At 36.2% G+C, this 72,089-nt stretch overlaps 1 protein-coding gene across 1 annotated transcript; it reads left to right on the top strand.

Annotated features, from left to right (window-relative positions):
- Nucleotides 1-36,053: 36,053 nt before the first annotated feature.
- On the top strand, nt 36,054-70,375 carry LOC149265110 (protein LEAD-SENSITIVE 1-like). The gene is made up of 2 exons (XM_089391616.1): nt 36,054-36,236; nt 69,212-70,375. Exons 1-2 carry the CDS (start codon nt 36,143-36,145, stop codon nt 70,012-70,014), a joined length of 897 nt encoding a protein of 298 aa, XP_089247742.1. The 5' UTR covers nt 36,054-36,142; the 3' UTR covers nt 70,015-70,375.
- Nucleotides 70,376-72,089: the final 1,714 nt, after the last annotated feature.

The following is a 72,089-nucleotide window of genomic DNA, read 5'->3' as shown; positions in this document are numbered from 1 at the left end:
TGTCCCATTAGAGCTCATAGTTGAAATGTGATTCACCTGCACACTCCTACTGAGAGCATATTTAACCCTAGTCTCCTTGCCTTTGATGTACCTAATCTCAAAATCATTCTCACTAAGAGTATCCAACCATCTAGCTTGCCTGGCATTCAGATTGGGTTGGTCAAACAAGTACCTCCTCCCACTGTGATCACTCATCAAGGCGAACCTCCTGCCAAGAATATAAGGTCTCCACATCTTCAATGCACGAATGATAGTTGCCAACTCAAGATCACGAGTCACATAGTTGTTCTCATGCTCATTCAGCTTCGTTGACTCATAGGATACCACCTATCCTTCCTACATCAAGACTCCACCAAGTCCTCCCTTGCAAGCATTTGACATACCACAAACTCCTTATCATGATCTGCAATATTCAAAACTAGAGAATTTGTAAGCAAATTCTTCAACAAATGAAAACTAGTTGCACACTCCTCAATCCATTCAAACTTCTTCTATTTTCTCTACAAATATGTAATAGGATAGCCAATCCATGAGAAGTTCCTGATGAACCTCCTGTAATAACCTACTAGTCCCATGAATGATCTGACCTCATCCATATTTCTAGTAGTTGGCTAATCCATGATAGCTTTAATCTTTTCCGAGTCCCCTGATATCCCCTCCTTAGAAATAACATGTCCCAAGTAGTGAATCTGAGACTGAAAGAAACTACACTTAATGAGCTTGGCATACAACTAATGCTCTCTCAACAATCTCAATATTGTTTCCAGGTGCTCTGCATGCTCTTCCTCATTATTGGAGTATATCAATATATCATCAATAGACATTATCATAAACTTGTCCAGGTAAGGACACAACACATTGTTCATCAAACACATAAAGGTGGCTAGAGCATTAGTAAAACCAAAAGTAACCACCACAAACTCACAATGTCCATACCACGTACGGAATGCAGTATTGTAAATATATTCTTCCTTAATGCGCACTTGATGATATCTTGATCTCAGATCAACCTTCGAAAACATTGTTTCTCCCTTCAGTTGATCAAACAAATCATCGATCCGTGACAATGAATAAATGTTCTTGGTAGTCACTTTATTTATCTTCCTGTAATTAATGCATAATCTGGGAGTACTATCCTTCTTCCTTACAGACAATAGTGGTGCACCGCAAGGTGACACACTTGGCCTTATGTATCCTTTATCAAGCATCTCCTTAAGCTGCACCTTCAATTCCACTAACTCCAGAGTGCTAATCATGTAAGGTGTGTTATATGTTTGTGTTTCTCCTGACATTAACTTAATAGAAAATACCACCTCTTTATGAGGAGGCAACTCTAAAATCTTTGCTGGAAATACATCCTAAAACTATTGTAAAACAAGATAATTCTTCAAGACTTCATCGTCCTCGACATATTTCCTTTGTCACTGGAAATTTAAAATGAAAAAAATACACATCCTTTCCGACAATTGTTCTCTTCTTGCATAGATGTAACCATTCTCACTGATGTGGGATTCTTCTTTCCCTGCAAGATTCTCCTTTCTCCATCATTATCCAGGCACTCAATAGTCTTATCATAGCATTCTACCTTATTCTTGTGAATGAAAAACTAATCCATGCCAAAAAGCATATTATATGATCCCAAAGGAAGCACATTTAGATGTGATGATGTAGGCATACCATTAAGCTCAAATCCATAATATTTCACCTAATGATGAACACTTGTCTTGGTCCCTGTAGCCAATTGCACCAACCAAGATTCTGCATGCATTTATTTATTCAAGCAACACTTATCCGCTAGGTCAGGACTAATATAACTCTAGTTAGATCTAGGGTCAATAAAAATGGAGACAAATTGATTACAAATATTTCCTTCCATCTCAATAATGGATGCCTAATGATCAACCTGCATACTATCCACTACTGCATAAATACAAGGAATACTCTTCCCAACATCTCCAATTGTTTGTTCCTCCTAAGCACTATAAATCTGAGGTATGCCACCATGGTGTGATGGGCCCTCACTCCTGGGATGCTCTACCCCACAAGTCCAACACCTCAAAGGCTTCCTACCATCACCTTTATTTTTCTCCTTAGGCTTAAATCCATGTCCTCTATCAACTGCATTGAACTTTTTGTGCGGTGCCACATTCTCCTTGTCACCTGCATCTTGAGGTATTCATCACTTCTTATCCCACCTTATTTTAGTATTCTCATTACTTTTCCAATCCCGCTTAGGCTTATACTTGTTCTTTGACTACACATAACAATGCTCCATCTTCCCGATGAATCCCTCCAATGACCGAGGCTCATCATACTCAATCCGATCTTTAAATGGTAAAGGAAATCTACTGATGAACCTTTGGACCTTTGTCTTCTCATCCTTGAGGTGGGGAAAATACCTCAATATCTCTAGAAACTTAGTTGTGTACTCTTCATCTATCCAGGAACCCATATTCAATTCATAGAACTCTTTGGTCTTTCTGTCATAATATCTCTCTGACATGTACTTCTTCATGAAGAGTCTTTTAAACTCATGCCAACTTATTTCCTCTAACCTGATGCCTTTGACACACTTCACATCTTCCCACCATATATATGCTTTTCCCTTGAGACTGAAGGTAGTTATCTTGGCTTTTATGTTCTCTAAATACTCATGTAATATTCAGAACTTTTTCATTCCAATCAACCATGCTTTTGCATCTTCTGTTCTCTTCACTAGTAAAAAATGGCTAATTAGTTACTAAGAAAATCAGTAAAATTTGCATATAAATGACCACTTTTGAGTCGGTGACAAATAGTAGTTAATTTACAGTATCTTATAACACAACCAACTTTGACTCATATTTAGCTTAATTCTTAATTGTTTGTCTCAATTTTATCGTCTACTGGTATATTTAGTCATAAATTTGGCCTTTAATTTAGTTAATGATCTAGTCATTAATTGCCACAATTAATGACCAAATACATAAAAAAAAATATGCTACTACATGATCACCAGAGAAAACCAATTAATGACCAAAGAAATATGACCAAAATGTTGGTCATGTTATAAGATACTATAAATTAGCTACTAATAGTCATATATATGCAAATTTTAGTCATCGTTTGAAACGAATTAAATAAGGCTAAATTTCGGTTGTGTTCTAAGATACTGTAAATTAGCTACTAGTAGTCATATATATGCAAATTTTAGTCATTATTTATAATCACAATTTTATCATTTACAATAATCATATATCTTTTTTCAGTAGTTCATATTCATTAGTAGTTCATATTCATTATATAAACGACTCATTTAGTAGTTTATATTAATTTCATTAATAATCATTATAAATGACTAATTTAGTAATTCTATATTGATTTTATTTGTATTCATCATTAATGAATATGAACTACTAATTTAGTACTTTTAGACTGATTTTATGTGTTCATTATTAAACAACACAAATTAACTAGTATAATTTTGCGACTAAATTTAAAAATTGTCATACAATGTGCATGTTCATCTAATATGAAACACAAAGTTACATATGTTAGCTACAATACTAAATAATATCAAGTACAACTATAAATCAACCACATAAATTATATTATATGAAATGTCAAGTATTACAATATGAGTTTCCAACTTAATGTTGGTTGGACTACAATTTACACCTGAAATATTGTTTCATCACTTCAAAAATTTACACAATTGAATTGAATTACCAATTGAAACATTGTTTCATCACTTCAAATTCACTTCTTTATTTCTCCACAGATTTTCGCACTAAAGTTATAAGCCATTGTATGGTTTAAGGCAATGACCTTGTAGCCCATGAAGAAGAGCCATAACAAGTAGTGAATGCTTGCTGCAAGTTGCTAACTCCTGTAAATCCCTGGACCAACGGCTCCAACACTCTAATTTGTGCAACACTGATATGTTGCTTCAAAACCTAGGTAACATAACGACAACAATTTTTTTACTAATGGTACCGATAATGCATCCCTGATTTAAAAAAGTCATCCCTTATTATTGCCGAATTATAGATTTGGAACTTTGCAAGTAAAAGGTCTTTCAAGAAGGAGATATAACATCTTTCAGATCATAGGTGTCTATGCATCTCTTAATCGTGATGCTATATTCAGGAAGCATAGATTCTCCTATCCTTGGACCCAAAGAAAATATGCATGCCCTACACTTCTATAAAGAGGGTGCACATTTATGATAACTTTTATCAATCTTATGTACATTATATTATTCAGCAACTAAATATATAAAGCATTTAAATAAATAAATAAATACCCCTAATGGTTAGTTCAATTGGGCAAGTTCCCATTGCTTAAATCACCTCACTAACGGGAGGTCATGGGATCAATTCTCCCCGACATCCTTGGGGTTAGGCTATGTTGATAAGCCAATGGAAAGTGATCCCTTCAGGTGGATATTTCCAGATATTTCCTTGAAAAAAATAATTAAATAACCATGAAAAAACAATAAAAAGAAAATAAATAAAATAAAAAATAAAATAGCCATTAATGTAAACAATAAATTTCTCTACACTGATGTTGACCCTAGCACATCCATATTTCAAAAAACCATAAGAAGGTATGCCATCCATAGCCCATTTTCCAATTTGTAGGTATGTAAAAAAAACATGATATGAAAGCATTAGTTTCTAAACTAGAATATTATATGCATCAATGACATACAACAGTAATACCTATATTTTTTCTAGAATAAAGAAAATTTCCTTCACCAGTACATGTGCGAAGGAACAGTCTAAATTTTTGTCCATTCTAGCCACTATCTTAGATAATTCACGAAATAAATTTTCATGAGTTGCTTTTGACTCCTTATCATTTGTTGGAATAGAAATCTTCAATACAACACTTAATGAATAATCTAAAATCTTGTTGAGATATTGAATTTCTTGGCTTCCCGACTTCAATATCTAGGTGAACAAAGCAAATATGGAATTTAATCAAAATCCACATCAATACAATGCCACAAAATAATTATCACTTCCAAAGAAATAACACTTAAGACAAGAGGTCCACATCGATGCCTTCAAGTAGTTTTTTCTTCCAACTTTTACGAATCAATGAAAAAATCTCATCCCTGACTTCTTTCACAAGTCCGAAAACCCAACTATAATTAGGATGATCCTACACAAAGGACTCTTCAACACCATTCCAGAAACGTTTCTCCATTGTTGATTTAACTTGTGCCTGCAAAACATATGTGAAGGAACTAAATTATCTTCTTACTTCATCCAAAAGAAGACCAAGTCCTATCTTTCAACAAATTCTTATTGTCCTCACCTTAATTTTATCATAACCTTTATTTATCCCACATAGAATATTAGCCAATGATCTATCTCTGTCATTTAGAATATCATTAACCATAATTTCATTGTCATTTAACAATTTTTCCTCAAGTGCATCTCCCAATCTATTGTTGGAGTTAACTTGGTGCTTGAGGAAGTTTCTATTCTAAAGTGCTTTTAAATAATGACTGGGCAACCCTCTTTGGTTTTCTATTATCACTTTCTTGGACATCAGAGGGACTATGAGATGGAAAGAATTATGCAAGGTAAAAAGGTGACATTGGTAGAGCTCCATTCTCCTTTGATTCCATAAATTTAGCTCGTGCATTTGATAGTGCCATTTTCATCCTTGTTTCTCCATCACTTCCACTCAAATGAAGAACCCTTTCTCACAAAAGTTGTTGATCTTCCATAACCTATAAAATGCATGTAATGGTGAGAATTTAGACTCAAAATGGGTTTATAGAATTAATAATAATAATAAAAACACCTATTGATATTGAAGTAGGTATTCCATACTAAGAAAAGATATTAACCTGTCTTAATAGGATTAATTAATGGTAGATAAAAGACAAAAGGACCATTTGAGGAGGTGGCTTTCATAAGTCCAGTATTTTCTCAAAGGTTTTAACTTAGATTACAAATAAATAATACAAAACCAGCTGCTATAGCAAACCACCAACCATGAGTTACGAAGGTGTACTAATAGTAAGTAGTGGCTTTTACAATCCCAAATCCTTGCAAATCCTTCTACTAAACTTATTGATATCTTCCTTATGTGTCCACCAACAATATCATCTCATTATAGGTGACAAAAATCATCATAAAAATAGAGCATAACAGTACAAAAATTAAGATTGAAAGCTATGCACAATTTAGTCACTCATGTGACACCTTCATATATGAATAATTATAAATATACACTTAATTAATATGAACATGGGAATACTGAGTACATGTGAATATAAAGTAGTAGTTCATACTTACTTGTGCATGGCCTTTGAGTCATGACTAGCATCACCCCCATCTAATGTTAGCTCGCACTTATGCAACATTGAAACTTCAAGATGGAAAGCCACTCTAATTAAATCCTCTTCAAGGGATTGTGCATCCTTGAATTTCACAACACAAATTGATATAAGTAAGAGCACCATGCATCATCAAATGCAGCCAGTTGGGCTACAAATGGCGATTGTTGACTTAAATCCTGAGGTTCTTCAGAACCCCAATCATCGGTTGATGCATTTTGAGAGGAAGGTCTTAACAAAGAGCTAGAAGAAGGTTGATCTAATATAATATTGATTAAGAATTCAAACTTCGGAATAAGCCTAACTATTACTTCTGCAAGTTCGGTTTCACGATCTTCTCTACCACAGAAGAGAGCCTTAGGATGACCTAAAATCATATAGGCACACAAAAAGAGACATACTAGATACCTATAACAATTCCTTTCGTTCAAAATTTTGACCTCTAGTTGTCCCTTTAACATACACTTGAGAAACAACCATATTTATAGCTATATTTTTGGCCGAAGACATCTTTTTGTGCCTTGGAGATAACTATTTAAGAAAAGGATCTATCTATACAACATTAGACTGACTTGCTTGTGACACCAAAATATCACTCTTAATGCAAGCTAGGAGTACTTTCACAACCTGTAATGTGGAAGTCGATTGTATGCGAGTTGCAAGTTGCTCAAAAGGAACTGAATTAGCAGAGGAATGATTGGTTTCATATGTAGTAAGATCTCGTGTTAAGGCATATGTTGTACATATTTAATTTTGGAACTTCCTTCAAACCCTATAAAACAAGAACTTAGTAAGGTTCATAAAACAACAAATAGTGTCACATCAGTGTATCAACATTTCTAAAATCAATATTTGAAATCCCTTATAAGATAGACTATGGCCTGACCAACTTTCTTGAGAGATGGACCCCATGCTTATACATTTTGTTATGATTGACATGATGGATACCTCCACATATTCCTCTTTTCCTTAGAAGCTTTGTACTTTTGTGTTTTTCCTTTGTACGTCTTAAACCAACTACACCATAAACATACCCTTTGCAATAAATTTTCCAACTTCTCCTTAAAAGTTTTAATCTCCATTTCCCTCTGAATACAGACAAAATTTGCAACCTTTCTTTCTTGCATAACTATTGCAAGTGTAAGAGTTTTTCCAAGCCCTAAAAGACCCAAATGCTTCTGTTGTGGAATTGCAACTCTTTGACATATTGTTGCATAAAGTGTTTCCATATGCTCTTTATCTTTATCCTCCTACGACATCTGATGTAGAAGAAAATGCTCCATCCTCTCCTAAGCAACAACCCTCCATTGTTTCTCTACCTCTAGAAGAGCCATCCTATTTATCTATGCTTTTGGCACACATGATTCAACTTTTGATTCCAGCTACTCATGCTCCCTTTCAAGACATAGTTACACTTATGTTTTAGCATCTTGTCGCAACTCATCTGACTTCGCTAAGCACATTTGTGCCTGTGCGAAGAGTTCCAATCTTCCAATATCATAGAGCATGATGGTTTATTTCATCATATAAATGGCTTTCGGGAATGCATGAAGAGTTATTTTTCTACAAGTTCTAAAGGTTTTCTAAAAAATTTCAAGCTAAATATCAAGAAGCAGTGAAATTTCAACATTGAATCCTTATCCATAGAAAAAGAAACATACAAGTAAAAATGGAACATATTGATCCCTACAACATGGTTTAGGCATAAATTATTAGTTCTTCATATATGGAAATGAAATATAACATCAACAAAAAACAAAACACAACACATTAGGATTATGCATGCAACCCTGTTGTGTTACCAAGAGAAATTAAGTTATACACTAGTAATCATTAATACCACAAGTGAAGGATTAATGATCATAATCAACCTCAAACTTTTGGGCAATTATTGTTACAAATACACACAATTTTAATCGTGCTTGAAGTGGTTGCTTTAGCAACCTCTTTTTGGAATAAAATACCATGTACATCTACTATTGATATTAATATTTAAACAAAGCATCTTAACAAAAATATTTGATAAAATAAAAATGAAATACAATGATACATCATATAATCATTGTATCACACACACCATCATTTAAATAGTAAAGAGTCAAAACCATCATAACAAAAACAAAGAAATAGACGAGGTTCAAGCTAATAGTCATGCTTGATTGCCCTTTGGCTTGGCCCTTTCCATCTATGTGCTAGAAGAAACTAGATAACCTATGGTAATGTGAAAACAGTCAATTGTCAACTCCTGGCTCAAAGTTGACTAATGCTCTAAATAAAATAATATTTTTCACAATAAACATTTACAACAATAATGCCTTTGGATTCTTCAAGGGGCGCCAATTATAACTTCCCTTGAAAACCCTTCATTGTACTTCCTATTTGCATGTGAATGTGTCCTCCTATGGCATTCCCTCTCTTCTATCTTCAATTGATGTTGTATTGGAGTGAAAATCGTTTTATTAAACTTGTATTGATTGAGTGTACATTTATGTATATGGTTTGCTTCATGGGAAATTCTTTATTAGGCCCTTTTCTGGACTCAATTTCTTTTGTATGGACTGCTTCATCAAAGATTCTTTACCACTCCATTTTTTGGACTCCTTCATAAGAAATCAAATAAATATGAATATATTTTTAGTAGATTTACTAAACCTAATTAACTGCAGCTACCCAAAGTTAAATTCCATCCAATTGTGGTGTACAAGTCAAACTCAAGGATTGTATTGTGGCAATGAAGATAAATTTCATGTTATATACAAGCCTCTTCATGGTGGGTTCTTGACTTGAATTGAATTTAATTACCTTCTCTTAAAGTTTGAATTGCTTTAATTCCTTTCCACAATTCTACTAGCTCATCAAATAATGACTTTAAATAAACATCAATTGTATTTGAAGTCACTTTTTTCCCTAGTATAATCAGTGACAACATTCTTTTTTCCCTGATTTTGTATATGTTGGCGCTAATCGTCTCACATTATTTGGGGAGTGTATCTAATACAAGATATAGTAACGATTGGTTAATGTGCACATTGAACTTTCTGGGGTGTGTGCACATTTAGTTAATTATGTAGATTGTGAGATAATGAAATTCATTTGACTTGTTATATAGATGCGCACACTTGATGGTCAACATCCACCTAAATGCAAGAGGAAATTGGCTAAGAATTGTTCATAAGAAGTATTGAATTCCATCTTTTAGTTATGTTGCTTTCCTAGGCCATTCCAACTTACCTGGTAATGATGATTATAGCTCCAACAAATATACTATCATTACTATTGGTGATAACATAAATTTATGTGCAAAAGAAAGTTGGTTAAAACAAATAGCCAAATGAAAATAAGGAAACGTGGAACACAATCACTAACTGCAATGCTATCAAGGAAAAGTGAGGTTTTTCTTAACATTGAAAGTTGTACTATTTCACTGATGTTCACAAACTAATTTGCTCAGCAACTTGGAAGGAATTCTCACTGTTCCAACTGTACTTGTACCTTTGCCACCTTTGAGATAGGGCATTAAACGACACATGCGCACCACAACCTCTGCAAGTGTTTCATGCATGCGAAGGGTGGCAATTCCTATTTCCAACCCCATTGAAACATAAATGCAGCCTGACATGCAAGGGATATAGCAGTTCTCTTCAATGGGGTTGACTTTGGCATTTTAGCAACAAAGCAACTGCTATATCCCTTGCATGTCAGGCTGCATTTATGTTTCAATGGGGTTGGAAATAGGAATTGCCTGCGAAGGGTGGCCAGAACGATATGCTAGATCTGCATTAATTGTTGGGCCAAGACAAGCCCAATGGAGTCCACCCGCACCTCGACCGAGAAATTTAAAATAATATTATTAAAATAATACACAAAAAAATATATTACAAAAGTGGTTTAACCCGAAAATTATAACGAATGACTCCCTGCCACAGAGAAACAAAATCTTCCTTCTTGGAATTGACCTAAATGAGTTCTTCTTATTCGTCTTCATCTACATTGCATTCCTTTCGGATGCACTTCAAAAAAATCAACTTGATATTAACTCAAAATCATTTTTGCTTTTCAGAAATTTCATGCTTCAAGTGATATGAATTTCAATTTTTTCTAAAACAATTTTTTTAAGAAATCACAATTTTTTTATTCTTATCTCTTGTTTGGAGATTGGCTGGGGAAAAACAAAAAATCAATTTCATGTTGCAGGTGATATGAATTTCAATTTTTTCAAAAGCAAATGTAATTTATTTTTTCCAATTTTTTCATTAAAATTTTAAAAAAATATAATTAAAGAATACAAAATATTTCATTTTTTCCTATTAAAATAAAATATGAACTTTCAACAAAACACAAATATTTTCCCTTTTCTATAAGAAATTTCATGGTGCAGGTGATATGAATTTCAATTTTTTCTAAAACAAATGTGATTTATTTTTTCCAATTTTTTAAGAAATGACAAATTTTTTATTCTCATCTCTTGTTAAATCACAACTTTTTTACTCTCATCTCTTGTTTGGAGATTTGCTCGGGAAAAAACAAAAAATAAATTTAATGAGATGAATATGAATTTGATTTTTTTCATAAACAAATGTGATTTATTTTTTCCGTTGGAGTCTAGAAGGTTAGGTTGTAATGAAGCTTTATAACTTTAATTAGTGATACCTTTCAATATATAAATCAATTTTTCAGTAGCTATTATTTATGTTGTACCAACTTAGGAATGTAAACTTGTAATACAAAAAGCTAGATGCAATTGTGTAGCGAGCACAACATGCCTTGAAACTATGTTTTCTACAAATTATTTTATGTATATTATTATACCTGTTGCAAAGGCATGGTATTATGCATTCAATTTTGCTTTGATTGGTATTAGTTTGTCTTTGACCAAAAATTTCCCTTGTTTAACCATAGTTTAACATTGGGAATTCAATTTCTGTTATTTTTTGTTATTAGTTAAATTATTTATTGGTAAGGTGATTGGTTGAGGTCTTATTATGGGCTCTTTAGTAACTTCTATTTCTATTAGTTATTAATTTTTATTTTTAGTTTTATTTCCTTTTTATTTAACCTTTTGAAATATTTTTTTTTTTTCTATTTTCAAAAATTATAATTTTTTCTCTATATTTTCAATTTAAAATCACTTATTAATATATTAAAAACATATCTATATCTATATCTATATCTATATCTATATCTATCTATATATATATATATATATATATATATATATATATATAAGTGTATATATGTTAATATAAATTATATTAGTTAATCATATTTTTAATTTTTGGTATGGCATTCAAGAATACAACATTTTATTTGTTGTTTTATTTTTGTGATGAAATATATATATATATATATATATATATAGTTTAATTCAACTATATTTAAGCTAAGCCGTAGGTACTAGCTATTATATAACCCTTGTTGTTATACACAATCTTACATATTTATGTATTAAATAAATCTTGAAGATAAATTAAGCATTATATTTGGATAATCTAAATAATTGATATACATCTCAATCACATTTAAAACTAAAAAATAAAAAAAATTCCACACATAATTTAATACGTCAACCACATAAATTTTACAATTAATTAATTTAGCTCATATCTATAAAATTTCCAAAATATTCTAAAATCCCTACAACAAATTTGTTCTGTAAACTACTGCACAAAGAAGTTAAAAAAAAAAAGCATGTTATAATTTTTCTTTTTTCATTTTCTTTTTAAATTAAAGGAACACTATTAAAGCAATACATAAAAAAAATATTACAAAAATTGTTGAACCAGAAAATTATAATGAACTACTCCCTATTATTATAATGAACCACTCCCTACTACATACTAAATAGAAACACAATTTTCTTATTGGAATTGGTCCAGTTGAGTTCTTCTTACTCATCTTCATTTGCATTGCATTCCTTTAATACCCACTTTCTAAAATTGAACTTGATAATAACTAGATAACATAACATTTTTGCATTTCTATAGAAAATTTCATACTAGTGATATGAATTTCAAATTTTTCAAAAAAAATATGTGATTTTTTTTTCTAATTATATTAAGAAATCACAACTTTTTTATTATATTTCTTGTTTCCATGTGTGGAAAAACAAAAAACAATTTCATGTTGCAGTTGATATGAATTTCAATTTTTTTTAAAACAAAAGTGATTTATTTTTTGCAAAATTTTCATTAAAAAAAAAAACCAAAATATTTCATTTTTTTTATTAAAATAAAATATGAACTTACAATGTTTGCTTGGGGTAGTTCAAGTGGCTATGGCGGTGGAATGAAGTGTCGCAAAACCAGATCTTGGGTCAAATCTTGTACTATGGAATGAAGTCTCACGGAACCCAAGATTTCTTAGATTCGAATCTTGTACTATCTCAAGTGGCGATGGCCGTGGAATGAAGTCTCACATCTTGTACTATGGAATGAAGTCTCACAGAACCCAAGATTTCTTAGGTTCGAATCTTGTACTATCTCAAGTGGCGATGGCCGTGGAATAAAGTCTCACCTTTTCCCATATAATGGACATGTAAAATCGAGAATGAGTGGAATGAAGTCTCACAGAACCGGAGATTTTTGGTTCGAATCTTGTACTACCCTCCCCTGTTGTGGGGTGAATAATGGACATGTAAAATCGAAATATGAACTTACAACAATAAAGAAATATTCTCTTTTTTCCCATTGTGGGGTGAATAATGGACATGTAAAATGGAAAATGAAAGAGTCTTGACAAACTTAACAATAAAGAAATATTCTCTTTTCTATGGAAAATTTTTCATAATCTGATAATATGAATTTCAATTTTTTCAAAAGCAAAAGTGTTTTATTTTTTCCAATTTTTTAAAAAATCACAATTTTTTTATTCTCATATCTTGCTTGCAAATTGGCTTGGGAAAACCAAATAACTAATTTCATGCTCAGGTGATATGAATTTCAAAATTTTGGAAAGCAAATGTGATTTATTTTTTATTTTTTAAGAAAGCGCAACTTTTTCATTGTAATATCTTTGTTTGTAAATTGGCTTGGGGCAAAACAAAAGATCAGCTATACTAAATCTCTAAACACCACAGATAAAACATCTATAGTTATAATTAAATTATGTAGTAGTCTGCTTAGGTTGTTGATCACTTATAGGAATTGTCGCCTCAATCCCTTGATCATAATATCATGTAATAAATCATATGGCAGACAAATCTTTTGTGTTTGCTAATTAGTCAATTAGGAAAGGGTGTATTATTTTATTAAATTTGGTTGATGTTTATTAGATGATACAATCTCAAATATAGTGTTTATGTTAGTTTAGTGCCGTGCATGTATGAATCCCGTAGATGTCCTTAATAAAAATGAAAAAGCCAAACCCCTGGAAATTGATGACGGGAAATGAATGAATAACAAATGGAAGGTCAGATACTAGTTTTAATACGGTGACAAGTGTAGATTCAAAATTATGACCATACCATGAGACACTGAAAACAGCAGTACTCGTTGCAAAAATGATTGAAAATAATTAGTACCAGAAAAAGGAATAATGCAAAAGTTATTGGAAATATTTTGTATCAGAAAAAGGAAAAAACTTGGCCAAAAGTTAGAATGCAAATTATTTCTTCTCTCAACTAAATTAAAATATAAATTTCCAAACCAAAGAAACATTTTGGCTTTTACACCAGAAATTTTGGGTTGTAGCCATTTTTCCAAAAAAAAAAAAAAAAAAAAACAGAAAGTGATTTTTCAGATTTTTTTTAGAAAACCCAATTTATATATACAAATTTCCAAAAAAAACAGAAAGTGATTTTTCAGATTTTTTTTAGAAAACCCAATTTATATATACAAATTTCTTGTATGAGGAGAAACATGTAAAAATCAATAAATCCGGGATTTTCCGAACAGATAAATTAATGTCTCATTTTCAAATAACTCACCACTTTGAAAAGTACCCTGGCCTTCAGCTACTAGTTCAAAAAGTAGCCCAACTAGTCGAATAATTGTATTCTTGTATGTTGAGGAGTATGCAGTACCCATCCTCGCCGCTGATTGATTCAGAGTGTATCGTAGAAAACTGAATTTATTAGCGTTTAAAAAATTATGCGGAGAGGCAGAGGGGGAGATTTTCCCCAAGTTTAATTTCGCGCAGCTATACAAATGCTTAATAAAACTCAGAATTTACAAAAAAAACACATTAAATTCTAATTCATAAAAACACATTTATATGAGATTGCGGCTGGTTTAATAAAATTCAAAATCTCAAAATTCACTCACGCCAAAAAAAAATAATAAAATAGAGTAAAGCTTGGAGTAACACAATAAAAGTTTAGGTTTAAATTCTAATTTAGGAAAATACATTCATATGACACTACCGCTCATTCACCAAGTAAAAACAAAATGACTTTTACATCCATATTTATCTCAACATACAATTTGACATTAATACATGACTGAGCAAGAAATTAATACGCACTTGTTGTTGAGTGTGTACAATAATCGTGCAAGTGTTTGTGGAGTGTGGGAAATAGTCGCCCAATAAATGCTTGCCCGTATTTACTAAACTTCATTAAATTTCTTAACTTCTTTGATGTGCTGCGGAATGGTTCGCGTGATACTTCTGTTCTGGCTACAACCCTTCCATCTTCAAACAAAGACGCAACCTGCAAAAATAATTCTGACAAGTATCACTGCTGTCAGGGTGTTTAACGAGGTGGTTGGGATTAATATTTCCAACACCATCGTCCCTTAATCACAATTGCTACCATTGACAATTCCCAAACAGTTTATGAGATAAACAAAACTTTCACATGCCAATGACTTTGCGAAAATATCAGCAAATTGTTCCTGTGACCTGCAGTGCTGCAACACAATTTCATCATTGTTATTCAACTCTTTGATAAAATTATTTTTAGCATCAATATGCTTGGTCTTCTTGTGAAAGACATAATTCTTTGACAATGCAATCGCTGAGGTGTTGTCGCAGAAAATAGTTGCCGTTCCCTCTTGGTCATGATGAAGATCTCTCAACATCCTTCTCATCCAAACTATCTGACATGCTGATGTTGTTGCTGTGACATAGTGCACTTCCACTGTTGACAGGGACACTATTGGCTGCTTCTTGGAGGCCCATCAAATGGCTCCAGAATCCAAATGAAAAACATATCCTGACGTGCTCTTTCTGTCATCGACACTTCCTGCCCAATCACTGTCGGTGTAATCAACCAGCCTGAAATCACTTCTTGTTGTGTACAAAACATCATATTGTTTTGTCGCATTGACATAACTTAGAATTCCTTTTGCTCCTTGCCAATGTGTCTCCTTGGGTGTCTCCATGAACCTCGACATGAAACTTATTGCGTACATTATATCCGGCCTAGTGGCGGTCAAATACATCAAGCTGCCTATCATGCTTTTATATAATCTCAGATTGACATTGTTGCTGCAATCTTCTTTGCTCAATTTCAACCCCATAACAGTTGGAGTTGGTGTGCACTTGTTGTTCTGCATTTTAAACCTCTCCAAAATGTCTGCCACATACTTTACTTGAGAGGTGAAAATGTCATTTTTTGTTTGCTTCACTTCTATGCCTAAAAAATATCTTAACAATCCCAAGTCAATCATTTCAAATTCACTCTTCATGACTTGTTTGAAATCAGCGATCAAGAAATCATCTGTAAAAATCAAATCATTTACATATAAGATAAAAATGAGAATCTTACCTTTGCTCTCTTTGATGTAGAGAGTGGGTTCACCGTCACATTTGTCAAAACCATTGTCCAACAAGTAGGCATCTATTCCGTTGTACCATGTACACGGTGCTTGCTTCAACCCATAAAGAACTTTCCTCAACCGATACACTTTTTCTTCTTGGCCTTCTACTTCATAACCAGGCTGTTATGCAACATACACTTCCTCTTTCAACACTCCATTCAAGAACATTGATTTTACGTCCATTTGATACACTTTCCATTTATGATGCGCTACATTCGCCATAGCTGCGCGCACTGTCTCCATCCTCGTGACTGGCGTGAATGTCTCTACGTAATCTCTTCCATGTTGCTGCTTGTATCCTTTGACAACTAGCCTTGCTTTGTGCATTTCAATCTTTCCCGCAATGTTTCTTTTGGTCTTATAGACACACTTCACTCCAATGGCATGCTTTCCTTTTTGGAAGGTTCACTAAATCCCATGTGTCATTCATTTCTATTGCTTTTATTTTTTTCTCTATTGTTGTAACCCATTTTTCTTTTTTGACTATGTCCTCAAAATGAATTGGGTCATCTACATGTCAAAACAAGGAAAATAAGGAATTCAGACCAATGCTACTATCAACTTCATCTTGCTCATAAATTTCATTTAAATTTCTGAATTTTGGTCTTCTTGTACTTGCTAAAGATGGGCCTGACATGTCACTTGGTGTTGCACTTTGTGGCGTGCTTAGATAAGCATTTGCTTGAATGCGCGATACTGTCCTATTATTTGTTGATGGTGTTGCTTGTTGCCTGCTTTGTTGCGCTTGAATAGGTGTAGAGGGAGTCACTGTTGAGGAATTACTTGTTGCTGTCAATTCCTCTTTGACCTCATGAGGTATATATGCTTTGACATTGACTGTCCTCTCTAAACTTCCATCCCATGCTTCCTCTTCTATGAACTGCACATCCCTGCTGATTATGACTTTCTTGGTTAATGGATTGTAGAGTTTGTATGCCTTGGATTCATCACTGTATCCAACAAATCTACATTTCTTCCCCTTGCTGTCCAACTTCTTCGTCAATTCATCTGGGACATGTGCATATGCCACACATCCAAAAACTCTCATGTGAGTGACACTATGCTTTCTTCCACTCCATACCTCTTCAGGAACTATGTTCTAGATGCTTTTGGTTGGACATCTATTTAAGATATATGTTGCACAAGCGACAATTTCAGTCCAATAATCATTTGGCAAATGCTTTGCCTTCATCATACTCCTTACCATTTCCATAATGGTCCTATTCTTCCTTTCTGCCACACCATTTTGTTGAGGTGTATACCTTGTTGTAAATTGCTTGTGAATTCCATGCTCTATGCAAAATCGAAGGAAGTCATTTGAGATGTATTCTCCACCTCTATCAGTGCTAAGGACTTTGATGTAGTGTCTGCTTTGCTTCTCAACAAGAGCTTTGTATTGGCGAAAGCGCTCAAACACTTCACTTTTCTGTTTTAGGAAATAGACCCATGTCTTTCTTGTGTAATCATCTATGAAGGTCAATAGATAATGGATGCCACCAATTGATGGTGTCTGCATTGCTCCACATAAATCTGAGTGGATAATCTCCAAAGGTGCCTTTTCCCGTATTGACTTTCCTGCTGAAAATGTATTTCTATGTTGCTTGCCCAAGATACATCATTCACATAGGCTGTCTTGTTTTTCTATGAGTGGTAGTCCCTTCACCATGCCTTTCCTATGCAACAAATTCAAACCTCCAAAGTTGAGATGTCCAAACCTCAAATGCCATAACCAATTTTCATCTTTTACCTCTGCTTGAAAGTTTACTGGTGTGACAGTTGTATCTTTTCTTCCATCTTTTTGTGAGTTCATTGATAGTTGTGCTTGTGCACCTTCTTTTTTCAAATCTGATCTTATCTTTAGGGGAAACATTCTATTGTTTGTCATTTGAACCTTTGCAATCAGCTGTGTACTTGGAGGTCTCTCCAAAATTTTGCACACATTATTTTTGAAGAAGACATTTTAGCCCTTTTTCTTGAGTTGTCTAATGCTTATGAGGTTATGCTTCAGACCGGGGACAAAGTAAGCATTTGAGATGTACTTATTTTCCCCATTATTTGTTACGATATTAACTCTTCGTTTTCCCATGACATAGACTTCGCTATCAGTCCCTAATGTCACTTCAAATTTCACACTTTCATCTAGATTGGAAAACATTTCTATGTTTCCTGACATGTGGTTGCTCCACCCTGACTCTAGATACCATATATCACTTTGTTTTTTTTGTGCTACATTACAAGCTAAAAACATGTTATCATGGTTCTGACTTTCTTTTGTGCAATTTACATTTGGTTTGTTACTAATGTTATATTGCTTCTTTCTACATTCATTTGCATAATGACCATACTTCTTACAGTAATGAAATTGGACTTGAGAGTTATCATACCTCTGACCTTGTGCTTGATTTTGGCTTGGGCCTTGACTTGGATTTTGATTGTTGCCTCTTCCATTTGAGCTTGAAGGGCTGCTTCTTCCACCTCTATGTTGGCTTCTTCCTCTTCCTCTAGCATATGATCTTTCTCTTCCTCAACCTTGACCAAATGATACTCGTGTCTTGAAGGCATGCTCCAATGAGGAGCTTGTTGCTCTATTTAATGTATGTTCATGAGAAATAAATGATGCATTAATCTCATCCACTAAGAACTGTGAGAGATCCTTTGTCTCTTCTATGGCACAACTATGGCATCAAACCTTGATCGGAAACTTCTCAAAACATTCTCAACTATTCTTCTTTCCTCAAGTGTCTCACCATGAGACCTAATTTGAGTAACCAACCCAATTACATGTGTAAAAAACGAGTCTACGTTCTCAAATTGTTTCAAAGTCTCTTCTCAACATTTGCAACTTTGTTGTATTGACTTTTTCCATGCCTTGGTAGGCTTTCTGGAGAGTGTCCCATGCTTGCTTGGACTTTGTTTATGCTACAACCCATAGGAAAACACTTTAATGAACTGCTTGAAAAATGTAGAAGAGGGCTTTTGCATCCTTTTTTCGGTTATCCCTCAACAAATCTCTTTCTGCTTAAGACTTGACATTGTATGCTACTGCATCTGCTTAAGACATGACATTGTATGCTACTGCATCTGCTGATTCTTGAAAACCATTTTCCTTCAAATCCCAAATGTCTTGAGAAGAAAACATGGCCTTCATTGTAATAGTCCAATAATCATAACTTTTTCCCTTAGTCAAGTTTGTGCTTGATGTTTCCATTTATGCGCTCTGATACCATGTTGAATTTTAGGTCGTTTTCACTCAGCTATACAGAGGATTAATAAAACTCATAATTCACTCACCACAAAAAAATAGTAAAACAAAGTAAAGCTTGGAGAAACACAATAAAACTTAGAATTAAATTCTAATTCATGAAAATACATTCATCGGCTCATTCACCAAGTAAAAACAAGGTTTACAGTGATTTACACTTAACACACAGTAAAAAACAGTAACTATTGTTTTCACGCACCCACCAAAATTTTCTCCACCATTTTCTCTGCACTACCTCAGAGACTTTCAGGCTCTCATTCTCTTGCAAAATAATTTTTACATCCATATTTATCTCAACTTACAATTTGACATTAATACATGACAGAGAAGATAATTAATATGCATTTGTTCTTGAGTGTGGACACTAATCGCGCATTTGTGTTTGTGAAGAGTTGGCAATAATCATGCAGTAAATGATTTTCCGTATTTACTCAACTTCATTAAATTCCTTAACTCTGTGGCTCAACTTCATTTAAATTTCTTAACTCTGTGGAATGGTTCGCGTAGTACTTCTGTTCTGACTTCAAACCTTCCATCTTCAAACAATTGAAATTCATATTTCCAACAATTTGGTAGGATGAATCTGTGTTATCCACTTGGTTCAGAAACTTGAACTTGGCACATCAATGACAGTTGAGAGGTCCCAAAACTGTTTTGTGATACATGCGGTACATTCTCAAAAATTGCATCGAAACGAAAAGATGTTGCTTATAGGTGGACTCTAGAATATTCACTTGATAACAACTTAAATGATTTATATGTTTAAATCAACCCTGATATGCACACATAGCCTAACTTGTTTAGAGTCAATGAGAAACCATTGACTACGGTTGATTTAGAATTTTATAGAGATATTTCATTAATAATTTTTCTGTTACAATCTAGAGAAAGAATTGAAATCAAATAGTGTTCATGGCATGGCGAAATACCAGATTTGATCTCAGAATAATTTTCAGTACATACCAAAAAGAAAAAATCATTGGAATCTAGAAAACTGACATCAATATATTTTCACTACATACGAAGAAAAAAATTCATTAGAATCTAGAAAACTGACATCATCATATCTCACGGCTCCAATGCAGGTTAGATAATTATCAGTTGCATATATCTCAGGGTTCCAATGCAGATTACAGAATTGAATAATGATATCAGTTGCATATAGTGACTTTAAACATTACAGTGCGATAGGGCTAATGTTGAAGGAAACCCCTTCTCCCTCGATTTCGTAGGTTTCCATGCATCTATGAGAAATGCAGAAATATAGTAGTTAGCAAACTGTGAATTTGTATCGATTTCGCAGATTTCCATGCATCTTTGAGAAATGCAGAAATATAGTAGTTAGTAAACTGCGAATTTGTATATAAGTAGGAAACAGTTGAATTCATTTCAAAGAAAAACATAGCTTGAAACTTGATCACAGTGTAATCATCCAGCGCTTTCATCAAAACAACCAACAGAAGACGTGGTCAGTGCAATATTTGGAATTACGAAGTTCTATACTAATTGTAGCATTGATGGCCATTTATGATATGTTCATGGGTTATGATAAATACCAACAAGTTGAATAGTTACACAAATCACAAATCAAAATTTAGTTGACAGTTAAAGGAGTGGGATGGGTAGAAGAATTTAATCGTCTAACATTATCTGATGGTGCAGGTGGGGGAATTCTTCCAAAAAGGAATTTAAGGCCTAAATATCTTTAACTATGTAGCTTCACCCACATTTTATCATGGAGAGTTTTAAATGTAAATAGACTTTGTTACAATTCTATGGGCCAATAGCATAGTTTATCAATAAAAAACACTTCATTCCATATCATTTATTTATTTATGACATTTTTTTCAAATTAATAAATTTAATTAAAATAGCAAAAAAAACATAACTACATCAAAAATAAAACTTTCTGAATCTATTACTAATGTTACATTGTTAAAATTAAAAAAATCATAAAAAAAACTAAATTATAACTTTATTATTAAAATAAATTATTATATAAGTTAAACATACAATTTTAAAACAGTTTATTTCCTTATAAAAATTTTAATTCTGTAAATAATTTTTATTAAAATATCATAAATTATGAATATCAATATTGAAAATTTTAATGATTTTTATTATTTAATATTAATTTTTATAAATAAAAATAATATTTCAATTTATTTTTTTCCAAATTCAAACTCAGTGATCAGTGATTTATTCAGATGGATGCAAAAGACCATGCATCCTAGACAACCAATCTGGCAGTGTATTAGGGTATCCATACATGATTGGGAAACTTCGCTTAATATGGGAAGAAGAACAACCTTGCCTCCTTTCATTGGACATCAGGTTTCTCACCAACAATGTTAAATAATGTATTGTTAGGAAAAGTATTCCATTAAACTTTGGTTGAAATTTCAAAATCTTGTTTTGAAGATGAACTACACTACTTGGTTCGAAACCTTCAACCGAATACTCTCTATGTAATTTTTTTTGAAAATTTTGATGAATTAACAAATTTTTATATTTGTCTTTACAATTTTAATTTTGTAAATATTTAAATTACATTTTACTTGGGACAATTTGGCTGTTAAATTATATCCTTGAATCCATCCATAATTTACACTAAATATTATCAAAGCACCAAACACTTAAGAAATCTAAGATTTTTATAAACGATTGAAGAAATTTAATTCTATCCCTGAATCCATCCATAGTTTACACTAAAATATTATTAAAGCAACAAATACTTAAAGTTGATATATATTTTTCTAAACGATTCAAGAAATTCCGGCTATATAACTTCTGAGAGATTTTTCTAAACGATTGAACAAATTCCAGCTATAAGATATGCATTCCTATTTGTAATGCTTTGTGTGTGCACTCATTTGTATGTGAAATTCCGGCTATAAGATATGCATTCGTATTTGTAATGCTTTGTGTGTGCACTCATTTGTATGTGAATTGAGTGTGTAATGAAGTGGAAAGGAGAGAGCACTGAAGTGCGAAAAAAAAAATGAAACCAGAGCAGGGATGAGATGAAAAGAGAAGGGGCTCGCAACATCGAAGGAGAAAAATAGGAGAGCACAGCAGTGCGAAACCAGTGCAATGAAAAATTGAAACCAAAGCAGGGATGAAATGAAGAAAGACTCCCGGCAGTGAATGAAATTTGGGATTCTTCTTACAAGTGCTTGTAGCTGTTCGTTTAAACGAATGGGAATGGAATGTAAATTTTTTTTATTGAATATGTAATGTGAAAACCCATGAATGTAATGAAAAAAATTTCACTCAGAAGTGAATGTGAAAGTTTTTTTAGCAGTAAACCCATGTAAGGAATTTTTATTTTTATAGCAGTCAATGTAAAAAATTTTCACATACCAGTGAATGAAGATTTTACACAGCAGTGTAAAATTATTTGTAAAAGAGGCAGAGTAATTTCTTTTTTGTGAAAGTTCTTGGTGAATCCCTCTGAGAGAGAGGAAGAAATTTGTATCAGGCAGTTTATGAATTAATACAAGTTTATTTTGGTTGAAAAACTCTGCTTTGCTCAGAATTTTTTTTGGCTTCCCTGTGCATAAGATCCTGTGGAAAAACAGAGCATTGCTCTGTGTTCAGTTAATTTGTGTTTGAAATTACCAGAAATTTCCAACATGGTATCAGAGCTGATCCAGGCTCTTTGAAGGTGACAAAGAAGCTAAAGGAAGGAGTTTTTTGCTGCAACAACTTCTCCAGCAGAGTGAAGTCTCAGGCAAAAGAATCCAAAGTATTTCTCAAATTAATTTTCTGTGTTGCTGTTCAAGAAACAATCAATCATTTTAAATACATAGTCAGGTATTTGAAGCATAGTTAAGAATGACAAGGTCAAAGAATAAAGTCTCCAATCCTCCTAAGGATATGTCTCCCTCTACTACTAAAATAGAAAACAATCAATTTGAAAACATTCTATTAGAGGCTCCAAGGTTCAATGGGAACTTTTATATATGGGAAATAAAAATGAGGACTTTCTTAGAGTCTCAAGGGATTGAAATTTGGGAATCAGTGATTGATGATAGCAAGATGGATAAAGAATCCAAGGAGTACAATGCAAAAGCAGCAAAGACAATCTTGGATGGATTTCCTGATTCTGTAAAGAAGAATCTAGGAAAATATTCATCAGCAAAGGATATATGGGACAAACTTCATGACCTTCATGCAAAGAGAGCACTGACCATGACCATCAGTCAAGAAGGAAATTCTGAACCCATCATAGAAGCTGAAAATGAGAAGGTTGACCTCATCAAGCTTCAAGTACAAGAAAGGGATGAAGAGCTCACCAAGCTTAAGAAGGAACTTGATCAAAGCAAAAGGAAGCATTATGAAGAAGTCATATCCATGACAAATCAATTGAATAAAGCAAAGAAGCAGGAAGATATCTTGTCAAGTCAACTTGAACAAAGGCACAAGAGAGTGAACAAACTTGTAGAAGAGATTGGACAGTACAAGGTAGAGGTCTCCTCTCTTAAGTCTGAATTACAAGAAGCCAGGAAACAGGCACAAGAAGCTGAGAAGAAAATGGAAAGCAGTCAAGCAAAGAATGAAGAAATGAAGTTTGATATTATCTCCCTTAAGATAATAGCAGCTGAAGCTACTCGTAGCAAGGAAGAAACTGAGGAACAACTTGCAAAGAAGAATAATGAGTGTGAAAGATTGGAAGAAGAGATTGTCCTCCTCAGGAAAAAGGTTGAAGGGATAAACAAAATCATGAAGAGCTCTCAAGCCTTGGATGACATGCTCAGCTATCACAGATCTCGATCTGATAAATCATGACTCGGGTATGCAGGTGAACCCTCGAGCAAGAATGAAAATGCTTTAAGCAAAGGAGATGTGAAGAAGGCAGAAAGAAATTGTGATGCTCCTAGTTCAAGCAAAGGCAAGGAGAAAGATCAAGGCTACAATAGAAGAAATTCTACTCCAAGTAGAAAACCAGCTTCAAGAAGAAATGTTGATGATGTCAAAGAGGCAAGAGGTAATGGTTATCATCAAAGGATCTCAAGGCAGAAAAGCTTCAGAAATACATCAAAGAAACCTCCATCTCCCAGGTACCAAAGTTCATTTTTTGGTTATTGTTATTCTTGTTCAAAATTTGGTCATATGGCAAAACACTGTAGAGCATTTCATAGAGATAGATGTTATGGTCTCCGACAATCTCCAAGAAACAATTTTATGGGAAGAAATCATGAAATCTTATTCATGAACAATATAGAATGTTTCAAGTGTCATAACATTGGGCATATGGCACGTGATTGTAACTTAACATGAGCTCTTACACAAGCTAGAACCATGCAAAAGAAGAAAGTTACACAAGTATGGAGAAGGAGGGAAATACAGTCCGAAAGTCCCTTGAGCTCTCCAGCCGATCTAAGTTTCTTTTGAGAAGACTTTGCCAAAAGGAGACAATGCATACAGTTAGGGGGAGCTTGAAATTCTTGATCATTATTGCTGAACTATATTAACAGTCATTCTTTGATGAAGATCTGTTGTCTTGGTGAAGATATGCAAGTAATGTGAAGCAAGTGAAGAACGTAACAGCCTGAGCAGAGTAAATGAAACCAGAAGACTTTTACAGCAGTAAAAGTAAATTTTATTTTTTCACACCGCAGTTAAAAAGAGTTATGTAAATTTTGTTTTGTTGGGAGATTGAAATGCATTGAAATGCAGTACGAAGGCAGAACATAGAACAGGGGCAGGGTGGAAACTTCTGTGTGTGGAGCACATGGATTAGAATGCACAGCGGCATGGAAATTTTTTTGTGGAGCACATGCATTGAAATGCATAGCAATGGAATGTAGTTTTTAATGTAATGTGAGGGAAGCGTGAGTGAATATACACAGCAGTGTAGTCCTTTGAAGAAATGGGAATCCACGCAACAACGTGAGGTAGTTTTTTGTTGTTGAAGAAAAATGTGAAATGTGTAGCAGCTCGAGTATTTTGTTTTGAGAACACATAAAATGAAGGAGGAGCATGTAATGTAGAAAACGAAAGCATGCATCAATGCAATCATGAAATTTTTCACACAGCAGTGAAAAGGGTAATGTAAGTCTTGTTTTTGTTGTTGGAGAATATGTAGTAAAAACACACAGCAGTGTGAATATGAAAAATGCAACAGCATGAAGATTTTTTTTGTTGAAGAAACGAAATGTAATGGGCAGCAACACATGTAAAAGAAAGTTTTATTTACAACAGTAAATGTAAGTGTAGTGAGTGTGTTGTTCATTGAACTGAAATGCAATATATGCAACATCAGTGAATGTAATAAATATTTACACATAGCAATGTAAATTTGTAAGTTGGGATAGAGTATTTGTTCCAGAAGAGAAAGAGTATTTTGTTTTTTGAAAAATGCACAACAGTGCAGACACAGCAGTGCTTCAGCAGTGTTAATTTTGAAGACAGAGAGATAGTATTTTTTAGAAGAGACAGTGAAGTTTATTTTGTTTTGGAACTGCGCTTGAAGCAGTCTTTTGGTGAATAATCTCCAGTGAATCCCTCTGTTAAGAGGAAGATCTATTGTCTTTGGTGAATCCCTCTGCCAAGAGGAAGATGCTTTTCAGCATAGACTGGTAAATCCCTCTGGTTAAGAGGAAGATGCTCTTTAGCATAATCTCTTGGAGAATCCCTCTATGTGAGGAAGACTCTTTTGTAATAGCAGTTTTGTAATCCCTCTGTTAAGAGGAAGACTTTTTTTTTGAAACAGGCAGCAAAAAGGATTCTGAGATGATCAGAAAAGCACATCCGATTATGTTCTTCAGATGGGTTCAGGAGCCATTTCATGGACTTCTAAGAAACAGCCTATTGTGGCGTTGTCTACAGCAAAGGCTGAATATGTGGCAGCTACAGCAGCAACATGTCAAGTAGTTTGGATGAGAAGGATGTTAAGGAGCTTAAGCCAAGAGCAAGCAAAAGCAACAGTGATTTTTTTTTGTGACAATAGCTCAGCTATTGCATTATCAAGAATTCAGTGTTTCATAAGAGAACGAAACACATTGACACAAGATTTCATTACATCAGGGAATTGGTGAGCAATGGAGAAACTGTCTTAGAACATTGTAGGACTCAGGAACAGGTTGCAGACATTTTGACAAAGCCATTGGACCAGAAAAGCTTTGAATTTTTGAGGAAATGTTTGGGTATGACTGAATGCCCAGCAGTTGAAATTAAAGGGGAGTGTTGGAATATTAATTCCAACTGTCGTGCAGCGTTGCCGGAAGCTGTCTGTAAACGACGACTGCAAAACCATTGAAGAAAACCACGAAGACTTCCCCGCACCGCCTTTTGTCATAAGTGGTATTTCTCGAAGGGCCTCCGAACACCCCGACTAAATGACACGCGTCCAGTGTACGTCTCCAAAACTGCCCATTCCCCGGGTGGTAAACATCGTTTGAGTTGTGTGAGTTAGGTGCGTCCGATCAAGTCAACGGACCAGGATCTCCTTCAACCTGCCTGAACTTTTGTCTGATCGCCCACGTGAAGGAATTAATGTTATTCATGATGTTTCGTAAATTGCAGGTAAAAGTTGGTAAATGTTTTTAAGTCTTGTTTGCACGGAAGCATGGCGAATTTAAAGAATGGTATGGGCAAGTCAACGCCCTATCTTTAATGCTTTTGGTATATGTTTCTTGTGTGTGCTCATTTGCATATGAGTTTTATTGCACATGGAATGAAAAGAAACTGGGTTCGCAGCAGCGAATAGAAATCAGAGGAGATGCACAGCAGTGCATAAGATATGCATTCATATTTGTAATGCTTTGAGTGTGCACTCATTTGTATGTGAATTGAGTGTGTAATGAAGTGGAAAGGAGAGAGCACTGAAGTGCGAAAAAAATGAAACCAGAGCAGGGATGAGATGAAAAGAGAAGGGGCTCGCAGCAGCGAAGGAGAAAAATAGGAGAGCACAGCAGTGCGAAACCAGTGCAATGAAAAATTGAAACCAGAGCAGGGATGAAATGAAGAAAGACTCCCGACAGTGAATGAAATTTGGGATTCTTCTTACAGGTGCTTGTAGTTGTTCGTTGAAACGAATGGGAATGGAATATAATTTTTTTTTATTGAATATGTAATGTGAAAACCCATGAATGTAATGAAAAAAATTTCACTCAGAAGTGAATGTGAAAGTTTTTTAGCAGTAAACCCATGTAAGGAATTTTTATTTTTACAGCAGTCAATGTAAAAACTTTTCACATAGCAGTGAAGGAAGATTTTACACAGCAGTGTAAAATTATTTGTAAAAGAGGCAGAGTAATTTCTTTTTTGTGAAAGTTCTTGGTGAATCCCTCTGAAAGAGATGAAGAAATTTGTATCAGGCAGTTTATGAATTAATACAAGTTTATTTTGGTTGAAAAACTCTGCTTTGCTCAGAATTTTTTTTGGCTTCCCTGCGCATAAGATTGTGTGGACAAAACAAAGCATTGATCTGTGTTCAGTTAATTTGTGTTTGAAATTACTAGAAATTTCAAACAGTTTTCACAATCTGAAATTTCCACTGACAGTGAATTAAACAAAGATAAAAATTACAAAAAGCTCAGATCGAATCACAGTTTTGACAATCTGTAGTTTTAGCTAACAGTGAATTAAACAAATATCAGAAAACGCTTTAGCGATCAAACCGTAATCATATTTCTGTATCAGTTATGAGAATGGACTTTGGGGAAGGAGGACATCCAATGTTTTCCCTTATTAACATACAGTTAATCTCAAATGAAGCAACATCGAATGAATCTTATTGATGTCAACATACAGTTTTCCTTTAATTTTTGGCATACTCTTCCCTTTTCTTTATAAATTAATTTACTCATCTTAAACTTTTCCATATATACACGTTAACGCTTAAAAATCATCGGTATTCATTTAATTTAGAAATACATATATTTAATTTTATTTTCTTAAACAAGAAATTACAACTCTTCCAAATATACAAATTCAGTCATATACGCTTCGGAGCGTCTATCGCCGGACACCATCGCTATTTCTACTAACACAAAAACTTTCTCATATTCTCCTAATTTTTTCTGATGCTTTTGAAGGTATTATATTCCAAATTGAAATGTTTTTTTGCTTCTACTGTTTCAGAGATGCAAAATGTATATACCAATGCTTCCCAAGTTTTTTTAGACCTTTTCTACCATCGTATTTCAACAAGTTGATGTAAATTAATTCTTAACATTAATTCTTAATAGAGAAATAAAAACCTTTGCCTTCCATAAAATGGAAACGGCTCAGTAATAAAAACTATAATGAGATGGATCAGTGAATTGAGGAGGAGATAGTGTTACAATGTCAGAACGCAGGATGAAATGTATGAGAATATGCATGTGCGTGACATTTTGTAATGGATGTATGTGTGGCGTGAATGCTCATAGCAGTGAGAGGGTTCTGTAATGGATGCATAGCAATGTGGCGATGGATTCATGACTTCATGGTGGTATACTTGAAGTATGTGTGACATATTTGCTCATCATTCATGATAATGAGGTAATGGATCCGGAAATTCATTGGAAGGTACGAGAATGGATTTCTCTCGGAATTTATTCTCAAAGCGGGGCATGGATCAGTGAATTGATATGTGAAGGTCGTGTAGGAGGAAATGTACGAGAATGGATTTCTCTCGGAATATATTCTCAAAGCAGGGGATGGATCAGTGAATTGATATGTGGGAGAATATCAGGAGGAAAGGTATGAGAAGATTGTGTTGAAATCTAATTTCAACGCAGACCACCAGAAACCGTGAACCAAGCCAGAAATCGTTCACCGGATTTTCTCGGAGCGATTTGTCGACGAAGGAATAATCCGGCAAGGAGCTCCGATATAATTTGGAGCCGACACGTGGTTCAGCCCTGACGTAACGCAACGTAAGAATCTCGGGAGTTAATGTTCAACATATGTTGGCCTTCCGATATTCTCCTCCTCCGTTCGATCTACTCCACCTTTTTCGTCCATTGATTGCCCAAACCTGCATACGAACATACATTAATGACTTTGCGTGGAGTGAATTTCATTTTTGGTTGACCGCGGTAAAATAATTAATGAATTAATTGTTACCGTAGAGAATAGGTAAGGTGATTTAAATTTTAATGTTTTTATATGTATCGGAGGTATGGTGGTGCATTTAAAGAAAGGCATGGGTGTTAAAAATATTTACGGCACGTAACAGTAATTGTGTTTTTTTTTATTTTATTTTGTTTTCTAAAAATGAAAAGGGCTCGTGCATTGACTATTGTAAGAAAAAAAGAGAGCAGTGAAAAACGTGCTCTGCATCTTTGTTTTGTATGGCACATGGGTGAAATGTAAGTGTTCGCAGCAGCGAGAGAAAACCAGGATGTATGCACAACAATGCACAAATGTATTTGGTAATGTTTTGTGAGGCATTGTAAAACAGAGAAATAGCAAAAACCATGTGTGGTTTTGCACAGCAGTGCATAAAGGAAATGGTGAAGCGATTTTTGTAAGCCTGTGTAAATTTCTTTTACAGCAGTAAACATATGTAAATTTTTAAATTACAGCAGTAAAGTTTTTGTTACAGCAGTGAATGTAAAAGGGGATTTACAGCAGTAAACCCAGTTCAGTAAATTCTCAGAAATGTTTTTTTATGGTGGTGAATTACTCTGTTTCTCTGTGAAATTTTTTTTAACCTCCTCTGTGCACAAAAAGATCCTGTGGAGGTAAAACAGAGCATTGCCTCTGTGTGTTTGAATATTTGGTTTTTGGTATTTTCCCCATTGAAAAATAACCAACAGTGGTATCAGAGCAGGACCAGGCTCTTTAAAGAAGTTAAAGAAGCTGAAGGGAGAAGGTTGTTGCTGCAGCAAAACTTCTCAGGCAGTTAGAAGACTCAGACAGCGCAGGATTCAGGTATTCTTCATAGCTATCTTGTTTGTTATTGAAGAGACAGTCAGTGTTTTAAATACACAGTCAAGGAATGGCCAGCACAAGCACTGGTATGGGTTTGTTTAACACCCAGCTCCCACAGTTTAATGGGAAGAACTATGACTATTGGGCAATAACCATGACAGCCCTGTTTGCCTCTCAAGATTTATGGGAAATAGTTGAGGAAGGTTTTGAAGAACCAGCAGATGAAACTGAGTTCAATGCATTAACTCAGGGAGAGAAGGATCTGTTGAAGAGTAATAGGAAGAAAGATTCAAAAGCCCGTGTGTTGTTATATCTAGCAGTAGACCAGAGTATATTTCCAAGGTTAGCAGCAGCTAAGACATCCAATGAAGCATGGGAAACCCTTAAGACAGCCTATCAAGGCATGGAGAGAGTGAAGACAGCAAAACTACAATTGCTGAGAAAGGATTTTGAGAATCTGTGCATGAAGGAGTCAGATAACATTGACTCATTCTTCACTCATGTGATTGGTGTAATCACACAAATGAGAACTCATGGAGAAACCATTGAAGACAGAAGGATTGTGGAGAAAATATTGAGGGTCTTACCCTCAAAGTTTGATGCAATAGTCACCACCATTGAAGAGACAAAGGATCTCTCAAACTATTCAGTTGATGAGCTACATGCATCACTGATAACACATGAGCAGAGGTTGAGTAGGAATGAAAACTCATCTCTTGAGCAAGCCTTCAAGACCCAGATGTCCTTTGGAAGAGGAAGAGGTCAAGGCAGAGGAAACAAGAGAGGAAGAGGCAGAAGCCAGAACAGAGGTGGAAGGAACAACCCATCAAATGCACAAGGAAGAGGCAGCAATCCAAATCAGAACCAAAGTCAAGGCAGCAGCCAACAAAGAGATCAGTATCAGGCTCAAGGATAGAGGTATGATAAATCTAATGTTCAATGCTATTATTGCAAAAAGTATGGACATTATGCTAGTGATTGTAGAAAGAAACAGCATGATATGAACAGTAGACAAAATGCAAATGTTACAAGAGAAAACAGCAGTCAAAATAATGTCATGTTAGCTTGTAACATGGCTGAAACACATAGTGAAGACATATGGTTTTTAGACTCAGGTTGCAGCAACCATATGACAGGGAATATAGCCCTCTTCTCAGCCTTAAATCAGAATTTGAAATCAGAGGTCACACTAGGAACTGATAGTAAAGTGTCTGTTATGGGAAAAGGGGAGGTAAAAATATTTACAAAACAAGGAGAAAGGAAAACCATAGCAGATGTCTACTATGTCCCCGGAATGAGATGTAACCTATTGAGTGTTGGACAGCTTATCCAAAAGGGTTACAATGTTTATTTTGTGAATGATGTATGCACCATCATGGATATACCACCCAGCAAAAGATGCATTGCTGAAGTGAAGATGACAAGGAACAGGATGTTCCCTCTCCGGATCAGGGCAGACATGAAGAACAAAAGGGAAATGGCAGCAGTCACCCAAGAGGCCTTCCAAAGCGTGCCAAAGGATGAGAACTGGTTATGGCACTTGAGATTCGGGCATCTAAATTTTGGAGGTCTAAACTTATTGAGCAGAAAAGGAATGGTAAAGGGATTACCATTGATAGAGAAGCCGGACAGCCTTTGTGAAGGTTGTATATTGGGCAAACAACATAGAGAAAGTTTTCCATCAGGGAAGAGCATAAGGGCAAAGACACCCTTAGAGATTATCCACTCAGATTTGTGTGGACCAATGCAAGCTCCATCATTAGCTGGCAGCCTATATTTCTTGACATTCATTGATGATTTTACAAGAAAGACTTGGATATATTTCCTCAAGAACAAAAGTGAAGTCTTTGAGAAATTCCAAAATTTCAAAGCACTTGTGGAGAACCAAAGCGGGCTGCACATAAAAGTATTGAGAACTGATAGAGGAGGTGAGTATATCTCCAATGAATTCCTTAAGTTTTGTAGAGAAAATGGAATTCATAAACAGTTCACAACTCGGTACACTCCGCAGCAAAATGGAGTTGCTGAAAGGAAAAACAGGACCATCATGGATATGGCAAGGAGCATGTTGAAGGCAAAGCATTTGCCGAATGAGTATTGGGCTGAAGCTGTACATTGTGCAGTGTACATTTTGAACAGGTGTCCTACAAAAGCAGTCTTGAACAAAGTGCCAGAAGAGGCATGGAGTGGGAGAAAGCAAGGAGTCACCCACATGAGAGTTTTTGGATGTGTGGCCTATGCACACATACCAGATCAGCTAAGGAGGAAGTTGGACAGCAAAGGGGAGAAATGCATCTTCATTGGATACAGTGAGGAATCCAAAGCCTACAGGTTGTATATTCCATCTAGCAAGAAGTTTTTTGTCAGCAGAGATGTTCAATTCATAGAAGAGGAAGCTTGGGATGGAAGCATAGAGAAAACAGTCAATGTCAAGAACTGTTTGTCTCATGATGAAGATGAAGAGGAGGTGGCTGAAATACATCCCCAAACAGCAGCGCCAACACAAGGACAGCAAGGGACACCATTGAGGATCAATGAGAGTGCTTCTCCAAGCACACCACAAGGAGGAAATTCAAGCGCATCTTCAAGCACTTGCACACCAAGTGAACGAGGTAAGAAGTTTAGAAATCTAAGTGAAATTTATGAAGAAGGAATGAATTCCTTATTTGCCTTGTATTGTCATGTTGATGATCCTATTCATTTCGAAGATGCAATTAAAGATAGGAAATGGATAGAATCTATGGATGAGGAGATCAATGCCATAGAGAGAAACAAAACATGGGATTTGGTTGAGTTACCTAAAGGCAAAGAAGTCATTGGTGTGAAATGGGTCTACAAGACCAAGAGCAATGTTGAAGGCAAGATAGAAAGGCACAAGGCAAGGTTGGTTGTCAAGGGGTACAAGCAGCAGTATGGAAGAGATTATGAGGAGACTTTTGCCCCAGTTGCAAGAATGGAAACCGTGAGAGCAGTGTTGTCCATAGCAGCACAAAACAAATGGAAAGTCTACCAAATGGATGTGAAATCAGCATTCCTAAATGGAGTGTTAATGGAAGAGGTCTATGTGGAACAGCCTCTCGGATATGAGAAGAAAGGTGAAGAGCACAAAGTGTGCAAATTGAAGAAAGCTCTTTATGGGCTGAAGCAAGCGCCAAGAGCATGGTACAGCATGATAGATTCTTATCTATTGGATAATGAATTTGACAAATGTGAAGGAGAGCCCACAGTCTACATGAAAGAAAAGGATGGTAAAATTTTAATTGTTGTCTTATATGTAGATGATGTTATTTTCACTGGAAATGATATTTATCTTATTGAGAATTTTAAATCAGTCATGAAGGATGAATTTGAAATGACTGACATGGGTTTGTTGAGATACTTCTTAGGCATAGAAGTAGATCAAAATGAAAAATGAATTTTTATATCTCAAGCAAGATATGTAAATCAAATTTTGAGCAGATTTAAGATGGAAGAATGCAAGGCAGCAATCACTCCCACAGTGATGGGATTAAAACTCAGCAGAGAGGACAGCAGCAAGGATTTTGATCCTAGCTTGTATAAAAGTATTGTAGGCAGCCTTATGTATTTAACAGCTACTAGGTCTGATTTAATGTATGCTGTTAGTTTGATTTCCAGATTCATGGAGAGGCCAAAGGAGGCACATTGGCAGGCAGCAAAAAGAATTTTGAGGTATGTCAAAGGCACCAAAATGTTTGGAATTTTATATCATGCCTCAGAACATTCAGATTTGGTTGGATACACAGACAGCGATTGGGCTGGAAGTGTAGATGATCGGAATAGCACTTCCGGTTATGTATTTCATATGGGTTCAGGAGCCATTTCATGGGCTTCTAAGAAGCAGTCCATTGTAGCATTGTCTACAGCAGAGGCTGAATATGTGGCAGCTACAGCAGCAGCATGTCAAGCAGTGTGGATGAGAAGAATGTTGAGAAGCTTAGGCCAAGAGCAGGCAAAAGTGACAGTGATTTTTTGTGACAATAGCTCAGCTATTGCATTGTCAAAGAATTCAGTGTTTCATAAGAGAACGAAACACATTGATACCAGGTTTCACTACATCAGAGAATTGGTGAACAATGGAGAAATTGTCCTAGAACATTGCAGGACTCAAGAACAGGTAGCAGACATCTTGACAAAGCCACTGGATCAGAAGAGCTTTGAATTTTTGAGGAAGTGTCTCGGTATGACCGAATGCCCAGCTGTTGAAATTAAAGGGGAGTGTTGAAATCTAATTTCAACGCAGACCACCAGAAACCGTGAACCAAGCCAGAAATCGTTCACCGGATTTTCTCGGAGCGATTTGTCGACGAAGGAATAATCCGGCAAGGAGCTCCGATATAATTTGGAGCCGACACGTGGTTCAGCCCTGACGTAACGCAACGTAAGAATCTCGGGAGTTAATGTTCAGCATATGTTGGCCTTCCGATATTCTCCTCCTCCGTTCGATCTACTCCACCTTTTTCGTCCGTTGATTGCCCAAACCTGCATACGAACATACATTAATGACTTTGCGTGGAGTGAATTTCATTTTTGGTTGACCGCGGTAAAATAATTAATGAATTAATTGTTACCGTAGAGAATAGGTAAGGTGATTTAAATTTTAATGTTTTTATATGTATCGGAGGTATGGTGGTGCATTTAAAGAAAGGCATGGGTGTTAAAAATATTTACGGCACGTAAAAGTAATTGTGTTTTTTTTTATTTTATTTTGTTTTCAAAAAATGAAAAGGGCTCGTGCATTGACTATTGTAAAAAAAAAGAGAGCAGTGAAAAACGTGCTCTGCATCTTTGTTTTGTATGGCACATGGGTGAAATGTAAGTGTTCGCAGCAGCGAGAGAAAACCAGGATGTATGCACAGCAGTGCACAAATGTATTTGGTAATGTTTTGTGAGGCATTGTAAAATAGAGAAATAGCAAAAACCATGTGTGGTTTTGCACAGCAGTGCATAAAGGAAATGGTGAAGCGATTTTTGTAAGCCTGTGTAAATTTCTTTTACAACAGTAAACATATGTAAATTTTTAAATTACAGCAGTAAAGTTTTTGTTACAGCAGTGAATGTAAAAGGGGATTTGCAGCAGTAAACCCAGTTCAGTAAATTCTCAGAAATGTTTTTTTATGGTGGTGAATTATTCCGTTTCTCTGTGAAATTTTTTTTAACCTCCTCTGTGCACAAAAAGATCATGTGGAGATAAAACAGAGCATTGTCTCTGTGTGTTTGAATATTTGGTTTTTGGTATTTTCTCCATTTAAAAAATACCCAACAGATTGATCAGTCAATTGATCGGATAATATTGTCAAAACCATCGAGGAATGAATGGAATGGCTGTGCATGGGCGTGGTACGTTCATAGCAATGAGGGGATCAGGATGTATCAATCAATTCATGGGAGGATAGCGTGAGAATATCAGACTGCTGAGGCAACATTAGTCACTTGCAGCATTAATAACTTTGTTGTATGTGAATGCAATATTGTTTGCAAAGGGCAAAATTGTTTTACACAACTGTCAAGATGCTTCCGTGACATTGTGAACATAAATAACCATGAAATTTGAAATGTGGGTTTGTTTTAAAATTCCGATAAGGTAGGGATTGATGTTAAGATTGATGCCAAGATTCCCGGGAATGGTATCATAATACGGTAAATATGGGAATTGATGCAAGGTTTCCGACTGTAAAATTCCAGGGATTGATGCCAAGATTGATGTGATAGATAATGTCCCTCTACGCATGGCGTCGCTGTCCAATCATAGTACCTATATGAATCATGCTTAAACCTAGAATTTCCTACATTTTTCTGCAAATCGGAAAACGCAGCGCATTCTATTTCGACAGCGGGACTCCGAGGCAGGCTCCTCTGCATTGCGCCATCCATTGTGATTCAGTTCAGTTAATCAGAATGGGCTTTCTCTTCAACAGGGTGGACAGAAGCGATCTCAGAGCTGGGGACCATGTTTACTCATGGAGGGCAGGTTACACATATGCTCACCACGGTACAATTCCTCGCCTCAATATAGCCTTTACATTCAAAACAGTTACTGAGAAGGTATCAGATTTTTCTGCGTTGTAATGCATTTGTTCTGCCTTGCTTCTGTGACATATGTATGGATATGTATGGTGTGATACCCAAATTGTTTTCAGAATTTTCCTGGTTTTAAATTTTTAATGGCAATGAGGTTTGCTATCATTTTCTTTAAGTTGGGTTTTATGAAGATCTCATGGGTCTAATTGTGACCCGTTTGGATTTTTGGGTACGGGGAACCTAGGTTTTGGAAGAGGCAGCTGTTAAGTTCTTTTTTTCCTTGAAATGTTTGGGTTATGGTTTGCTTCCCAGAATGATTCGAATTAGATCCGCACAATATGAAAGAGATCCGCTTGTTGGTGTGAAGGGTTATTATATGTAGTTTTGTAAATTTCAAGAATATTTTATCTGGACTGTAAATTTAAAAAAAAATTAAAATAGAATAGAATAGGCATGGGTTATGTTGCCTTTTTATCTGGATTGTAAATTTCAAGAATAGGTATGGGTTATGTTGCCTTTTATCTGCATCGTAAATTTCAAGAATAAGATAGATAGAAGTTAATTTTTTACTAAATTCACTTTATCTGCTGGATTCCAAAATATGTCTTTCTGAAGCTAGTTAGGTTGGTATATGTAATTAATCATTGTATTTTAAATATAAATATAAGAAAGGTTATTATAAAAAATAAAAGTTACTTATTTTAAAAAGAATTTTTTTTCCTTTGGAAAATATAAAGAGAAAAGAAACTGTTTTTGTTTAGTTGATATTTTTTTCTCAGATAAAGAAACAAGTTAATGGCCTAAGATCTAGAAGTATCTAACAGGAGTGAAAGTCTGCATTTTTACATACTACCAGGGGTAATACTAGGTAGCCTAGTTTTCCTTGAATAAAAGTGATAAATCAACTTGCATTTGCCCATAAAGGGTAATACTAGGTAGCATAGTTTTCCTTGAATAAAAGTGATAAATCAACCTGCATTTGCCAATAAAGAGTAATACTAGGTAGCCTAGTTTTCTTGAATAAAAGTGATAAATCAGTCTGCATTTGCAGATAAGGAGTAATACTAGATAGCCTAGTTTTCCTTGAATAAAAGTGATAAATCAACCTGCATTAGCCAATAACAGCTAATAATGAATTTGACAACTAAATTATAATAATTTTTCCTAAACATCAAAAAAGTTAAAGAGGCTTGACATTCCAGCTATCTCTTAGTTAAGCCAATCTTCTCTATGTTGTTTTGTTTTTATATATTGTTCCTATAAGAGGGACGAGGGATTCTTTGGCTGAAAATGAAGAGGAATGCTACATGCTACCGATACTTCGTTGATGAGGTTAGAGATTAATCAGAAAACATATGGCCTATAGATAGAAGTATAACAAAACAGCCTGGCTGAATCCAATTCCTTTGGATTTTTAGGATAAATAATGTTTCCATGTACATTGATTTTCCTCTGCCTGTTGTGCATTTTGCTGTGAACTTGCATTTGCGAACTATAGATAGAAGCATAACAAAACAGCCTGGCTGAATCCAATTCCTTTGGAATTTTAGGATAAATAATGTTTCCATGTACATTGATTTTCCTCTGCCTGTTGTGTATTTTGCTGTGAACTTGCATTTGCGAACTATTAAAATTAACTGTTTGCAGTTTGGTGATTGTTCTTAATATTTAATTGCCACTATGAAGATTTCTATGAGCGCTAGTTATAAAGATAGCTATCTTTATAGTGTGAAAAATTTTCTTCATATTTCAGTGTTTTAATGGTAAATGCATATTGCAACACATTACAACAAGTGTTTTTCTTCATTAATGCGCTCTTTCCTTCATTGTTGGATGATTTGGAAAATGAAAAATCAGTGGCTCCTATTTCAGAATTATTGTAAATAAATTGGAAATTGCTAAATCAGTTCAGTTTTCCTAAAACACGTGGATATATCTTTATCTCCTGCAGGCTTAAGTTTAATTGCTTTTGCTGTTTGATGTTTTCCATCCACTTGGTTGTACTGGTTCGCAACTTCGTCCATCATTAAACAAATCACACTCCTTATAAGCAGTAAGACCTCCTCGTGCATCGTAGTGTTGCTGTTATAAGCAGTATGACCTCCTCATGCATCGTACTGTTGCTCTAGGTCAAAATTAGGTCGTTGGCTGGTGTTTATTGCTCCCCCAAAGGCCGCACCTTACACTACAGGTGTTTTTGAGACCAATCAAACCTTTGAATATAAGCCCCCATGATCTTTGGTCGCAATAGTCTTTTGCTGCATTTTATGTTTTCTCCAACTATTTTGGTATGGTAATGGAATGTCGGGTGCTTTAATAAAAGTTGTGTATATTAGTTATCTTAATATTTATTAATGTCTCAAACTGATTAGAAAAGTATGTTAATAGGATTAAAAGAATACATCCAATGTAAGTAAAGAGTGGAAGTATGCATCCAATGTAAGTAAAAAGTGGAAGTTTGTGGAAGTTTGGTGCAACTTTTATGGAATAGTATGTGGTATTTTTATCGATTTAGCAATATAATTTAATATAATTATTATAATTGTGGTAAGTTGATGTATTAATAGTTATTATTCAAATAATAGTTAATGTATAATTCTGGATATTAATATCTTACTTGACGTTAGAGTAAGAATATTATTTAATAACCCTTTAATAGTTAACGAGTTCTATTTTTATAATGAAATGTTTTATATTTTTAAAACAAAACTTTTAAGTTAAAGGAATGTGTAATATACTTTTGCATTAGGTGCAAAGATAAGGTTTGGCATCTTAAGGGTGCTTTTAATGACTATATAGCCTAACATAAATAAGTGTGTTTTTTTTATTATTTTTATAAAAATCCATCAAATTTCTACAATGGAACCTCTAACTTATTATATATTGTATTAGGTGTAGATATAAAGTCTGTTAGATAAAAGGTGGATTGAATGATTATTCAATATAATTAAATAGGATCAAATGTAGCATATAACATACATCCTTAATTAAGAAAGTTTTTTAAAATATTGTTCGACCATTGGCATTGTTTGGATGACTAGTGGCTACAAGTGTGTTGGGATTGATGTTAACCAGATTAGCATTGAGGTAGGTGGCAACAAGCATTGGTATTGTTGTCCACTAGTCTCGTCAACTAGATTAGCATTGAGGTTGGTGGAAGCAACCGTTGGCATTGATGTCCACTAGTCTAGCTATGATGTCAACTGGGGCTAGCAATAATGTGCATGGTGTGCCAAGCTCAGGGGGAATCCCATGGCTATAGTAATATCTTGTAAAGAGTCATCATAATAGCAAGACTATTGAAGAAGTCATGATATGATGACTATGATTGTTGGGAGGCCCATGCTTTGAAAGCATTTGTTAATCAAAAGAGCAGCTCAGATGCCCCTGGATGTGGCACAATTGAATTGTGCTTAAAAAGATCCTTCCAACGGTATACTGAAGTCTACAAATGACTTCCTAGATGAAAAGCTATCGACAGTCAAAGTTAGGACCTCCAGAGTCAAAGTTGCAGTGCCAAAAGTAGCTAAAGGACCCTTTAGTGGCATGCTAGTTTGGCATCTTTGCCAAATACAATGGAGCACTTTAGCACAATGGCTAACAGAGGACCTCTTAGACGTCGTCTGACAACATTGTAGTGGGGAGTGTTTTGTTTGGCCAATGGTGGAGCCCACTCTACAACTAAGCCCAACGAATATGTCTTGAAAGTTTTTAAAGGGTCGCGAAGGTGAGTGTCGGGATGGAAGTGTCAGGCAGATGTGCACCTGACAACAACAGGGAACATTATGATTGGTCGACGGTGGAGCCTTCCCTACATGTAGGCCCGACGAGAGTGCCCCAGAAGGTTTATGCAAGGCAAAGAACGAAGAATTGAAATGACGCAAGATGAGTTTGAATACCGTGCAAGTTTAGAGGAAGATTAAGCACCATAGACATCAGAAGAGGTCATGATGGGTTAGCAAGTGAAAGAGTTAAGGGCAAAAGGAGTGTCGAGATGGAAATAGGTCCAAACTGCTGAACTGGAGATCAATGATAGAGGTTCATCCTGACACCCCCCCTCAATACCACAAACATCTAACAAGGGGTGTCGAGATGAGTGGCAACCACAGGTATTGACCAACGGTGGTTTTCCAAGCATTGGGCAACGTGGTAAGTCGAGAAGAGACCAGACTCTTAAGAAATTTCTATAAAGGTTTTGCTCACAAAACCAGGGTTTGGGGACCCTTTCTCTCTCCTCTCTGATAGTGGGATAGGTGGCAACAGATTACTGGTCAAAGGTGACATCAACATGAAGTCATTCTGTTGGTCAAAGCTTGAAAGATTTTGTAGCAGCATACATAGGGAGTGTCAGGCTGACTAGGTGTTAAGATGACGTGGGCATTGTCAAAGATAGCTAAGCTTGGGAGCCATGATATTGGCCCATGGTGTTGTGGGAGGACCCCATCAGGACAACTCAACCTTGCAAGTTTTTTAATCGATGGTGCATGCATCGGTTGGACCCCACAAGACAAATAAGCCTACCTAGGGGAGTCCAAAAGTTTACAAGGGAGGCACAAACAATAGTGTCAAGTTTGAGAGCTATGGGCTAAGCGCCATCACGAGGATACATGTAGCGGAAGACCAAGGGCGCGAATAAGTTTATAAAAGGAATTAATCCCTTGTGAGCTTGGGAAGAAGTTTAGCACCTAGAGGCCTAGCTAGAGGTCATAACACCTAGTCCTGTGATGGAAAAGAAAGACTAGGCACTAGCAAAGGAGCTTAAAGCATTCTGGAAGAATTGAAAAAGTGTGTAATATAATTTAAAAAGGGGTCACAAAGGTTATGTTTTGCAGCGGTGGAATTAAAATGGTTTTGGGCCTTTAATAAAGTGTTTGGGAACTTGGATGGATGGGTTGACAACTTTGGGAGAAGTCCTCCATTTCTAACAGGGTTTCCAAATATTGCATTGCACCATATTCATGCATTCGTGAAATTTGGACGAGTCAGAAGCTCACTTGGGAAGTTCCCCCATATTTGTTTGTTACACCAAATTGGCCATTTTCCATGTATGGCTATCGAAGCTTTAATGGGTCGACAACTAAACCTTTGGAAATTGGTGGCAGTGGTGCTTGTCAAGAAACATCGAGTCAAGGCAACAAGGACCATGATTGTGTAGAATAATCAATTGAGCCTATCTTGAATGGAAACAATCCACCTCTGAGCTTCCTTACACACCAGGGAGAATTAAATTGAAAAGATTGTTGGGTGTAAAAGAATTGATTGACGACATAGAAGAACATTGTGTGCCCATTATGTGAGTTAACGAAGGTGCAATGACTGAGTAATATGAAAATATAGCAAGACAACAATTCATGATTTAGTTATGAGTTTGAATAGGTAATCATGTCTTATGAAGTATCAGAAGCCATGTTGAAGTACGCTCTCCGATAGTGTGGATGGCAGAGTGATGGTTGACAAAGATAACGTTGTTTCTTGTTTTGTAGTTGAACAAAACCAAGGATTGCAGTAGTGTGATTCGGGAAGGAAGCATTTTTGAGTGAGCTATGTGGAGAGCTTCGGGGGTGACTGCTACTAAGAAGAGGACAAGTGTTCCTAGGATACAAAGAAAGGTCGAGAGTTCCTATGCTAAAGAGAGAGGCTGAGAGTGCTTGGGCTACAGAGATAGGTCGAGAGTGCCTATGCTGAAGAGAGAGGTTGAAATTTTTTGAAGAAGAGGTCCAATTGTAGATAACATAGTGTTGAGTATGCTACAAAAGTGTTGAAGGCCAAAGAGGTAAATGTATGCTATTGTTGAATGAGCAAAATGATTAGAGTGAGCATAGAACAAAGTGTTGTGTGGGTTGTGTAAGGTGAAGGCTACAGGAGAGAACAAAGAGCTGGAAATGAGCAGAGTGGATGTCATTTACAGTGTATTTATTTCCATACTGAGTGTAGTTTGAAGCCTACTTACAAGGATTTGGTGCTTCCATCTCAGTGAGTATCTGAAGAAATATTGGGGGTTGGGGCCTCCTGCAAGTTGGTGCTTGCATAAATCCAATGATTTGCAAGTTGATGCTTACAATAAATTCATGAAGTTGGTGCTTCTGGTAAGTTGATCAGGTTTCTACAAAAGAAGCAAGTTGGTGCTTCCTGCTAGTGGGAGCTAGCAAATAATCAAAGGAAGTTGGTGCCTCCTATGAGTGGCGGCTCACAAAAAAATTGATGTAATAGAGTAGGAGCTTATTTTTACATCAAATGAAAAACAAGCTTTGGTGGTTTTTCTCCCATAAGGGTTTGCACGTTAAACCTTTGTGTCTCTTGTGTATGTTTCTCATGGTGCGTGTGTGTTCATGTGTTGATTTATGTTGCCACACATGATATGTTGTTGATTCCTTACATTATGGTTGCCAAATTTGAATAGAAGTATAAATTAGCATAAAAGTTTAAATTAGCCTTAATACTAGTTCACACCCCCTCTCAGTTTTAACATTGTTTCAAACAATTTGTATCATATCCTGGTTCCTTTAGGAAAAACATAACTAGTTGAAGGTAGATCAAAAGGAAACAATGACTAATCAAGTTTGGCTATCACCAAAGCAAGTTCGATTTCTAAATGGATCAGATTATGAGATCTAAAGGATTAGAATGGGAGCCTATTTAATGGTCATCAATGAAGATGTTTGGTTCTCTGAAGAATATGGAGAGAAGAATAAGTTTAGTGCAAAATCCAAGGAGATTATCATGAAAGGGTTATCAAAGTCAGATGTTCATAAAGTGAGACAAAAAAGAAAAAATGGGACAAGTCATATTGTCTATATGGAAGAGATAGCAATGTGGCTCAAGAGAAGGTCGAAGAACCTTGTTGCTCAAGTAGTGAACCAAAACATGCAAACGCTGGTGCTGGAAATCATAAATAGAAGAGGACAAGGAAGAAGACAAAGAAACCATCCCATAAAAGAGATGCTAAGGATATTAGAGATCTTTCTCTTAATGCACAACCTACTAGTCATCACTCTCAAGTTGATGATGATGATGAATTAGAAGAAAGGTAATGTTGCTGAAAAGGTATTCTATTGCTCTATGATAAACTAAAATGATAGGTCATTTATCTTCTATATGTTCATGTCAAGGTTTTGAATATAGAAATGCATCTAGAAGTGATGTAGATAGACCTACCTTAGTAGCAATAGCAAATGAGGGATCCTAAAAGGAAGATGAGAGTATATCCCATGAAGAGGATAGGAGTAGCCATGGTAGTGATGAATATGGAATACTTCTCAGACCTGTGGAAGATTCCATGTACATAGAGAGCAATTTAGATCTTTGTGGTGGATCTGCTAGCACCTTTGATAACAAAGAAAAAGATCTGAATGAAAGGATATACTTTAGGAAGAATCTCATCTCTTGTCTAAAAGAGATCAATGAGCTATCCAAATCCAACCCCAGGAAAAAGGAGTAACTACAAGAATATGAGCTGGAGAATGAGAAGTTGAGAAAAAAAAATGTTGACCTAAATGCTCAACAAGGAGAGGTTAATATTGAATGAAATGTTAATGAATAAGTTGCTTGAAAAGGAAGCCTTATATGAGAGACTACAAGATGAAGTAGTCTCATTGAGACATGTCCTAAAAAGGAAAAATAAAGAGTTGTCTCAATATTAGAAGCTTGAGAGGAGAAGGAAGGCCTTGGATAAGATGTTTCCTAAGTAGAGATCCCCTCTCATCAAGGCTAGTTTGGGCCACAAAGAAGAATCAAGCTCCAATAGAACAAAGGAAGTTGAAGGTCCCAACAATAATAAAGGAAAATAATTTTTGGAAACCAACAACAAAAAGAGAAGTAAAGACAACAACATAATGTTAAGAAACAACATTGAGGAGAATAGAGGAAGGGAGCTACAAAAAAAAAAGAAAGAATGCAAGGTAGCTATCCAAACAACCATGGAAGACACATGAAGAACCAAGTGAGGTCCTTTCCCCCTCAAGGAATAAGCACTCAAAGTAAAGGTATATTTAGTCCTCAAAATCCATTTTATGGCTATTGTTTTTCTTGCAACTGATCCGGATTTAAGCAGGAACGCAATAGATTACAGAGATAACCATAAATACAGAGATGCGATAACCATAAAAACAGAGATGCAGTGGAAATAATACTTCATTTCATTAATGGAGAATACTGAAATATACTTACAAATAGAAATAACCCAGCTAGGGCGATGGTAGCTTATCTCTGAGAAGAGATGTGTCGGCTACATGCCTCTGAACTGTTTCTAACTATGTTTACAATGAGGCTCGAAGGCCTATTTATTATTGAGAAACAATGGAAAACCCTTCACATTCCAAAACCTAACCCTAGAAGATGAAATGCCAAATTGTTGGCCCAGTTTTGGGGTGAGTTGGACAGCCAACTTCCTGGGGTCGCAAATTGGTCGTATTATCTCTGTTTGACGTGCATGATAGCCCGTTGGAAAGATCTCTCCGAGGACTACGACGGAAAAGGTAATTTTTATCAGAAAAATCGATGGCGGTGGATTTCCCAAAAAAACGTCGTTTAGGGCCTCAAAACGGCTCCGGAAGTTTAGGACCCGAAAAACTGCTAAAAATAGTAAACTGTGCTATAATTAAGGAAACTGAAAAACTGAAAGAGACAGTTGTGGGGGTCCAAATGGGATAGGTGGGTGGCCACCAACATCCACCTGGATCATTCCTCCCCCCTTAGGAAGCAATGGTCCCCATTGCGTTGAGTTCCTCCCTGAGATGAGGAAGCTTCTGCTGAGCTGGGTCTCTAGTGAGCTGTTCTACAATCTCTGATGTGTCCAGAAATGGTGGAAAGCATGGTCGGCGATGGTCCACATTGAACAATCAGTGCAAGCGAAGGAATGGAGGAATGTTGTGCTTCAAAGCATTGTTGCCCACAGCCTTGTTACTGGTGTAAGGACCATGTCGAAGCGGTCTGAGTTTCTGATGGGTTCTGGTAAGGCGTCCTCTCTGCAGATGTAACCAAACTTTTTCGCACACCTGAAACTTGTGTGGTACCCCTTTGGGTAAGGAGAAGTTGTTCCTGTGTTCTGTCATGACTGTATCCCTATGTTGCTGCTGCTGCATGGAGGAACCCTTTGCGGGGGTCATGGATGTAGCAACGATCTTCCCCTTACTTTGGGAGCGAACCAGATAGAAAATAAATTTCCTAGTCTGTGAGATGAGCTTGCTGCCTTTCTTAGCAGTGATCAAAGAGGTGATGGTAGGTGGAGCTACCTCTGGTATCCTGTATAATGAATTATCCAAAGAAATAATGACAGCGCGAGGCCTTGACTTATACACAGCATGTCGCCTCCACAAGTATGGCTGGCCTAATAGTACATCAAAAACATCCAGAGGTGTAACATCACACAATACCTCATCTGTGAAGGGCTTGATGTTGTAGGGAAGGCGGCACTGCTGGTGAACTTTGAGATCTCGTCCTTCGTGAAGCCACCCGATACTGTACGGTTGTGGGTGTGGCGTAGTTGGTAGGCCCAACCGCTTCACGACCTCTGCTGAAACGAGGTTCTTTTGGCTGCCACTATCGACAATGAATTGCAGCGGCGAACCCTTCACCCACATCTGTGAGTGGAAAAGACGTTCCCCCTCCTCTGGATCTTCGGGCTCATTTTTCTGGATCTTGGTAGTAGCAACAGTGGCGTTGGGATCCGCATCAATGATCTGCTTCCCTTTGTCATTCCCCTTGTTGGGTTCTGACTCAGAGTCGGAACATGCATCTGATTCGGAAGCCTTCAACTCGGCCACCAGTGACTGCTTGGTCTGACACTCACTTGTGTTATGAGTGGGACTCTTGTGGAACTCACACCACTTTCCTGTGTCCTTCTTCGGCTTCATGGTGTTGTTCTTTTCTTGCGGCTTCGACGGGTTGTCTTGGGTCACCCCGCCTTGGCTTTGTCCTTTGGGCTTTGGATTTGCAGATCCAAAGTCTCGCTTCTTCTGTTTGAACTTTTGCTCGATTTTGACAGCGTATCGGTATGCTGTGCCGAGTGAGGAGATGTTCAAGAACTCCATCTCTTCCTGGATGTATCTGTGTAGGCAGCCACGGTATTTGAGTACCAGATGCAGCTCAGAATCTTTGATACCCAATTGTGTGCGAAGGGTATGAAAAATGTTTGTGAACTCTGGTACATCTTGGTCTTGTCCCTTCCGCAGTGTGGTCCATTTGATGTGTTTGTCCTCATAGCTCTTGACAGGGTAGTACTGCTCCTTGATGGCATACCGGAAGTCATTCCAAGTGGGGGTGGCTGAAAACAGTGAGCCTGTACTTTCATCCTTCTGCTCGCAGTATGTTTCCCACCAGTCCTTGACGTGTGGGGCTGCTTTGAGAAGAGCGAAAACAATCTTTTCCCGATTTGAAAATTCATGAACAGAAAAATACCCATCTAGCAGATTTAACCATTTATCTACGGCATCTGCGTCTATTTGACCCTCGAAGATGGGGATTTCAAAATTAACTTGTACCTTAAACGGTGTGGTGTTTCCAGAGTAGCTGTTGGAAGCCGATGCATCGCCTCTTGGTAGCCGCTTAAGGATCTGCGCAAAGCTATCCATCATCGCGTTCCTTTGCCGCTCGAGGGCTTCTTCGAGCAAGATTCTGATAGGATCTCCTGCCCCCTCGTCTTTCTTCTCATCTGCCATGGGAGGTCGTCGAGATTTGCAAGGCTGGTCTTGCAAAGGTTCGACCAATTCAAGCCCTACCTCCTTATATCCCGACCTCGTTGGGGACATGTAAAGAAAAACAGAGAAAAAGCAGACCGCTCTGATACCACTGATCCGGATTTAAGCAGGAACGCAATAGATTACAGAGATAACCATAAATACAGAGATGCAATAACCATAAAAACAGAGATGCAGTGGAAATAATACTTCATTTCATTAATGGAGAATACTGAAATATGCTTACAAATAGAAATAACCCAGCTAGGGCGATGGTAGCTTATCTCTGAGAAGAGATGTGTCGGCTACATGCCTCTGAACTGTTTCTAACTATGTTTACAATGAGGCTCGAAGGCCTATTTATTATTGAGAAACAATGGAAAACCCTTCACATTCCAAAACCTAATCCTAGAAGATGAAAAGCCAAATTGTGGGCCCCGTTTTGGGGTGAGTTGGACAACCAACTTCCTGGGGTCGTGAATTGGTCTTATTATCTCCGTTTGACGTGCATGATAGCCCGTTGGAAAGATCTCTCCGAGGACTACGACGGAAAAGACGATTTTTATCAGAAAAATCGCTGGCGGTGGATTTCCCAAAAAAACGTCGTTTAGGGCCTCAAAACGGCTCCGGAAGTTTAGGACCCGAAAAACTGCTAAAAATAGTAAACTGTGCTATAATTAAGGAAACTGAAAAACTGAAAGAGACAGTTGTGGGGGTCCAAATGGGATAGGTGGGTGGCCACCAACATCCACCTAGATCAGCAACAATTTTGGCCATAGAGCCAAATATTGTAGAAGGTTTGCAAGAAAACAAAATTTGTTGGGGAGAAGTGACCCAAGAAGGCATAGGATGACTAGAAATAAGCATGGTGGCAACAATAGTGGGTTTGAAAAGAATGTTGTCACACACAAAAATCATTTTTCCCCATTCCTAAGCCATGTAGAATGCTACAATTGTGACAATATTGGGCACAAGATAGTGTGTTGCAGATATGAGAAGAAGAAGGATGCTTCTCAGAATATACATGAAAATGGAGAAGCTGAGTCCTTGAGAACCAAAATTGAGGATGGATCAAATGATCACTAGTACATCTTCAATGCTATGTGTAAAAAGATCAAGTTGAAAAAGGAGAAATAAATCAAAAGAAAAACAAGAAGAAAGATCCTCTTACCCTCATAATAGACCCCTCTATAAGGAAGAAAGGTAGCAAGAAGATATGGAAAAAGAAAGAGGAAAGAAGGGAGGAGTGCCCTTCCAATCAGCACAACCTAGATGAAAACTAATGCAAGTTGAAAAATAAACTAAAATATAATGCTCTTGTTAGGACTTGACCATTGAAGCATTGGAAGGAGGAGAAAAATCTACTCAAGGGGAGTAGATCCTCTATTTCTCTTGATTAAAAGAAGAGAATGGTCTCAAGTGAGGCCAAATAATTCAAATGTAGGCATAGTAAATCTTATACAGAGTGATGCGTCTGAGAATTGGAGGTATGACCAAGTCCCCTTGTTGATTATAGTAATGAATTTGTTTATCTCAAACATAACAAAATTCCAAGAGAAGGGGAATGTAGTTTGTTTGGTTTTATGGGGAGTTCACAACACTTTAAGTTTTGAGAAGAAGATGAGTTACAACAAGAGTGTGGAATGAAAAGAGGCCCATAGTTAATTCAAGTCCACAGAATTAGTCCCCATTGTAGAAGCAGGGAAGTATATGCAAGAGATCAAAGAGCACTGACTTAGGGGAAGCTAATTTAGTAAGTAGTAGAAGGAAAACATTTTCAACCTCAGGAAGAAATATTGTGCAAAAAATTAAAGTTTTTCATCTTGGGTGAAATACCCTTACTTAAGCAACAATCCATATGTGTAGCAATATGTTCTCAAGGGGAGCAGTAGTGACTATTAAGATGCTCAGGAGAAGTGAGCACAATCTTTGAAGCAACAAAAGCAAAAACAATGAAAAACAAGCTCAATGCATCACTGATGGCTGGTATTTTCATTCAACAACAATACCATGAAAAATTTCAATTGGTAGAAGTTCCTTTTAATTGATAAAAAAGATATATTTGTAGAAAGAGTACTCAACCAATAGCCATAAGGTAATGAGAATTGGATGGGTATTTAAATAAGAGCCAATATATGTTCAAGGGGAGCATATCACATATGTCCAGTTTATAAAGCAGGATTAGCTACAAGAAAGGCATAATGGATTTTTTTCTAGTGTTTAGATTTGCAATTGCCTATACCCATGATGAGTGTAGCTGATATTGGATGGAAGAATTGATGAGCCTCATTAGAGATATCATCCCTAGAGAAGAGAAGTTAGCAAATCAGAATGCACATTAGCAACTTGACCTTCAATCAATGATTGTAAGGGGTTGAAGAAGCAACTTGTAGCTCTCTGCCATTGATGTCAAAGGGGGAGAGTAAGTTGTAATGGGCCATGTAGAGGAGAGAAAGTCAGTAAGTTGTGATGACCCATGTAGAGGAGAGAAAGCGATTAGTGGCTCATGCAAGGAGAAGTGTGGAAGAAACATGAGGATTTTCCATCAATGTGGAAAAGTGTTGAGGTGTTGCCATAAATGCCACGGGAAGATTATTGGATATTTGGCATTTTCTAGATTTCTAGTGGCTGCAAGGGTGTTGGTATTGATGTCAACCAAATTAGCATTGAGGTAGGTGACAATAGGCATTGGCATTAATGTCCACTAGTCTAGTCAACCTGATTAACATTGAGCTTGGTTGCAACAGACGTTGACATTGATGTCCACTAGCCTAGCTGTGATGGAATCTAGGACTAACATTTAAGTGCATGATGTGTCGAGCTTAGGGGACGTCCCATGGTTGTTGTAGTCTCTTTAAGAGAATCATCACAATAGTATACTTATTGGAGAAGCCCTTATATGATGACTATGATGGTTGGGAGGTCCATGCTTGGATGGAATTTCTAAATCAATAGATCATCTCAGATGTCCTCAGTTGTGGCAGAGTTGGATTATGCTCAGAAAGAGCTTTATAATGGTATGTTGAAGTCTGCAAATGGCATCCTAAAGTGAAATTTATCGACAATTAAAGTCATGATCTCCAAAGTCAAAGTTACAGTGACAAAAGTAGCTAAAGGACCATTTAACGACATGTTAGTTTAGCGGATTTTCCAAATACGATGGAGCTCTTTAGCATAGCAACTAACCAAGCACTGGGCGAACGTGATCTAACGGTGCTACAGTGAGGAGTGTTTTGTTTGGCTGATAGTGTAGCCTGATCTACATTTAAGCCCGACAGACAGGTCCCATAATTTTTTAAATGGTCACAAAGGTGAGCATTGAGATGGAAGTGTTAAGTGGACTTGGACCTAGTAGTAGCGAGGAACGTTTTGATTGGACAACAGTGGAGCCCTCCCTACATGTAGGCTTGACAGGAGTGCCTGAGAATTTTTATGTAGGGCAAAGGACAAAGAACCAAGACAACACAAGAAGATTTTAAATACCATGCAAGTTCGAAGGGAAATCAGGCACCACGCACATCAGAGGAGGTCCCAATGGTTCAACAAGTAGAAGAGTTAATGGGAAGATGAGTGTCGAGATGGCAGTATGCTCATACCATCGATATGGAGATCAATGGTGGAGGTTCATCCTGACACCCCCCTCTCAATACCACAAACATCTAGCAAGGGTTTTTGAGATGGGTGGCAATTGACGGTATTGACCAACGATGCTTTTCCAAGCACCGGGAAACGTGGCAAGCAGAGAAGAGGTCAAACCCTTAATAAATTTTTATAAATGTTTTGCTCACAAAACCAAGGTCTAGGGACCCTTTCTTTTTCGTCTCTTACAGCGAGATAGGTGGCAGTGCATTATTGGTTAGAGGTGATGACAACATGACACCATCCCATTGGTTAGAGCCCAGAAGGTTTTGTAGCAACACATAGAGGGATTGTCGGGCTTACTAGGTGTTAGGATGATCTAGGCAGTGTCAGAGATAACTCAGCTTGGGAGCAATGTTATTGGACCATGGTGTTGCAAGAGGACCCCACCGAGACATCTTATCCCTGCAGCTTTTTTATTGGCTGGTGCATTCGTCATTTGGACCCCACAAGACGGTTAAGACTTCCTAGAGGAGCCCGAATGTTTTAAAGGGAGGCACAAACGATAGTGCTAGTTTGAGAGCTACGGGTTAAGCATCAGTGTCAGGCTACATGTAATGGAAGGCCAAGGGTGAAGAGAAGCTTATAAAAGGAATTAAGACCTCATAGGCTAGGGAAGAAGTTTAGCACCTAGATGCTTAGCTGGAGGTCACAACACCTATTCCTATGATGGAAAAATAGGCTAGGCATCAACAAATAAGGAGCTAAAATAATTTTGGCAAAATTGAAAAAGTGTGTAATTTAATTTCAAAAGGAGAAGTAGAGGTAATATGTTTTGCAGTGATGGAATTAAAAAGGATTTGTGCCTTTAATAAAGTGCTTGGACACTTGGATGGATGGGTTGAAAGCTTTGGGAGAAGTCCTCTATTTTTGGCAGGGGTGCCAAATGTGGCATTGTGCCATATTCACGCATCCGTGGAGTTTGAATAGGATGGTATCTCAATTGGTAGGTTCCTCCACATTTGGTTTTTACACCAAACTGGTCATTCACTATGTATGGATATTTAAGCTTAAACAGGTCAGAATCTAGACCTTTGGAAACTAGTGGTAGTGGAAATTGTTAAGAAACACTAAGTCAAGGTAGAAAGGACCATGATTGTGTAGAATAATCAAAGGTGCTTGTCTTGAAAGGAAAAAAGCCACCTATGAGCTTCTTTGCATGCCATGGAGAATTAAATTGAAAATATTGTTGGGTGCATAAGAATTGATTATCGGCATGGAAGAACATTTTTTGCCCATTTTGTGAGTTAATGAAGATGTATTGGTTGTGTAATAGGACAATACAACACGATAAAAGTCCATGCTTCAGTTATAAGTTTTAATAGGCAATCCTATATTATGAAGTACAAGAAGCCATGCTGGAGTACTCTTATGGGTAGTGTGGATGGCAGAGTGATGGTTGAGAAAGATAACATTATTATTGTGTTATAGTGGAATAAAACCAAGGATTACAGTAATGAGATTGGGTGAAGGCAACATTATTGAGTGAGATATGTGAAGAGCTCTATGGGTGAGCACTGCTGAGAAGAGGTCAAGTGTGCCTGCGCTATAGAGAGAGGTCAAGAGTGACTATGCTGAAGAGAGAGGCCGAGAGTGCCTAGGTTGTAGAGAGAGGTTGAGAGTACCTATGTTGAAGAGAGAGGCTAAGAGTGCATGAGGACGAGGTCCAACAATAGAGAACAAAGTGTTGAGCATGCTACAAAATTGTTTACGGTTGAAGAGCTAAATGTATGTTGTGGTTGAATAAACAAAATGAGTAGCGTGAGAAGAGACCAAAGTGTTTTGTGGGTTGTGTAATGTGAGGGCTACAAGGGAGAACAAACAGTTGAAAATAGGCAGTGGATACCATTTACAATGTATTGATTTCCATATTGAGTGTGGGTTGGAGCCTACATACTGGGAGTTGGTGCTTCTATATCAGTGGGTATCTGATAAAAGCTTGGGGGTTGGGCCCTTTTGCAAGTTGGTGCTTGCGAAAAATCCATGAAGTTGATGCTTCAGTTGGTGCTTCTGGTAAGTTGGTCAGGTGTCTACAAAAAAAGGGAGTTAGTGCTTCCTGCTAGTGGGTGTTAGTAAACAATCAAAGGGAGTTTGTGCTTCCTATGAGTGGTGGCTCACAAACAATTTAATGTACTAGAGTAAGAGCTTATTTTTACATCAAATAAAAAATAAGATTTGGTGGTTTTTCTCCCATAAGGGTTTCCATGTTAAACCTTTGTGTCTCATGTTTATACTTCTCATGGTGTTTGTGTTTATGTGTTGATTTATGTTGCTTCACATGATATGTTGTTGATTTCTCATGATGGTTGGCATGTTTGAATAGAAGTATAAATTAGAACAAAAATTTAAGTTAGCCTTAGTACTAATTCACCCGGCCCCTCCTCTCCTGCCCCCAACGCCCCCACAACTCAATATTAACATTGTTTCAAACATATATTGATAATCAACATAAATGATATAAAAAGTTAAAATATGTTGGCTTTCCCTACCTTTTAATTGAAAGCAATGTTGACTTTTATTTGAAATATGTTTAGAAGTATATTGTAATTCAAACATTCATAACTTTAAACATGCCATATAGGGTGTATGTACTACAAAAGGTGATAATTTAATGAGCGGTTGGTCTTACTTCATAGAAGCTTGGATCCTTTATCCTTTCAATGTTCAAAGTGGTTGCATTATTCCATTTCATGTAACAATAACACCTAATACAATGTCACCTAGTTTTTTCAATGATGCCTTTGTGTAAGACCTGGATTTTCAACATGTAACAGCATCACTAAAACGTTAATAAGGAATTAAAATGAAAAAATGATCTAGAGTGGTACTAGGATTATTGAGTTATCAATAAGTCTTAGGGGCACGACTTTTTCATGCACATTAAACTATATAAAGTGGAAAGTAGTTAATCACAACTTGTAGGAGCTAAAGGAAGATAAAAAACACATCTAAGAAAAGCATTAGGCATAGCAACTAAAAAAGAGATCAAAGATATCTAGTATGAAAGATGCCTTGAAAACTTGGTTGACTTGAGTAAAGAGACTAGTAAGAAGTCCCTTAGATACCCTCTCATTACATAGTCACATTAGCACTAGTGAAGTCATTTTCTAATTGAATTTTTTTTAATCTTCTTGGAAACAGTAACTATGTTACTTTTAGTTGTATTTAAGTTCAAACAATCCTTTTGTGAATTTAATCTCTTCTAATCCTTGGTTGTAGTACCATTGCATTGATATTTGGTTGTAGCACTCTTGCAGAGCCTTTTTGAAGTTTTCTATGGGTACTAACCATAGCCGCCTTTTAGTTTCCAATTTCCTTGTCTTCTCCTAACTCTCAAAAATAGCGCAACACCCAACAATATGCCACTTCCTTTTTTCACCTAATTACCCAAACTTGTTGCAATTTTAAAGTTTTTTATGGGTGCTAACCATAGAAACCTTTTAGTTTCCAATTTTCTTGCCTTCTCCTAACTCTCAACAATAGCACAACACCCAAAAATATGCCACTTCGTTTTTTCACCTAAATACCCAAACTCATTGCAATTTTAAGTAGCACTCTCGAAAAATAAAAAGCATGTGAAGGGACTCAAATATCACAATCTCAATGTATCTCCGTTCTAAATAATTGTGAAGTATTGTTGTACCTTTAGAAGCAGTGTTTTGAGGGGCAATCCTCACTAGTTCCTCACTAGTTCCATTCACTTCAATATAATCTCTACATATTTTTGCAAAAGTTATGAAAAAGTGTTGATAAGCTCGAGTTTTCTTCACAACTTTGTATTAATTTAGTAGTTAATGTATCGTAGCAAAAGATTTATGAACCCTCTTAATGTGAAGTAAGAGTTCCCTATCTTCTAGCTGGTGGGAAATGTGCCTAATTTTCATTCTTTGCTTCTACATGATATATTGTTGGCCATTAACAATGTCATGGCTTCATTACCACTTACCTAGTTGGCTAGGAGGATGAACTTCCAGCTTAGGAAAAGTGGTTTGTGAAAGATGAATTACTTATTTGTGTTTCCATTTGGATTCACAAGGATAATGAACATTCAAACATAGACAAATTGATATAAAATTTAAAAGAGAATTTTTTTTATAAGGACAATGAACATTTGGATAAAGAATAAATGGCAAAATAATTAAAAAAATAAATTAAAATATATTAATTAGATTTATGTAAATTTATTTATAAAAATAAATATTAATTAAATTTTTTATAAATAATTTTATATTAATAAAATTATATATATATATTGATGAATTGATTTTTATGAGTTATATTTTTGGGCTAATTAAAATACTGAAATTTCAAAATTTTATTCTTTTATCAAATTAAAGCCTTGAAAATTCATTTCAAAATTCATATAAACTTATATATATGAACTTCATCCTTTCAATTTTGTATTTACATTCCTTAATACAATTTCTCTTACACTACTTCCTGCCATTTATTTTTCATGCTAAAATTCAACGTTTTGTATCAAAGATATTAAGTTTTTTGTATGAACAATTTTTATACATGGAAAAACATACATCATTTCACACAATATGAGCATTTTTGGGATGTGGATCCATGGTGTGAAAAGGGGATTAAGAAATTCAAGAAGAGTTTTCCATATTTGTCGTTTTATTTACTGTCCACAAAAAGTTGCTTTCTTTGAGACATGGCCATCCATTATAACTCATGAAGTCACTTTTTCTTGGTTGTATGCTTTTGGGGTTTCAAATAACAATTCATGAGCGGGCCCGTTAATGTCTATCTCATATTTCATATCCACCTGAACTCATTTCTTGTTCAAATTTCATATCCACATGCAATTAGTTTTTTGCCAGGTAAATTAGCCTAAAACGAGGAAAAATAATTAGTCTACTAGCAACCAACATGCCACAAAAATTTAAGTGGAGGATAGCGGCCTGCACCTATTCAAACTGGACTTCACAACAAACAGCTTTAAACATTTTACAGTAGAAATTTAAGCGGGAGGATAACATTCATCCCATTAACTATTCAAACTATATTTCATCATTAAGGAAAATCATCTGTTAAATTGGCTTCCTAAACCATTATCATTATGGTTGATTTCCGTTGAAGAAAGATTTTGATACTCTCATCGAATTTTCCATTCATATACGATGCACTTTGATTTTTAATTAGCGATTATGCGTACAGGGATTCTGATTTTGGAAGATACAACAAGGTTGCATTTCTTTCCTGTTAAGGGTTTTTTTCTTTAGAATGTTTGGGTTATGGTTTGCTTCTCGTAATCTTTATGTTTGCTTTCTACATGAATCTTACTTCCACTGGAAATCTATTTGCCATTTCTGTTTAGGTATCCGACTGACTTTATCATCTTGTGAGCTTTCAACTTTGATGCAGATTCGCTATATTTAAAAAAGTTATATAAGATAACAGTAAATTGCATGTTAAAATATTTGCAGTTAAGAAAAAACTGTGAATTTGATATTAAAGTATGGTACAAAATGATAAGTGTGCAGTTTTGAAAATCGATAAATTTCATATTAATTAAACTATCACATAAAGTAATAAATTCTATTTCTAAAAATAGTAACAAAGCTAGTTTAACAACTAATGTTAATTATTTATTTTTTTTGACCTCTTTCCATATACGGTGAAAATTTTGGAATGGTACATTTATATGTTGGAACGACTTCATAAATATATTTGTTAGAAAGGTATAGGAGACAAAATACAAATTCACACACAAAACACATGAGTTGCGGCTCTTCTATTGATCACACAAAACTTAATTCTTATAATGAACCTGGTGAAGGGTATTTAAACTTTTTCGACTAGCGACTCGCATAAAATATCTTAACATGCACACACACTTAACTCAGTGAACTCACACTTTAAATATGGATTGCACTTAACTCTTTATCCATCACTCGACTTGATTCAACACTGAGTTAACTGACTCTCTAATTTTAACCAACTCCTCATGCCAGAGTAATTACAATTTCTAACACTCCCCCTTAATTATGACTGTATGACTCAACATGACTCAACATTACTTAACTATGCCTGACAGGCTTACAATAGAAATTGATTCAATTATCACTGTAACATGTCTGCTGATCTATGTTTTAGCTAAGCTTACAATGGCTCAAGACTTTCACACTTTTGCATTTTCTTTTTATCTTTTTCCAAATTTTAAATCCTTGAAATTGCTTCATTCTCTGTTGCGGGTGTTTTTTGTAGGCTCCATATTTCTTTACTTGTTGCTGTTGTAAGTTTTCTTTGACTTTTCTTGAATTTTTGCTAAAACACAATCTCATCTTTTCTACTACACCTTCCTCTTCAAATATTCATTCAACCATGGACTGCTACCACAACATTGCATCTTCAAACTGTCTTCTTTGCTCTGCTTCTTGCACTTCATATTCATGACTCTCTTTCTGCCATATTTCTTGATAGCATAATCTTATCGCTTCTTGACTCGATTATTGAATAATGGTTTCAATGCATTCATATTTATTTTTCATATCATTCTTTTCACTTTCGTCATCAGGTACTGTTGTTTTTTTCATGTAATCTACACACTCAAGATCAATATTCACCATTTCATTCAATACTTTTATTCCATCTATTGCTTTAAGACTCATATCAATTTGTTCTATTGGTTTCTGAATCCATTCTTCAATGAGCTTCAAATCTGCATCAAATTTATTAACAACTTTGTTTTCAACCTTTTCGCCCATGCTATTCTAAACACCTGTATATTCAAAAACAATGTTAAAAACATCTTTATTAAGCTCTTCAGTGAGAGCTTCCTTCTCTCCCTCTTCCTTCTCTCCCTTCTTTTCAACTGCATGGAGGTTGTTTTCCATTGTTATGTTGTAACTAGATATTCTTATCAAAAAATATTCAATCACTTTATCCTCTTCTTGATTGTTAGTTGTTGCTAGATCACATATTGCTTCATGAGCAGTTCCAACTTCTTCATATATTGCTGCTACAATTGCAGCTTCAACCTTCAATCCTTCATCAAACATGGCGCTTGCTCTATTTCCATAATCAATCACTATTTCAAAAAATAAACCACACATATCATCAACATAATGTTCATCCACACTATGGTGGGATAGCCAAGCATGCATGTGCTCCTTGTCAATTTCAATGATAATTTCAACTTCACCAAATCAATCAACTGCGGTTGTTTGCACCAATTCATATCTCACTTTTCATTCATCATCCACGTGTTTCGTCACAGTGGGATTCACCATCCTCTGCATCATCCACATTACAATGGATTCCTTCAACATTTATATGCTCTTTCTCTTCTTCACAAACAGAGGCTCCTGCTTCTCTCTCTGCAATATTTGTTGCATTTTCTTCATCCATATGCATGCTTGCATAATGGGTTTCAATTTTATGGTCTTGACAACTATCATCCACTTTTGAGTGGAATTCTCCAAGCTCTGTTTTCCTCTCAAAGTCTTGCTCGTCTATTATCAGATTTGTGGCTCACTTCTTTGCTTGTGACATAACTTGTTGTTGCATGTCATTCCCCCTTGCACCAAATTCTTCTTCGTCTTTTGCTAGACTTTCCAGTTCCTCGGCTGAGGCCTAAACCTTTCTAAGTACGACAATAATATCTGCCTCTTCTTTTCGATTCCTTTTCTTAATCTTCTTCAGTTGTGCTTTACAACCCATGACTGTTGTCATTCCTTTTCATATAGTTGTTTTGTTGATTGCATGAGGTTGTCTTCCATATCGCCCCCGAAAAAGAATATAATTTTCAATATGCGCCCCCGTAAAGAACAATCTTCAACCAAAAACTTGTCATGCTTGACAAAAAGCCAAATAATTTTGTAGACTCGCAAACTTTTGCAAAGCCCTAAACTCTCTTCTCAATAAAACCCTTTTCTATTGAAAAAGACACTTTAAAAATTTGCTTTTCAAAACCAACTTTCCCTTTTTCTTTAATGAGGAAAAAACAACTTTATAATACTCTCAAAAAATATATTTTTGAAAACATCTTTATAAACTTTTTCAAACCATACACTTTATTTATTATATAAAAACAACCTTTTCTTTTTTAATAGAGCCCTTTTATAACTCTTTACCAACCTTTATAATCTCCCAATCACTTTTCAATATATCAAAAACAAACTCTTTATTTAAAAAAAAAACAAATATCCCCTCGTATAACCTAACTAGATCTTTAAGGAAATAAAGTATATAATATTAATATAATGGGGCTTATCTCTATCTCTCTCATAATCCCTAAATTCAAACATCCCAGTGAGTCAGCCAACCAACATCTCAACAAGAAAGAAAGGGCTAATTGTTTCCTCCCTAAAGTTTTTTTCCATCTCTCTAACCTACCGAAGGAGATAAAGGGTCTAGAACTAGATAACGTAGGTAATGTCTCCATCCGTCCATCCGTCCTTCTGATCCTTCTTTCTATCTTTGTTTTCCCATCTCTAAGCATTGTATTCGTTGGTTGGTTTGTTCTAAGGCAGCCCCTGGTTTTCCAAAGGTTCTATACATTTCAAAGTTCTAGACATAAAGACATAAATAGAGAGCTACTCCCTCCCTCCTCCTATGCCCTTTCTATACGTAATATCCTGATCAATGAAAAGTGGATATATGATTGTTCAATAGCTATGTGGATAACCTGATAAAGTGTATTTGGCCTGTATCCAAAAATTCCTAGCTAAAAGAGCATGTTCGTGAGATAAGTCCCCATCCATCCATGTGGAAATAAGAGGCTTCAAAATGTTTCTATGAGGCTGAAAATATTTGGCATTAAAGGTATCCGGGAAGAAATGTTAAGAGGCCTAAAAATGTTGTTCAAATGAGGCTTATAAAGAAGAGGCTTAAAAGTGCCCAACCAGCAGTTGTGTTGGATCACCTAAAAATGCAAGCACCCCCACTTTATTAATAGAAGATGATTTTAAGGCTTGTTGTGTGACCCCATAGATAGAAGGCACATTCATAGAGATTATTATTTGGAATTCTCATCCAAGTCTGAGTCCAAACTAGCATAAATAGGGTTCCTAGCCCTAGGTCAGATTTACATTACAAAAGGGTCCTTCCTTCTCTCGGTCTGGAGTAACCATGGAATGGTTGGATAAGGAGTTAGGGGAATGGGTACACCTCACGCTGGGGACTACCACCTAATTCATCCCCTCTTTTCACTCCTTCTGGCTAGCAGGATCAGCAGAAGATTCAATTCCCAATCCAGTCCAATATGTTCGATCAATCTTGTGAGTTGGTAACATATCTTAATTGAGAAGCTCATCTGTTAACAACATGGCTAAACCTCATTCTTTTGGTGGGGAAAACGGTAAACCTAATAAATCCCATTCAGTGTTGGATCAGGACCTTGTATTTTCTCTCGGCGAACCATTTATGTGGTATTTCTCTATCTTTTGGCCATTGAAGGGGGGCCTTTCTCTTGTTTGTTTTCAACTTGGCTCAACATCCTTGATATGAATGTCTCTATCTATTCCCTCCTTCGTGAGGTATGGTCTATTTGCAGGTGGACATGGCTAATGGGTGAGTTTCAGGAATGGGTGCAACCAACCCACTTGATTTTAGAGTGATAGGCCACCCCACTTGTTTTAGGGATGGGATCACTCACCTCAAGTATGCCCCCACCTAAAAAAATAGGTCCACCCTTTTACTAGCAAATTGACCATTTACACATTTGCATTCTCTATCATCCCAAGGCATATGCTACCACGTTTTCATTCTCACCGCTTGTTTAGATCTAATTGAATTGTTGGGTGGTGGGGAAGTGGGTGTCATTTCTGAACTAGTACGGGTGCTAAAGCGTAATCACATATATATAGAACGACAAATATAATAAATTAATGCCTCCCCTTACCGAGCGTTATTTCTTCCCCTCACTAAACTGAGTATTTTAGATTGGCATTATATATTAGGTTATCCACTAATCTCTTTCGTGATTAATTTGGCACCTAAATTGAATTGGTGCGTCTCATTTCTTTTGGTAACTAAAGATCTAATAAAGAGAGGACAGAACGAAAATGAGAGATCTCTTGGTATACGAACGAGATTATACAATATTCTGGTACGATCGATGATTCGAGCGGAGATTCCATACGATGCTAAATCGTAATTACATATATCAATAATGACTAGGATAAATGGTCAGCAAAGAGTCACTGTTTAGCGCTCCCCTCTCTGGAAAAGTAAGGAAATCTAGAGTGATTCCAACAACCCTTCGTTATGCTCTTTGAGGGGCCCCAAACTTATATTATGCTATTCTTGGTTAGGAAATAGATATCATAAGTGTTGGTAGAGAACTCTCGACCACTATATCTATAATGATAGGAACAAAAGACAGTTTTGGGTGGAAGGTTATCCCCAGCAACGCTTCGTTATGCTCTTGAGCGAGATACAGATATATCGAAAATAGATACCATTCTGTCGCTAACCAACGAAATAGATATGGAACCATAACGGTGCTGGAAGGATAGAAAATTAGGTCGAGGGTCGGTCGGGTGAAAATTAGTGTGAAACAAAGAAGACGTTCACACGGATAGGGGGAAATGATAAAGCTAGGATTTCTAATCTTTCTGGCTGGTCCAATCAACCCCGGTTGGAAGAATAAATGAAACAAATGGGCTCACTCTTGCGATATGACTTACCGTTTCGACCTTGCCGCGTGCCCTCTAGTGTGATACGTGTTCGTATCGATTTTGCTACTGGAGTCCTGTGATCGATCTTTCCCCCTCTTGGTATCTTATCTCGAGCTTCTCTTGAACTTCCTGCCTGAGACGACACATATTATTGTTGCACACCTTCGATCTTATCTCTCTCTGCCTGATATGCTTGCCCCTATCTCGATCGCTAAACAGAATACCTAGGCAGGTTAGAACCGAAAGGCCACAGTCAGTCCCACCTGCTCTTTCTCAATTTCCCGTCGAACCTCAGGCCTGGCAAAATAACCCGACGAAGAAGCTTGGCGTGAGAGCTGGCTGGTTTCACCCGCCAGGCGAGAACGTTGAGGTAGTCGCTAGGGTATGGCTGGACCTTACAACCCGATAATGGAACCCATACCATGCGTCAAACCAACAGACGCAAGATATGATGTTTGTTATCCAGGTGGCTACGATAATGAAATATTGATTGAGTTAAAGTTGCCACGGGAAAAGATTATGTTTCCCACTTTGCGTACAGACGAGATATTGTGATTGAGGTTGACAAGTTGCCACCGGATGAGAGATAAAGAAACCATGTTCCCCACCAGAATAGATTGAGACAAGCTGTTACCATAAGTTATATCAATATCTTAACCAAGTTGGCACCATATGCGAAAGATACAGAATTCACAAAACCTCACCACTAAATCTAAGGAATGAAGAAATTACATTTTTTGTTGGCTTACATTCCATTATTTTATATCTCAATATAAAGTTATATAAAATTGAAGTATTGTAATTATTACCAACATTAATTTCTTTCTTTTGTTATTCTTATTTTTAATTTTCTAATTTACAATATTGTTTTATTATTTTTAAAATATAACCCTAAAATTGGATTACAGAGTGTCTATACACGGAATGAATTTTTTTGAAAATATAATGGTTATTAATTAAGATATTTTGAAAGTTTGAAAAAATAATATGGTTATGTTTGTAATATATATAAGTTTATAAGATTACTAGAATTATTTTTCTGTCTCGAATAGCACTAAGAAGAAAATAAACATTGAAAAAATAAGAACTAATTTAACTAATTTTTTTCAATGTAAAACTTGAAGTTGGTCAATTTCCAAAATACTTTGGAACGAAAGAGTCTGTCACCTTAGCCATACTAAAAGGGTTGAACATGAAAAACACTTTCTCCAATTGTGAGGCTCTTACTCACATCAGCTCACATCGGCTCTGATAAACCAAGACAGACTTTTGTCACACTAAGTCCAACCTTCTTGATGTTGGAAATTTCTGGTAATTTCAAACACAAAAGAACAGAGAACAATGCTCTGTTTTCTCCACAGGATCTTAACACAGGGAAGCTAAATAAAATTTCTGAGCAGACAGAGTTTTTCACATACAAATCAGACTTGTATTCATTAATAAAATGTCTGATACAAACTTCTTCCTCTTACAGAGGGATTACACCAGCTCCAAAAGAAATTTACTCTGTCTCTACAACAGAGAGTAATACTCTGTTTCATAAAAAATAATACACTGCTGTAAATGAAACAATTCTTACATTTACTGCTGTAAATGTAATTCCTTCACATTTTACATTCAACAAAAAACAAACTTCTTTACGCTGCTGCGTTTTTACATTTTATCAAAAAAACATTGCATTTCAACACTATCTCTGTAATATATATTTACACTGCTGTGTAAAAATTTTCTCATTCATATGCACTGCTGCATATTTCAAATATGTCTTCACAGGGAAAAAATTAACTCTGCCCTCTCTTTTCTTTTTCCTCGCACTGCTGTGCGTTTCATTGCTAATACAAAATTCAACAAAAAAAACATTACTCTTTACACATTGCATATATTTTTAACAATAAAAAAATATACCCATACCTTTCTTTTACTCATCCCATACTTCCCGTACATAATAAACTAAAGCCTTTTACCTATATTTACGACCATAGTAAATATTCATTAAATGCCTTACTAATAAAACTGACGGTAAAACCAAAATTTTACTCCATTCAAGTTCACATCATGTAGGTCCGTTGATTTAATCGAACAACTATCCTTAATTCCCCGGGAGCCCCTTTTACACGAACTTTACGTTCCGGGGGATGGGCGGTTTTGACAAGGACAGGTGAGACACACGTCAACAGGTCGGAGTGATCGAAGCCCTCCTAACAAATACCACAATCAGAAAAAGGTGGTGCGATATAAAACTGGTGGTTTTGCTAAACAGCGTTGCAGTAAATGCGCAGTTGAAATTATTAATATTTCAACACTCCCCTTTAATTTCAACGACTAGGTTACCAATCATACCCAGACATTTCCTCAAAAAATCAAAACTTTTCTGGTCCCATGGCTTGGTCAGTATGTCTGCAACCTGCTCCTGAGTCCTGCAATGTTGTAAAACAATTTCTCCATTGCTTACCAATTCTCTGATGTAGTGAAACTTTGTGTCGATGTGTTTCGTTCTCTTATGAATCACCGAATTCTTAGATAATGAAATAGCTGAGCTATTGTCACAAAAAATCATCGTTGCTTTTGCCTGCTCTTGGCCTAAGCTCCTTAACATTCTTCTCATCCAAACTGCTTGACATGCTGCTGTTGTAGCTGCCACATATTCTGCCTCTGCTGTAGACAATGCTACAATAGGTTGTTTCTTAGAAGCCCATGAAATGGCTCCTGAACCCATGTGAAAGACATAACTGGATGTGCTTTTCCGATCATCTACACTTCCAGCCCAATCACTATCAATGTATCCAATTAAATCTGAACATTCTGAGACAGTATATAAAATGCCAAACCTTTTAGTACCTTTAACATACCTCAAAATTCTTTTTGTTGTCTGCCAATGTGCTTCTTTTGGCCTCTCCATGAATCTGGAAATTAAACTAACAGCAAACATTATATCTGGCCTAGTTGCAGTCAAATACATGAGGCTGCCAACTATGCTCTTGTACACGCTAGGATCAAAATCCTTGTTGTTGTCATCTTTGCTGAGTTTTAATCCCATTACTGTGGGAGTGATTGCTGCCTTGCTGTCCTGCATATTGAATCTCTCGAAATAAAAATTCCATTTTCATTTTGATCTACTTCTATTTCTAAGAAGTATCTCAGCAAACCCATGTCAGTCATCTCAAATTCTTCTTTCATGACTGTTTTGAAATTTTCAATAAGGCAATCATCATTACCTGTGAAAATAACATCATCAACATATAATACAACAATTAGAATTTTACCATCCTTTTCTTTGATGTAGAGGGTGGGTTCTCTCTCACACTTCTCGAATCCATTTTCCAGTAGATAGGAATCTATCCTACTGTACCATGCTCTTGGCGCTTGCTTCGGCCCATAAAGAGCTTTCTTCAATCTGCACACTTTGTATTCTTGGTCTTTCTTTTCATAGCCTAGAGGTTGCTCAATCTAAACCTCTTCCTTTAACACTCCATTTAGGAATGTTGACTTCATGTCCATTTGGTAAACTTTCCACTTGTTTTGTGCTGCTATGGACATCACTACTCTCACGGTTTCCATTCTAGCAACCGGTGCGAAAGTTTCCTCATAGTCTCTTCCATACTGCTGCTTGTATCCTTTGACAACCAATCTTGCCTTGTGTCTTTCTATTTTTCCTTCACCATTACTCTTGGTCTTGTAGACCCATTTAACTCCAATGACTTCTTTACTTTTTGGTAGCTCAACCAAATCCCATGTCTTGTTTCTTTCTATGGCATTAATCTCCTTATCCATAGATTCTATCCATTTCTTATCTTTAATTGCATCTTCGAAATAAATAGGGTCATCAACATGACAATACAAAGCAAACAATGAATTCATTCCTTCATCATAAATGTCACTTAAATTTCTGAATTTCTTACCTCTTTCATTTGGTGTACAAGTGCTTAAAGAAGCACTTGAATTTCCTCCTTGTGGTGTGCTTGGAGAAGCACTTTCATTTCTCCTCAAGGGTGTCTCTTGATGTCCTTGTGTTGGCACTGGTGTTTGGGGATGTATTTCAGCGATCTGCTCATCATCTTCATCATGAGATAAACAGTTTTTAACATTCATTGTTTTCTCTATGCTTCCATCCCAAGCTTCCTCCTCAATGAATTGAACATCTCTGCTCACAAAAAACTTCTTGGTAGATGGGATATACAACCTGTAAGCTTTGGATTTCTCACTGTATCCAATGAATATACATTTCTCCCCTTTGTTGTCCAACTTCCTCCTTAGCTGATCTGGAATGTGTGCATAAGCCACACAACCAAAAACTTTCATGTGGGTGACTCCTTGCTTTCTCCCACTCCATGCTTCTTCCTGCACTCTGTTCAGAACTGCTTTTGTTGGGCATCTATTCAAAATATATACTGCACAGTGTACAACTTCAACCCAATAATCATTTGGCAAATGCTTTGCCTTCAACATGCTCCTCGCCATATCCATGATGGTCCTATTCTTCCTTTCAGCAACTCCATTTTGCTATGGGGTGTACCTAGCTGTAAACTGCTTATGGATTCCATTTTCTCTACAAAACCGTAGAAATTCTTTGGAGATATATTCACCTCCTCTGTCAGTTCTTAAAACTTTGATATGCAGCCCACTTTGATTTTCCACAAGTACTTTGAAATTTCGAAATTTTTCAAACACTTCACTTTTGTTTTTCAGGAAATAAACCCAACTCTTTCTGGTGAAATCATCAATGAATGTTAGAAAATATTGGTTGCCTGCTAGTGATGGAGTTTGAAGCGGTCCACATAAATCTGAGTGGACAATCTCTAAGGGTGCCTTTGCCCTTATGCTTTTCCCTGATGGAAAACTTTCTCTGTGTTGTTTCCCCAAGACACAACCTTCACAATGGCTGTCTGGTTTCTTTATCAATGGTAATCCTCTTACCATTCCTTTTCTACTCAACAAGTTAAGACCTCCAAAGTTGAGATGTCCAAATCTCAAGTGCCACAACCAATTTTCATCCTTTGGTACGCTTTGGAAAGCCTCTTGTGTCACTACTGCTATTACTTCTTTATTTTTTAAATCTGCCCTTATTCTGAGAGGGAACATCCTGTTCCTCGTCATCTTCACTTCAGCAATACATCGTTTGTTGGGTGCTCTATCCATGATGGCGCATACATCATTCTCAAAGAAAACATTGTACCCCTTTTGAACAAGCTGTCCAATACTTAAGATGTTACATCTCATTCCAGGAACATAATAGACATCTGCTATGGTTTTCCTTTCTCCTTTCTTTGTAAATATTTTTACTTCTACTTTTCCCATAACAGAAATTTTACTATCAGTCCCAAGTGTGACTTGTGACTTCACACCATGATCTAAAGCAGAAAATAGGGCTATGTTTCCTGTCATATGGTTGCTGCAACCGGAGTCTAAAAACCATATATCATCACTGTTTGTTTCAGCCATATTACAAGCTAACAACACATTATCTTGGTTGATATTTTCTCTAGTGATATTTGCACCGGATCTATTATTTATATCATGCTGCTTCTTCCTACATTCATTTGCATAATGCCCATATTTTTAACAATAATAACATTGGACATTGGATTTTTCATACCTTTGTCCTTGAGCATGATGTTGTCCACTTTGTTGACTGTTGCCTTAGCCTTGGTTCTGATTTGGATTGCTGCCTCTTCCTTGAACAATTGCTGGACTGTTTCTTCCACCTCTGTTTTGGCTTCTGCCTCTTCCTCTCTTGTTTCCTCTACCTTGACATTTTCCTCTTCCAAATGACATCTAGGTCTTGAAGGCTTGCTCTAGAGATGAGTTTTCATTTCTACTCAACCTCTGCTCATGTGTTATCAGTGATGCATGAAGTTCATCAACTGAAAAGTTTGAGAGATGCTTTGTCTCCTCTATGGTGGTGACAATCACATGGAACCTTGAGGGTAGGCTCCTCAATAGTTTCTCCACAATCCTCCTTTCTTCAAGAGTTTCTCCATGAGACCTTATCTGTGTGACCAAACCAACCACATGTGTGAAAAATGAGTCAATATTGTCTGACTCCTTCATGCACAGGTTCTCAAAATCTCTCCTTAGCAACTGTAGTTTAGTTGTCTTCACTTTCTCCATGCCATGATAGGCTGTCTTGAGAGTTTGCCATGCTTCTTTGGATGTCTTGGCTCCTGCTATCCTTGGAAACACACTCTCATGCACTGCTTGATATAAAAAACAAAGGGCTTTTGAGTCCTTCTTTCTATAGATTTTCAACAGATCTTTCTCTGCCTGAGTTAAGTTATTAAACTCTTCTTCATCTGCTGGTTCTTCAAATCCATCTTCAATAAGTTCCCATAAATCTTGTGAGGCAAACAGGGCTCTCATGGTTATTGCCCAATAGTCATAGTTTTTCGCATTGAACTGTGGGAGCTGAGTATTAAAAATACCCATGCTAGTGCTGGAGCCAGCCATTCCTTGAACTCTTCAAAATACTTGACTGTGTTTTTCAAAAATAACTGACTGTCTTCAACAGCAACACAAAAAAAAACTTGAGAAATACCTTTGAATCTTTTTTGACTGAGTCTTCACTCTGCTGGAGAAGCTGCTGCAGCAAAAGAACCTTCCTTCAGCTTCTTTGACACCTTCAAAGAGCCTGGACAAGCTCTGATACCACTGTTGGAAATTTCTGGTAATTTCAAACACAAAAGAACAGAGAACAATGCTCTGTTTTCTCCACAGGATCTTAACACAGGGAAGCTAAATAAAATTTCTGAGCAAACAGATTTTTTCACATACAAATCAGACTTGTATTCATTAATAAAATGCCTGATACAAACTTCTTCCTCTTACAAAAGGATTACACCAGCTTCAAAAGAAATTTACTTTGTCTCTACAACAGAGAGTAATACTCTGTTTCATAAAAATTAACATACTGCTGTAAATGAAACAATTCTTACATTTACTGCTGTAAATGTAATTCCTTCACATTTTACATTCAACAAAAAAACTTCTTTACGCTGCTGCGTTTTTACATTTTGTCAAAAAAACATTGCATTTCAACACTATTTCTGTAATATATATTTACACTGCTGTGTAAAAATTTTCTCATTCATATGTGCTGCTGCATATTTCAAATATGTCTTCACAGGGAAAAAATTAACTCTTCCCTCTCTTTTCTTTTTCCTCGCATTGCTGTGCGTTTCATTGCTAATACAAAAGTCAACAAAAAAAACATTACTCTTTACATATTGCATATATTTTTAACAATAAAAAAAGTATGCCAATACCTTTCTTTTACTCATCCCATACTTCTCGTACATAATAAACTAAAGCCTTTTACCTATATTTACGACCATAGTAAATATTCATTAAATGCCTTACTAATAAAACCGGCGGTCAAACCAAAATTTTACTCCACGCAAGTTCAGATTTAATCGAACGACTATCATTAATTCCCCGGGAGCCCCTTTTACACGAACTTTACCTTCCGGGGGATGGGCGGTTTTGGCAAGGATAGGTGAGACATGCATCAACAGGTCCGAGTGATCGGAGCCCTCCTAACAAATATCACAATTGGCAAAAGGTGGTGCAATATAAAACTGGTGGTTTTGCTAAACAGCGTTGCAATAAATGGGCAGTTGAAATTATTAATAGTTCAACACTTGACTTATTAAGTCATCAAAGCTATAGTGATCTAAAAATGCTTCTCTCCTTCCTTTTTATAATAAAAATAAAATATTAAAAAATATCAATTAATCACTTGCTGATCATATTAGTATAAATAGAGCTAATCATCATTATTCTCATTATTCTCAATTTTCCTTTAAAAAATTATTTTAGATATATATAATATTGGATTTGTCTCTATTGAATTTTATTTGGTAACCATATTGGATTTGTCTCTATTGAATTTTATTTGGTAACCATGCGTTGTTCATCTATTTTGCAATCAATGTACATGAATTTTATATGATTTCTCCATTTTATCTTATCTCACACATAATATGCTTGCTGGGTCCCTCGCACAGGGATTTATGTTGGGGATAATCACGTGGTCCATTTTACAAGAGGGTCAGACGAAGCACTGGGAGTCGGGGCGAGTTTAATTAATTCCTTGGTCTCTAGTTCAATACCAAAACAACATCTGAGTTGTACGAGTCCAACCGGCAACTGTGGCTTACAAAATGGAAATAATGGAGTAATACGTTCTTGTTTGGATTGCTTTCTTGAGGGAGGAGCTGTGCATCGATTTGAGTATGGTGTTAGTGTAGCTGTATTTTTGGTACAAGCCCGTGGAGGAACGTGCACATTTGAACAATCGAATCCCCCAGAAACAGTGATTCACCGTGCAGAGTACCTGCTTCAAAATGGGTTTGCAAACTACGATGTAATATCGATGAATTGTGAGGACTTCGCAATATACTGCAAGACAAGATTCATTGTTGAAAATCATGACTCGGGAAGTGGGCAAGTAGCAGTACTGCGTGCTGTAATGCGTGCTGCTCGTTATTGTTTCACTTCAAAGTACACGTATAGAGTTATGTTTGCTGCGGAACCAGTAGGCGTGGCCGTCGGGACGGTTCTAAATTTTGCTATAGGGAGATATAAAGGAGATATTGGTGTTCGTGTTGATAAAATTAAGGTACCAGTGGAGTATTTGGCTGTATATTTTGACTCTTCAATTGGTAGTACGCCTCCAGTGGCTGGTAGTTCCATATCTAGGGACAGGAGCTCCATTAACGGCACAGAATCTCTCAATAGTGCGACGCCTATGGACAGGAGCTCCATTAACGGCACAGAATCTCTTAATAGTGCAACGCCCAGTTCGTAAGTAACATGATGGTTTATAGTTGACTCATCCTGCAAGAAAGTAAAATTTTCGAGTGGTAACAGTCTTCATGTAGAAGGATAAATTGTGTTGGGATTTAAACAAATTGAAGGTTTTATTTGGTCATGTAGCGGGTTCTGGATTGGTTTGTGTCTCAGAAGTTTCAGGTCATAAATGGTGACATAATTGTGTGTAATGGATTGAATCTTAGTTGTGGGTGCTAGATGGGTTTGTGTCAGACTAAAATTGAAATGTGTGCAATTGATTTCAGAGGACTAGCTTGTCAATAGATGACTGGAGTGCTTTATAATTTGTGGAAGCAATATATCCAAAGTCTTTCAGCGCAATCTAAATATATGCACATGTTGCCCTTAGAGTGTTACATGAATTCATATATATGGTTTCATATATATTTGTTTCTTTTTAATGTGTTGGATTAATTAATGTAAATAGTTTAATGATGTATGTCTCTTTGTTCTTAATGTGACATATCAATTACTTAATATGGCCTCTCAAAAATTAAGATTATGGTTTAATATGTGTATTTGTTTGCTTTCAATGTTTTGGATTGATTATTGTTTATATTTCAATGTATCGGATTGATTATTGTTTATCTTTAATGTATTGAATTGATTTTTTCGTTTTTGGAAGTTAAAATAAATATTTATTTAGACTTATAAAACAAGTATTTATTTAAAATGTTTATATTAATTCACATCTAAGGTTACAAAATTTAAAGTGTTTTGATTAATAAAATATTAATAGTAAAACATAAATTTTATTAAATCTATTTTGGTTGGTTATTTAAAAAAGAAATGGTTGAATATAATATTACGTATTTTATAATGTGAAATTGAGTATAATTATTTTATAGTTAAATATTCAAAAATAACAATAATAATTATAGTTAGATATATTTTTATCCCCATTGGGGTCATATGATGATATAAATGGGGTCAGGGTTTAACTTACTTTCCTTTCGCCATCTCATGTGCATGTCATCCATTCAAGGCACATTTATGGGGCCTCACCTCCCAAGGAGGGAGGTCTAGGCCCCTTGGTAAGATTGTGGTATATGCATCCACGACATCTGTGAAATCTCTGGCATGCCCTTCGTGCCTCGCTAATGGATTGAGCATTCCTTACTCCTCCATTGCTTCCTTCTACTCCGGTCTTCACCCACAATGCATCTGGACTCTTGCTTGGTTGCTTTGGTGGGTTGGCTCTTGTCTTTGAGTTCTGCCCCTCCACTGTTAGCATTTTCAAAGGGAGAAGGTATGGTCTCGAGTTCAATGTCAATGCAAGTTGAACAACAAATTGTTATAGCATATCTCTTTCGTTGTCGCCTCATGTAGCTCCCCTCTCATCTCAAAGTCGGTACATGTGACATCTCGATGCCTCTAACATCCATGATGCATCAAAGATCTTGTTGTCAACATGGAAGTGGTAATCGTGGAGATTTAGGGGGATGAAGGGCACAACTTCAAGAAGAAGCATTAGCCTATAAATTCCATGCCAGCACACCCCAAAATATACACGAGAAAATTTGTTTTGTGGAGGAAGAAATTTGTCATGAAATGTAGGTCACTCTTGATTCAAATGTCATGGCTCCCATTGCACCTTCGGTGTCTAACATAGTTTATGTGAACCCAAAGACTTCATGCTTGATGTGGAAGGCATACTAGCCAGGTTAGAGATTGGTTTTTCACCTAACTCTCCAATTCCTCCACCATGCAATCTTGAGGAATGACCTATCAACCTAGATGCTTCATTTTCATACGCATGCTCTGATTCCTTGTAGTTTCATCTGAGTTCTTGCTACTCTAGCTAGCCCTTAAGGTTATAGTCGTGTTTTTCTTTAATTGTATGTTTAGTTTAATTTTCTTGTTGGCTCAAACTTTGGAGTTTAATAAGGCGACTCATTTTGTCTCTTGGTGTTGGTTTCCCCTATAGGTGGGGCAACAATGATTTTGGGTCTTTGTCAATCTCGGACACTCAATTATTATTTTTATTTCTTGCCTCTTTTTGTCTCTTGTTATTGGCTCCCCCCACCAGGTGGGGCAACAAATCTTCTGGGT

Source organism: Pinus tabuliformis, chromosome 6 (genome assembly GCF_031772625.1).
Source record: "Pinus tabuliformis cultivar Carrire ecotype Pingquan chromosome 6, CPIR1, whole genome shotgun sequence".
Lineage (NCBI taxonomy): Eukaryota > Viridiplantae > Streptophyta > Pinopsida > Pinales > Pinaceae > Pinus > Pinus tabuliformis.
This window is presented reverse-complemented; position numbering and strand designations above follow the sequence as displayed.

What these genes read in the sequence shown, in the direction of transcription:
- LOC149265110 (XM_089391616.1), top strand. Translation starts at nt 36,143, where the DNA reads ATGGGCTTTCTCTTCAACAGGGTGGACAGAAGCGATCTCAGAGCTGGG. An exon ending in TTACACATATGCTCACCACG is followed by an intron (nt 36,237 to 69,211) that starts GTACAATTCCTC and finishes TCCCTCGCACAG; the next exon opens with GGATTTATGTTGGGGATAAT.